The sequence below is a fragment of the Conger conger genome, chromosome 7, assembly GCF_963514075.1.
Source record: "Conger conger chromosome 7, fConCon1.1, whole genome shotgun sequence".
NCBI lineage: Eukaryota > Metazoa > Chordata > Actinopteri > Anguilliformes > Congridae > Conger > Conger conger.
In genome coordinates this window covers 52,053,094-52,124,106 of record NC_083766.1, presented here as the reverse complement: position 1 = coordinate 52,124,106, position 71,013 = coordinate 52,053,094, and the positions used below count along the sequence as shown (strand labels likewise).

General features: G+C 39.2%; 12 protein-coding genes and 1 pseudogene across 12 annotated transcripts; 11 read left to right on the top strand and 2 right to left on the bottom strand.

Annotated features, from left to right (window-relative positions):
* The first annotated feature begins 3,030 nt into the window (after nucleotides 1–3,030).
* LOC133133333 (olfactory receptor 1J21-like) lies at nucleotides 3,031–4,822 on the top strand. Its single transcript, XM_061249436.1, has 2 exons — nucleotides 3,031–3,952; nucleotides 4,629–4,822. Exons 1-2 carry the CDS (start codon nucleotides 3,031–3,033, stop codon nucleotides 4,820–4,822), a joined length of 1,116 nt encoding a protein of 371 aa, XP_061105420.1.
* Nucleotides 4,823–8,169: 3,347 nt separating this feature from the next.
* LOC133133332 (olfactory receptor 52E8-like) lies at nucleotides 8,170–9,021 on the bottom strand (annotated as a pseudogene).
* A 3,066-nt stretch (nucleotides 9,022–12,087) lies between these two features.
* LOC133133331 (olfactory receptor 1496-like) lies at nucleotides 12,088–19,288 on the top strand. The gene is made up of 4 exons (XM_061249435.1): nucleotides 12,088–12,108; nucleotides 14,170–14,758; nucleotides 18,315–18,481; nucleotides 19,007–19,288. The coding sequence occupies exons 1-4, from the start codon at nucleotides 12,088–12,090 to the stop codon at nucleotides 19,286–19,288; spliced, it is 1,059 nt and encodes a 352-aa protein (XP_061105419.1).
* Nucleotides 19,289–21,121: 1,833 nt separating this feature from the next.
* LOC133133329 (olfactory receptor 51L1-like) lies at nucleotides 21,122–22,054 on the top strand. The gene has a single exon (XM_061249433.1). The coding sequence runs from the start codon at nucleotides 21,122–21,124 to the stop codon at nucleotides 22,052–22,054; it is 933 nt and encodes a 310-aa protein (XP_061105417.1).
* Nucleotides 22,055–25,332: 3,278 nt separating this feature from the next.
* On the top strand, nucleotides 25,333–26,265 carry LOC133133328 (olfactory receptor 52D1-like). Its single transcript, XM_061249432.1, has one exon. The coding sequence runs from the start codon at nucleotides 25,333–25,335 to the stop codon at nucleotides 26,263–26,265; it is 933 nt and encodes a 310-aa protein (XP_061105416.1).
* Nucleotides 26,266–34,975: 8,710 nt separating this feature from the next.
* On the top strand, nucleotides 34,976–35,893 carry LOC133132279 (olfactory receptor 10C1-like). The gene has a single exon (XM_061247622.1). The coding sequence runs from the start codon at nucleotides 34,976–34,978 to the stop codon at nucleotides 35,891–35,893; it is 918 nt and encodes a 305-aa protein (XP_061103606.1).
* Nucleotides 35,894–39,144: 3,251 nt separating this feature from the next.
* On the bottom strand, nucleotides 39,145–40,104 carry LOC133133327 (olfactory receptor 4B13-like). Its single transcript, XM_061249431.1, has one exon. It carries the CDS (start codon nucleotides 40,102–40,104, stop codon nucleotides 39,145–39,147), a length of 960 nt encoding a protein of 319 aa, XP_061105415.1.
* Nucleotides 40,105–44,085: 3,981 nt separating this feature from the next.
* LOC133133325 (olfactory receptor 6N1-like) lies at nucleotides 44,086–45,042 on the top strand. The gene has a single exon (XM_061249430.1). It carries the CDS (start codon nucleotides 44,086–44,088, stop codon nucleotides 45,040–45,042), a length of 957 nt encoding a protein of 318 aa, XP_061105414.1.
* Nucleotides 45,043–47,529: 2,487 nt separating this feature from the next.
* LOC133133324 (olfactory receptor 6N2-like) lies at nucleotides 47,530–48,468 on the top strand. The gene has a single exon (XM_061249429.1). The coding sequence runs from the start codon at nucleotides 47,530–47,532 to the stop codon at nucleotides 48,466–48,468; it is 939 nt and encodes a 312-aa protein (XP_061105413.1).
* Nucleotides 48,469–50,448: 1,980 nt separating this feature from the next.
* On the top strand, nucleotides 50,449–51,393 carry LOC133133323 (olfactory receptor 2K2-like). The gene has a single exon (XM_061249428.1). The coding sequence runs from the start codon at nucleotides 50,449–50,451 to the stop codon at nucleotides 51,391–51,393; it is 945 nt and encodes a 314-aa protein (XP_061105412.1).
* A 3,511-nt stretch (nucleotides 51,394–54,904) lies between these two features.
* LOC133133322 (olfactory receptor 52D1-like) lies at nucleotides 54,905–55,849 on the top strand. The gene has a single exon (XM_061249427.1). The coding sequence runs from the start codon at nucleotides 54,905–54,907 to the stop codon at nucleotides 55,847–55,849; it is 945 nt and encodes a 314-aa protein (XP_061105411.1).
* Nucleotides 55,850–62,614: 6,765 nt separating this feature from the next.
* LOC133133321 (olfactory receptor 52D1-like) lies at nucleotides 62,615–63,559 on the top strand. Its single transcript, XM_061249426.1, has one exon. The coding sequence runs from the start codon at nucleotides 62,615–62,617 to the stop codon at nucleotides 63,557–63,559; it is 945 nt and encodes a 314-aa protein (XP_061105410.1).
* Nucleotides 63,560–69,118: 5,559 nt separating this feature from the next.
* Nucleotides 69,119–70,063, top strand: LOC133133320 (olfactory receptor 4B13-like). Its single transcript, XM_061249425.1, has one exon. The coding sequence runs from the start codon at nucleotides 69,119–69,121 to the stop codon at nucleotides 70,061–70,063; it is 945 nt and encodes a 314-aa protein (XP_061105409.1).
* The last annotated feature ends 950 nt before the right edge of the window (nucleotides 70,064–71,013 follow it).

The following is a 71,013-nucleotide window of genomic DNA, read 5'->3' as shown; positions in this document are numbered from 1 at the left end:
GTTAGCGGGGGGTTTTACACCCTATTTCGATGCAGACAAAAAACACACCTTTTCACACTGTACTGTAGTCTTACCTCCTGATTCTCACCCCCCCCCCCACCCTTCCAATATCCCCCCTCTTTAACCCTAAAAAAATATAATTGCGCTTACGATGACTATGTTTTGTTTAGAACAGCACTTCATGTGTATTCTACTAGTTATGGATGTGATGCTTTAAGTTGTGGAAGAACCAATGCACTTCGGATTGGATTAAAAGCATCTGCCAAATGACTAAAACGTAAATGATTGTTTCCCACACCTGATTGCCATTCCCTCTCGTTACCTGTCTTTTTTAAACTCCTCAGTTTGTATGTCCCGTCGCCAGATTGTTATGCATCTTCACCAAACCTTCCAGCATTTATTCCGCCTGTTTGATTTTGAACCGTAGCTTATCGACCCGTTTCTGTACCTTGACTTTTGTTTATGGATTTTGTTTTCGTCTACTTAGCCCACTTGTTTACGACCCTTCGCCTGTGACCACAATTATGTTTTACATTATCCCTGATACACCTGTTTGCAGGAATTCTGACCTATTGCCTGGACTATCTATTATGTATCTGTTTGCTTGCTTTTGACCCTCGCCTGTCTGACCTGCTACTTTATAATAAAGACTCTTATTACAAAGAATCCTGGCCTCGCATCTGGGTCGCCTGTTCTACGTGCCTGAAAATACCACTTTTTTACTGTGCTCTGGTCTAGCTACATTGGTAGCTAATCTGCAAAAGTCAGGAAACTATATTTCCAAATGGTTTCACACGTTTTTTGGTATTTGTTTCATTTTCCCACAACTCTTTTGCACAGAGAAGATAACTTTCAGAGATCATTTGCCCTAACCAGCTAACTAATAACATTGTTTCACTTCCATTCATATGTAGAACAGGCTTTACTATATGACAGTATATTTTATTTTAATGTCATGCCGGAACAAATACTTTGAATTTTCCCTTTTATTTGATGGTTTACTATTTACGATGTGTGACCCCATGGGTGTTGCCATTGTTGTGTAAGATCAGACAACTGCTTCTCATGATTTCAGGGTAGATGGATTTGCCCCGATTTCACAAGTAGGAATTCCGACTATGAGTGATGTTCTATTGCACTTTTCCGAGTAGGAAATCTAGAAATCTCGACTTCCGAGTGGTCTGGAACACAGCATTAGCTATGATATTGGCTGTGTCCGAATTGGCTCACTATTAACTAACTAGTAAATTAAATTGGCCGTGTAGTTTCATGTTTTAAAAAATAGAATTTTTTGTAAAAATTAAAATGTTAATTACAAATGTAATGCCACAGGGTTAAGTGAGCTGCATCATAACTGGGCATTGCAAGAGAAAAAATTGGTTTAATATCTCTGGAGTAATGTTTTAAGAACCGACTGTATGATATGTTTGTCAATGGTTTTGCAGCTAGATGCAGCAACACATAGCCTACGTTATGACGCTGTTTGATTACAAAAGACAACGTCTGCTGTCCGAATTCACTGTTTATTTAGTAAAATATAGTGCATATTCACGAGTTAGGGATTAGTAATTAGTGAATAGTGAACCATTTTACTTGGGAGACATGAAACACAGGGTGAATTTTAAGTACGGCTGGGAGTTTCAGACTTACCACAGCTGGATTAATCTTTTCCACATGGTACGGGCCGATGAAATGGGGCTGGAGCTTCCGGGAAGTGCCTTGAAGGTCCCACCTAGGCACAGGTGAGACTGCACCGAGGGCACCAAAACCTCCTCATTTTGGACTGGGAACAGTGGTGGTTGGTATCTTAGGGAAGCCTTGAATGGAGAAACACCGGTAGTGAACTGTGGTCTGCGATCGGATACGATGTCCAGGGGAATACCATGCAGGCGGACGACGTGCTTGTCCAACAGCTCAACGGTCTCCAGGGTAGAAGAGAGCTTAGGGAGAGGGACGAAATGGACAGCCTTAGAGAATCGATTATACTCAGGATGACTGTATTACCATCAGATGGTGGGAGACTGGTAACAAAGTCAACCCTGATGTGGCTCCAAGGCCGTCCTTGTTATGCGAGTTGAACACAAATAAAATTGGTACATCTAATAAAGTGGGTACACCAAGTGCATTTGCATGTGCAGAAGATATGCATGGATAGATTACAATGTGGAACGGCATGACATCATGGTGTATGTCTGGACATACAAAGTCGCTTATTTTCTGTAAGGTCATCATTTCATCATCTCTCCAGCTGCTGAGTGAGTAAATAACTGTCATATACCATAGAGGTACTCTGTGTGGCAGAAGGGTATCACAGTATCATTCTGGCATGACCTTATTTGGGCAAAGAGACGATGTGGAAAAGTGGGTGGTTCTCCCAGGAAAAGGAAAAGCCCAACAACACAGCTGTTATGAGTTTCATGCCAGTCATCGCCTTTACTGTAGAGAATTACGTGTTTAATTTTTATCAGAGCAATACACCATGCTGAGCTGGTACGTTTTGTGTTGTGTAAGGAAATAAATGTGTTATGCTGTACATGGCATTGACTTTGGCATGCTTGATGTTGTATTAGTGCACGGCTGTTTTCCTTTTCTTTGCTAGCTTTTAAGCTATTAATGCACAGATGAACCATTGTGATTTACACCATGATAAAAACCTTTATGAATCCAGAAAGCCTGCTGCCCCATAAGAAACTGTGGTTCCAGCTTTGTGATGAGGGCCCAGGACCTACAAGAGGTAATGCATATGTTCTGAAGTGTGATGGTATCCTAGACACTGTGGTTTGTAAGTTACGGCTGAGCGACACAACTCTGGGCTGCCTTCGGTTTTATGTTTTTACATGTTTTAAGACTTCTGTGAACGGCGATGGGTTGCAACAACTCATACAACCTCTGAGTTCAACCAGGGCCTTGCATGCACACACACAAAATAATGTTCTTTATATGATATTTTATTTCTGATACGTTTTCCGAAAATGTTTAAACTACATGGCTCCCTCCCACAGAACAGTCTGCGATTGAACATTGCGGACCATGGAGAACTCATCTGAGGTAACTTCCCTAATTTTGACAGCCTATGATGATCTTGGAAAAATGAAATATTTTTACTTCAGCTGCATACTTCTTCTGTATCTCACAATTGTTTTTGCAAACATTACTCTCATTTCATTGATATTTGTGGACAGTAGCCTTCATGAACCCATGTATCTGTTTCTGTGTAATTTATTTGTAAATGAATTGTATGGAAGCACTGCCTTTTTTCCTGTGGTTTTATTTTTAGCTTCATCAGACACTCGTGAAATGTCCAGAATTTATTGCAGTTTGCAGGTGTTTTGCTTGTACACATATGGGACAACAGAAATATATAATTTAGCTGTTATGTCTTATGACAGGTATTTGTCCATCTGCCATCCATTACATTACAGCAGTAGGATGAATCCTTGCAAAGTGTACGCATTAATTCTGTTCACCTGGTTTTTTTCATTGATCAAATGTGCAGTTGTTGTGGCCTTACAGTTACGGCTACCACTGTGTGGGAATATTGTACACAAATTGTATTGTACCAACTATGGTTTGGTCAAGCTTTCTTGCTCAGACACAACTATTAACAACATTTACGGAGTTTTCAGTACATTACTGAGTGTGGCTGTCCCTTTCATCCCTATTTTATATTCCTATTCAAATATCATACAAATCTGTTTTAAATCATCCAAAGAAGCTCAGGCCAAAGCTTTAAGCACGTGTATTCCTCAAGTAATATCATTTGTGAGCTTCTCAATTTGCGGGTTCTTTGAAGTTGTCCAAAACCGATTTGACATGAAATTTGTTCCAAAAGTAATTCTGAATGCTTTTACTGTGTACTTATTGGCATGTCCTCAAATTCTTAATCCAGTCATGTATGGAGTCAGGCTGACAAAAATAAGGAATGCTTTTAGAAGAAAGTTCTTTCCTAACAGCATTGGGTCACATTTAAGGTCACTATAATAAGGTACATGAATTGGCATTAACTAATGTAGTTGTTAACATGAATTAAGTGATCTAGAAATGCATTAATTAAGCATGGAATTTACTTTGCATTTGCAAACCATAGGATACATATATAATTACTTGATGCTTAACAAATTCAGTAACTGCTTTTCATTTCATTCAAACATGAATTGGCATTAACTAATGTTGTGAACATTCATGAATGATGTACAAACGCATAAACAAAGCTGTTCATAGTGACTTTTCTGTAGTTAGTTAACTACATTAGTTCATGCCAATTCATGCAACCTTATTGTAATGTGTTACCCAGCATTGTGTAACTGACATTAAATAAAGGTTTATAAACACTGTTTTCAGACTACCAAGTAATGTGTTATTTGTTTTATTTTTTTCTTAGTATTTTGGCTATCTGTATCATTTTGCATTATAGCCAACTTGGCAACTTCACCAGTAGATGGCACTGTTTGCATTTAATATTGTCCATGCTCCAAGACTCAATGTGCATTGCAAAGGTTCAAGTGTATTACTCTGGTACTCATAATGACTGCATTTACTTCACTCCCACTCGAGTCTCAAGCCTGTTTCCTGCCTCGTAACTGGTCCTATGATGCTATAGACTTCCTACCTGACTCCACTCTCCCTAGGGGGCAGTGAGTCCCTTGCTGCCGGTCTGATCCGTGCATCCTCCTTGCCCACTGGCACTGGATTCTTCTTTGTGGAAAGGAAGGACAAGTCTCTCCTTCCCTGCATTGACTACGGTGGGCTGAACGACATCATGGTTCAGAACCACTACCCCATCCCACTGATCTCCTCTGCTTTCTCCTCCCTGCAAAATTGACAGTATTTCACCAAGCTCAACCTTCGTAATACCCATCACCTTGTTCACACCCGTTAGGGGAGACGAATGTAAGATGGCTTTCAACACCCCTAGTGCCACTATTCCATTGCTCTACCCAAGCTACCCTCTTCGAAAGAGACAGCAGAGCTCCTGTTCCTCCACGTCTTCTGTCTGGGGCATGGTCGGGTTTTGGCCTCCCTCTTGGCCTCCCTCTTTCTACCTACTGAGTCGTGCTCTCCACACAGAACAAACAGCTAAGCTGTGGTTTTAGCTCATAGACTGCACACATTCTAACTATGATTGTTCTACTCATAGTACCAACATCTTCGTAGCAACTAGTACAATGTATTGGCATCAGCTGGCCAAAGGACCATATTGCACCCAAGAATCTGAATTAACTGCAATTTGTTCGAAAATCAGTTCTCTCAATTACGCTTATTTCGGCAATCGTAATTTCCCATTTAAGAAAAACGTTAGTAATCCATGTAGGATGAAATGTATTATAATGTACACTCAGTGAGGACTTTATTAGGTATTTATTGGACTTCTGCTGCTGTAGCCTATCCAGAGGTTTGATGCGTTGTGTGTTCAGAGATGATCTTCTGTTGTAATGCGCTACTGTCACCTTCCTGTCAGCTTCGACCATCTCCTTTGACCTCTCTCATTAAGAATCTTCTTCTGCCTGTAAAACTGCTGCTCACTGGATGTTTTTTGGTTTTTCACACCGTTCTCTGCAGACTAGATACTGCTGGGCGTGAAAATCCCAGGAGATCAGCAGTTTCTGAGAAACTCAGACCACCCTAACTGGCACCAACAAACATTCTATGGTCAAAGTAACTTAGATCATTTTTCTTCCACATTCTGACATTTGGTCTGAAAAACAGCTGAACCTCATGACCACGTCTACATGCTTTCATGCATCCAGTTGCTGCCACTTGGATTAAATATTTGTATTAACAAGCTGGTGTACAGGACTACCTAAAAGTGATCACTGAGTGGATGAAATAAATAAATAAAAATTCACCTTCAACCCAATCAAGGAAACATAACAAAGCAAAATAATAAAATATTGTACCGATGGAAGGATTTTGCAATCCAGCAGGAATCACTCTAAATAACCAGAGTTACTAGGCTCTGTAGCAAACAAAGGCGAGATGAAAATTGAAGTTGAAAGAACAAGGTCAAACACATGAAATCTGCAAGACAAATTCACTGTCAGTGCATTGCATTCATTTCTAAGCTCCTGTTCTGTTATGTGGAGAGTAGGAGCAGACTATGGAGACATTTTCATTTCCACTATTTACCAGAGATACTGGTAGAACACCCTAGAATGTTAGTCGAAGTGGAAAAAACACTGACAGTTGGCGACCAACTGCTGGCAGTCCATCCTCTAGCAAAGGCTCTGGGCATAGCATACAGTATCTTTCCAGCCCTGGGCCGCAGAGTTTCATATGAATGAGAAAGCATGCCCCTGCGACTGAACACCCATCTGGGCGGAAGCTAGAGGTGTACCCAGTTAAGATTTAAATTAGAGAAAAAAAGGAAGAAAATTACTGACTTTATGTATTCATGGACATAATTTTCTGTCTGGTAAATCACCCAGACCACTGAGCTCAATCCATAATTCTGTATTTATTCCAGGTACTGTGAGTGTTAGTGAGTGTGTGCGTGTATGTTCATGCATCACTGTATAGAAATATACATTAATTCATTCATTCATTATCCTAACCCGCTTACCCTGAACAGGGTCGCAGGGGGGCTGGAGCCTATGCCAGTATACATTGGGCGAAAGGCAGGAATACACCCTGGACAGGTCACCAGTCCATCGCAGGGCACACACACCATTCACTCACACGCTCATACCTACGGGCAATTTAGACTCTCCTAACCTGCATGTCTTTGGTCTGTGGGAGGAAACCAGAGCACCCGGAGGAAACCCACGCAAACACGGGGAGAACATGCAAACCCCACACAGAGTGGCCCCGGCCGACCAGGATTCGAACCCACAACCTCCTTGCTGTAAGACGGCAGTGCTACCCACTGCACCATCCGTGCCGCCTATAGAAATATAAAATATTAAAAAATACAAAAATAAAATAGGCTACCTAGGCTACCATTTTTCATGATAGCATATCTGTAGACCATGATCTTGTTTGCAAACTTTAGCAAACACAGAAAATCATCTTTTAAAGGGAGGGCAGAACATTTAAATGAATGGAATTTTCTGTAACAACTCAAAGTAAATCTAAAATAAAAGAATTTGAAAATGTAATTATTTGTAATCTAGCCTCCTTATTATCAGGCAAAAGTGCTAACCACTACGCCAATTCTATGATTTCATCCTCAGGAGAAGAAAAGAATCATGAAAATATTGACAATTGCAAAAAGTTAACTTCAGAGTTCAAAAACATTTTAAATTGATCAATTTAGTCTTCAATTCGAACAGTAGGGAATTACAAGTCTAAGAACATGTGGATGTCTGAGTTTTTCGTTGTTTTCCATGAGGCTGGGCCCCTTGTCAAGGGACTTGTGCTGTTCAGTGTTGATGTGAGGGGCCCTGCTGTGCTGGAGTCACTGGGGAGGGCTACTCTGAAGGACCATCTCCTGCTCTCTGGGCCTCATCAAAGGCCACCTGCCGATGACAAGGGAGTCTCCTCTGCAACATATGGCAACTTCTGCCCCAGTGGGCTCATCACAGGCCTGTGGTCTCTGATTGCCTCATGCATCAAGACAAACAACTGCCCCTGTACAGCATGACACTGTGGTGACCTGACCTATATGACATGTGCCTCGAAACACATTTCTCCTGTTCTTGAGCTTAACGTCAGGTTGTGGTAACATATGAAAGATATTTTCTATTATTTTATAGTACTAAAATGCTTGTACCAGAATGACTGCACACATTGTAATTTACAGCAAAGCTTTAAATATTGTAAGTAAAAGTGAGAATGTCAATGTGCAGTTTGGTGACACTGTCATCCCCGAACGTCCTGACTTTATCCCAAAACACAAGAATCTAATTGGGCTAACTGAGTTAGCAATGTAGCGAAGTCCCTGGTTATGCGTATGCACTTTGTTGTACGTCACTCCAGATTAGAGTATCTGCGAAATGCGTATAATGCAATGTAATGTATATGAAATAGGGCCCCGGCCTCATGTATAGCCCAATAATTAGGTAATTGGCTACAGCTACTGTGATTACAACGAATCACAGTAGTCCAACTGTGATCAAAGAGTCCGACGTTATCTTTTTCTTGTATGCAGAGAATCTTTAATTTTATGTTCCCTACAATTTCTAAAAACTCTGATTCATATTTCGGTCAGTTTCAGCCCATATATGATGGGATTTAAAAGATGATATTATTAAGAGGTGGGATTATTAGAAATTCCACTTCCAGGAAGTTACGCAAACTTTGTGGAAAGTCATTTCCCTTTGGTTGAAATCGAGTGGACATTGTGTCAAAAAGAACTGCTACTGTAAAGTTGATTAATGAAAACAAGTGTTGAAAACAGGCCTGCATAGATTTCTTCCTATTCTCCTTTGATTTTATGCATGCTTTGATCAATTTCACATAGGAATACACAATAAAACCAGCCTGTACTATTAATGAAAGGATTAAAAGAAGCCCATGAACACTATTAATTTTAGTTGGTACACAAGACAGCTTCACAACTGACCAGTTGTCACAGAAGAATTTATCAATGTGGGATCCACATAATGGCAACCTGGTTGTTTATAGAAGTCCAATGATAATAGTAATGGAAAGGACCATGAAAAGAAAATTAATTTCCCAATAGTCAGAGTTGTCATTATCATGTGAAAGTCCAACGGTTTGCACATTGCAACAAACCATAACCGTTAATGTTGTATACTCACACACTACAGAACTGTAGATTACAAATATTTGTAGCAGACACCCATTGTATGAGATTAGATGAATGTCATACAGTATATCATACAGGAATTTAGGGTAGAAACCAGCTGATCCATACAGTCCATTGAAACACAGGTTACACGGGAAGATGTACATGGGCTCATGGAGTGCTCTCTCTAGAATAATTGTCACAATCAGAGTCAGATTAAATAAATAAATTAACAAATAAACAAATGAAGTAAAAACAAAGTATGTATATTTGTTTGCTTTTGTATCTTTAAGACTAGTAAGGGTGAACACCATATTGAAAGATATGTTGTCCATTTGGTGAAAAGGACCTGTGGAGAAAAAGCTGTTTTAATAGACAGTATGGACATCTATGGACACCAGATATTATGTTTACAGTTAAGAGCACATAGGGTTCAAACAAAATGTTCACAAGAAAACAAATTGTGGTTGTGTGACCGATACGGTCACTTTTAGCAAAATATTTTCTAATACTATTAATTTGTCATCCAGGATTTTATACATATTCAACTTCCAATAGAACTAGCAAATGACTATAAGTAACTCGCAAATTTTGGGATGGGACTGGGATGTGTCACCAGTAGATATGTGTGGACGATGCAAGTTTGCTAAAATAATTTATCCAGAGTTTTCTCTGGGTCTGAAAGCCAACAATCAAAACTAGTTACCCAACACACTTTAAGGACTAATATTGACTATAAAAAATTATATCAAACAATTTATGAATATGCTCTGAATTGCTCAATTTTGTCCACTTCTTTTTGGCCTAAACTCCTGAAAAGTTCAGTTATTCGTTGAACAAAATGTAGAATGTTTCTACAAATGATCTGAAGTTTTCTTGAATGATTCCATTCCTACCTGTTTGTCTGTATTGAGATAGAGCTGTTCCAGGTATTGTACTGAAAGTAAACTGCTGATCACAGGACTGCATAGTTGGAGTTATATGCCCTCTCTGTATGACATAATGTGCCATGTTTTGTTTGATGCGCTATGATACTATGAACTGGGAATTAATTTAATTTATTTTTTAAGAGCTATGAATCATTTTAATAAAGTCCAATCCAATCTGAGAGAGACATATGGCAACAAAGGTTGCCTCTCTTTCCTCTGCAACATGCAGAATTAATTTATGTTATGGGCAAGCAAGGGCTGGCAGATCAGTCAGGTTACAGTGGCCTACAAGCCGGAATCAGAGCGATCAATCTGTTAGTAGAATGGGTGCCGTGTGCAGCACATATGCTGAACTTGGTTGGCGTCAACAGTGTCAACAGCAATGCAGAAACATCCATCCATCCATCCATTATCTGAACCCGCTTATCCTGAACAGGGTCGCAGGGGGGCTGGAGCCTATCCCAGCATACATTGGGCGAAAGGCAGGAATACACCCTGGACGGGTCGCCAGTCCATCACAGGGCACACACACCATTCACTCACACACTCATACCTACGAGCAATTTAGGCTCTCCAATCAGCCTAACATGCATGTCTTTGGACTGTGGGAGGAAACCGGAGTACCCGGAGTACCCGGAGTACCCGGAGTACCCGGAGGAAACCCATGCAGACACGGGGAGAGCAGGCAAACTCCGCACAGAGAGGCCCCGGCCGACGGGGATTCGAACCCAGGACCTCCTTGCTGTGAGGCAGCAGTGCTACCCACTGCACCATCCGTGCCCCCCAATGCAGAAACAGACAATTTTTATTGAATTCAAAATATTTGGAATGAAAGATGGCAGGTGATTACTGCGGGTTTGCAGCCAAATTGAAATGGTTGTACTGAAGTGCTCTGATATAAGATAGGCAGCTCATGCACAGGCCTCTAAGGCACTTTGCTTGAATTATGTCAACATTCAGAATTCTCCAGAAAAACACGCAGACGATACTGCTCAGAATATATCTACCTGAGATGAGGCCAGGTCCTTATGCAAAAAAATGGACAAACTCAAGTTGGCTTTCCTGTGTAATATGTGGAATTCCATTCTCAAGCGATTTGAGAAAACAAGTAAAAAAACATGTTGCACACAGCGTTCATAAAGAGGACACAAAACGACAGAGAAAATGTAAGGTACAGCCAGGCGAATCCAGATAGGGTCAATTGGGTGTCAATTTTAGGCCACAAAAAATTCTTCAGTGGTGTTTTTGTGCTTACCATAGACAGATTATTGGCAGAAATTGATTGTACGTATCAGTCATATGTTGCCATAAAGCACTGGATTTCTGAATAATATATCCTCCATATCTGCACAGGAAATATGTGTAACTGCTGCTAATCTGCAGAATAAGTATTCTGATGACCAGGAATTTGATTCCATGGAGGAGATTGTTCAGTTTAAAGATTTCATGAGCAACGACGTCATTACATCTGCAAGAGGCCTGTTACAGTCTCTGAAGAGAAGAAATCAGACGAAGCAGATAATTTTCCCAAATGTGGACATTGTCTTACGGATTTACCTAACATTACCTGGCACAAACACAAGTGGTGAGCACTCTTTCTCAAAGTTGGCTCTGGTAAAAAATAAATTGACATCCCTTGAGAGTGACTTGCTACAGAAAGTGGATTTTACATACTCGATCAAGGACTTTGCTAGAAGAAGACGACAGCTATGAAAGGTAGGCACCCTGTTTTTTGTCTGATGCCTGTCCCTGTTTGTCTGTGCTAATGCTGTGTCCTTCTGTATATTGGGCCTAAAGGCTTGCTGGCACTGAATTATGCGCAGAGACTGAACCTAAAAGCTGATGTACTGTGACTCCATGTAGGTTGGCTCTTTTGTTTTGCCAAGGTTTTCACCGGATGGCTGTATTATATGTAATTTCATCATTGATAATCATTTGCAAGTTTCATTTAAAATGTTGTGGCAGCTGATCGAGCTAATGAATTGGTGCTCTGACAAAGCCTAACATCTTGTGTACTGGTCTTCCATGGTTCTTTCAGATCTGCTCTCTCTGTTATTCTTCATGTGGCTAACAAGTGGCTCAGTCTGTCGGTATCTGATATTGTATTTAGCACAGGCATGTCATTTGAGAATGGCTTTAGTGTGTTTGTGTGTACAGGTGTTGGGTGTGAGGGCTCTACAAGGAGTATAGCCCAGGGGCCCATGGCTTCCAAAATCCACCCCCGTATGTTGACATGATAGCATCACACAAGGCACTGCATATTCATGCTACAATTCTTACATTCAGCAAAAACATCAAAAACATCAAAAACGTGCACAGTTGGATTCAGATCTGGTGGCTGTGGAGGCCATTGGAGTACACGGAACACATTGTCATGTTTGTGGAGCATCTTGAGATGACGGGTGCTTTGTGACATGGTACGTTACCATGCTGGAAGTAGCTATCAGAAGATGTGACCATAAATGGGTGCACATGGTCAGGAATAATACTCATGTAGGCTGTGTGTAGCACTGTAAGTATTTACAGATAACTAGGACGAGAGTCTATGTTCGGATGAGCAGTTTATAACTAGAAATCAGGAATAACAGACCACAGACTAAGGGATAAGTTTGAACTGCTGGCTTATTTATATAGAACAGTTAGTAGTAGACGTACGTATAAATTGGTACCAAATCACACATTTCATGCACACACACAGATTCTCCAGAATTTTATGTTATGAGTATTTCTCCCTATTTCACCTCACTTGAGTTTGATGTAAACCTATTTGGTTCAAGAGGAAATCTTCAACTTAGATTTCTATAAATTGTTATTAGCTTCTCATTTCTCTCTGAGCTGACTCAGACTTTAGTTCTTGCTTTATCTCAGTTAGGCCATAGTTAAGACTTTATATAAACAAATGAGAAAGTAGAACTAACCAGTTCCGGTTCCAGTTCCGCTCGCCATCGTAAATTTCCAGCTTCGGTGCGCAAACACCAAGCGATCCGAAAGAAAAAATCCTCTTTTTTTTAGTGGTCGCCAAATCCTAGTTCAAACTCAAATAAAAATAACAGAAACCAGCAAGGTAGACAGAAGGTGAACACAAAATTCTCCAAAATTGGGAAAATAAGGGTTTTTATTCTACTTGATTCTTTTTCTCACTCGCTGCAATTTCCCTGCTGCTCGCCTTATTGGCTACTGTTCAATCTTTCTCGAAAACGGTGCTATAGTTACACTGATTGGCTATTACCACTGCAGTTGTTAAAGGAACAGTACACAAAGTAAAATGGCACTTTTATTACTTGTTTAAGGTTATATGTGACATTTAAACGATGCTGAATTTGTATTAAAGAGGCCGAACATGAGCCAAGAAATCATTCCCCACAGTATCACACCACCACCACCAGGCTGAACTGTTGACACAAGACAGGATGGGACCATGGATTCATGTCAATTTTTTTCCAATCTTTTACTGTCCAGCTTTGGTGAGCCTTTGCCCACTCCACAAATATGCAATATGGAGAATATGCAAACTCCATGCTGTACCGGTGTACCTAATGAAGTGTATGTGCAGATGCAGAAGATATGCATGGATGGATTACAATGTGGAAGGGGATCATGGCGATCATAAGATCATGGCTTATGTCTGGTCATACAAAAGTGCTTATTTACAGTAAGGTCATTAGTTCTGCTATCTCTTTGGTGCCTCTAACGGTAGATAACTGCCATATACCCACAAGTACTGTGCCCCTGTAGGAGGGGGGTATCTGCGTGTCAGAAGGGTGTCACAGTATCATTTTGACCACATAAACGATTGAGGGGAAAGTGGGTGGTTCTCCCAGGATAGTATTTAAGGAAAGCCCAACAACATTGACCACAAAAACGATTGAGGGGAAAGTGGGTGGTTCTCCCAGGATAGTATTTAAGGAAAGCCCAACAACACATTCCTGGAGAGCTGCTCAAGAATCTCCTGCCAGTCGAGTAATTTCTGTACAGAATTACATGTTTATTTTTTTGTCAGAGCAATTCACCATGCTGAGCTGGTACGTTTTGTGTAAGGAATTAAATGTATTTTACGTTGCATTGACTTTGGCTTGCTTAAATGTTATATAATCTTTTACTTTTTATTATCTTTTGCTATTTATTATTTATTAGCTATTGATGCATAGATGAAGTAAACCATTGTGATTTGTGATGAGGATCCAGGACCTAGGAGATGCAATGCATATGTTCTGAAGAGTGACAGTATCCCAGACATTGTGGTTTGGGAGTTACATCTTGGTGATACAACTGTGGTTGGCTACAAGTCCTAAGAGTTCCACAGCAGGTACAAGTTTTAAGACTGCTGTATGTGGCGATGGGTTGCAACCACTCCTACAACCTCTGAGTGCAGTTAGGGGTAGCAACAAGTCTAAATACAAGTTTGTAAATGTCTTGCATGCACACATGCAAAAAATGTTCTTTATATGACATTTTATTTCTGATGTTTTCAAAAAATGTTTAAACTACATGGCTCACTCCCACAGAACTGACTGTTGTGATTGAACGCTGAAGACCATGGAGAACTCATCTGAGGTAACTTTCCTCATTTTGACAGCCTATGACGATCTTGGAAAAATGAAATATTTTTACTTCAGTCTCTTACTTTTTCTGTATCTCACAATTATTTTTGCAAACACTACTGTCATTTCATTGATATTTTTAGACAGTAGCCTACATGAACCCATGTATCTGTTTCTGTGTAATTTATTTGTAAATGAATTGTTTGGAAGCACTGCCTTCTTCCCTGTGGTTTTGTTTTTAGTTTTATCAGATACTCATGAAATTTCCAGAATTTATTGCAGTTTGCAGGTGTTATGCTTGTACTCATATGGAACAACAGAAATATATAATTTAGCATTTATGTCTTATGACAGGTATTTGTCCATCTGCCATCCATTACATTACAGCAGTAGGATGAATCCTTGCAAAGTGTACGCATTAATTCTGTTCACTTGGTTTTTTTCATTGATCAAATGCGCAGTTGTTGTGGCCTTACAGTTACGGCTACCACTGTGTGGGAATATTATCCACAAATTGTATTGTACCAACTATGGTTTGGTCAAATATTCTTGCATCGACGCAACTATAAACAACATTTACGGAGTTTTCAGTTCAACATTGAGTATTGTTGTCCCTTTTGTCCCTATTTTATATTCCTATGCAAATGTAATAAGAATCTGTTTTAAATCAGTCAAAGAAGCTCAGGCAAAAGCTTTAAGCACATGCATTCCTCAAGTAATATCATTTGTGAACTTCTCAATTTCCAGTTTCTTTGAAGTTGTCCAAAACCGATTTGACATGAAATTTGTTCCAAAAGTAATTCTTAATGCTTTTACTGTGTACTTATTGGCATGTCCTCAAATTCTTAATCCAATCATGTATGGAGTCAGGCTGACAAAAATAAGGAATGCTTTTAGAAGCAAGTTCTTTCCTAACAGCATTGGATCACACTTTAATATATACTCTCAGAAATAAAGCTACAGTGGATGTATATTTCTGTAGTTTCTTACAAATTTCCCAAATGCACCCTGAAAGTACAATGATGTTCTGGCTACTGAGCACTTTATTGGGTATTTATTATACTTGTTTTTCAGACTTAATGGTCTTCTGCTGCTGTAGCCTATCCACTTAGAGGTTTGACGCATTCTATGTTCAGAGATGCTCTTCTGCATACCACTGTCGTAATGTGTGGTTATTTGTGTTACTGTTACCTTCCTGTCAGCTCTGACCAGTCTGGCCCTTCTGACCTCTCACTAACAAGGCATTTTTGCTCACAGAACTGCAGCTCACTAGATGTTTTTTGTTTTTCACACCACTCTCTACTCTCACACCCTACAGACTGTTGTGTGAGAAAATGGCAGGAGAACAGCAGTTTCTGAGATAATCCTCCCTGTCTTCCACCAACAACCATTCCACGGTCAAAGTCACTTACATCACATTTCTTCCCCATTTGGTCTGAAAAATAGCTGAACCTCTTGACCACATCTGCCTGATTTTATGCATTTAGTTGCTGCCACATGATTGGTTGACTGGTTCAATATTTGCATCAACAAGCTGGTGTACATGTCTACCTAAGACATTCCTCACTGATTGTAAGTACCTTCAACAAGCAAAAAAGTTACTAATGAATTATGAATTGCTGGATAGAGATACAATTTTATGCACCTATATGGTACAGTACCACCCCAGTGACAAACATTTGTACCTTTTTAGCCATTTTTTGTACCCTTTTCTCTGAGATTTTAAGGTACATGAATTGGCATTAACTAATGTAGTTTTTAACATAAATTAATTGACATACAAATACATTAATCATGAACTTTACTTTTTATGAAAGTATTTGTTACAGTAACTATTAACAAATGCATTAATTACCTGAATATTTATACAAACTGTATAATTAGTTAACCATTAACATAATTAATTCACTGTTTTTCATTCTAATATGAATTGGCATTAGCTAATGCAGTTGTTAACATGAATCAATGATGTACCAAACAAAGGAGACATGAACAAAGCTGTACAGATTCTCAGCAGTTAATTAGCCACTACATTAGTTAATGATAATTTGTGTAATCTTGCTGTAAAGTGTTACCCAGCATTGTGTATCTGACATAATAAAGGTTTACAAATATTGTAAATATTATTTGACTTCCAAATCATTTGTGGCCGGGGCCTCTCTGTGTGGAGTTTGCATGTTCTCCCCGTGTTTGCATGGGTTTCCTCCAGGTATTCTGGTTTCCTCTCACAGTCCAAAGACATGCAGGTTAGGCTGATTGGAGAGTTTAAATTGCCCATAGGTATGAGTGTGTGAGTGAATGTTGTGTGTGCCCTGCGATGGACTGGCGACCTGTCCAGGGTGTATTCCTGTCTTTGTGTGCTGGGATAGGCTCCAGCCCCCCTGTGACCCTGTTCAGGATAAGCGGGTTAGGATAATGAATGAAGGAATGAATAATTTGTTATTTGCAGTGTTTCAAGATTGATGATGCAACAACAACTCTACTTGGTCTGTAATTCTTTTTAAAAAAGGAAACATACATGGAGAGACAGTCCTACTTGTGGTATCCATTTTTGAGGATTCACTTGCTTTTTTAATATTTATTCAATATTTGAGGGCTTAAGTCCCAGTATGGCGGTGGGTGACTGCAAAATGGGGTGGGTGAATGCCTCCATATAAGTGTCCTTATTTAATTTTTTATCAATCAGTAACCACTCCATGTAAACCTAAAATAAGAAAATATAAAATGTTGTAGTCTTCTTGTTTAAGGAACAAAGGGAGGAACAGCGCTTGATAGATCTTCATAGTGTACAGTGTAGAATATAACATTTTCTGTAATACAACACAATCATTTGTGTCAGTGTATCTGAGAGACCCCGAGCATGTGAGACAGAAAAAGCATGCATTCGTACGGGAGTAAAGTAAAGAAATAGGGAGAGGGATAACACTGAACTTACAACTTTATATTCCCCCTCAGGAGAAGAATAGTTATGAAAATATTGGCAAATTCAATTATTTAAAACATTTCAAATTGATCAATTTAGTAAGTGCAATAGGTAGGGAAGTACAAGTCATATCTAAATGGTAAATGGTTGGCATTTATATCGCGCCTTTATCCAAAGCGCTGTACAATTGATGCTTCTCATTCACCCATTCATACACACACTCACACACCAACGGCGATTGGCTGCCATGCGAGGCGCCGACCAGCTCGTCAGGAGCATTTGGGGGTTAGGTGTCTTGCTCAGGGACACCTCGACACAGCCCGGGCGGGGGATTGAACCGGCAACCCTCCGACTGCCAGACAACTGCTCTTACTGCCTGAGCCATGGCGCCCCTTCTAAGAACAATAGTTGGTTTGTCGATGTCTGGGTTTTCTGTTGCTGGACGTGCGAGGCTGGGTCCCTTGTCAAGGGACTTGTGCTATTCAGCGTTGATGTGAGAGGCCCTGCTGTGCTGGAGTCACTGGGGAGAGCTACTCTGAAGGCCCATCTCCTGCTCTCTGGGCCTCATCAAAGGCCACCTGCCGATGACAAGGGAGTCTCCTCTGCAACATATGGCAACTTCTGCCCCAGTGGGCTCACCACGGGCCTTTGGGCTCTGATTGCTTCATGCATCAAGACAAACAACTGCCCCTGTACAGCATGGTGCTGTGGTGAACTACACAACATACATGATATGTATAGACTGAAGTTATCAAAATGGCTCATAAAAAATATTAGACCTTTTTTCTGAATACAAAATCCACCAAAGACTATGTACCCCTCTGAATCGTGACGTAAATAATGAAAACATTAATGACATAGCAGCCCTCACAGCCGATTATGAAGTTCCCTAGGAAAAGAGTGGTGAGGAAGGCTGTCAAGGTCCTTTCCAGGCCAGGAAAGTAGCTTGGCTGGTGCGGAGGACTCCTGATGCAGCAGACAGGTACTTGCAGGCAAAAAATGCTGCAGCTGCTGTGGTTGCATACGTAAAAGGTGGGGCAGGGGAGGAATTTGGAGAAAGACTTTCGTTCAGCCCAAAAGTGGTTCTGGAAAACTATTTGGCATATCAGGAGGGGAAAGCAGGACAGGTTCAGGCTGTTCTTATAAAGGACAGTGAAATAAAGGACAGTGAAACTCAGACCTCAGCTAGGGTTATTGTCAAATGGAACCCTTCAAGGATTTCCTAAATCCAACAGACATGTCCTGCGCTCAGGAGGCAGAGATGGAACAGTCTGTGGGTCAGAACCCATCCTCTGAGGACGAAGTCACCGGGGTCATTGGAGCGCTCCTCAGTGACAGAGAACCAGGTGTGGATGAGATCCATCTAGAAATGTTGAAGGATCTGGATGTTATGAAGTATCATGTATGGAGGTTGGGGACAGTCCCTTTGGATTGGCAGACCAGGGTGGTGGTCCCCATCTTTTAGAACAATCCAAATTACTGAGGAATCATACTCACTGGGAAAGCCTATACCAGAGCTGGAAAGATGGCTCTAACTGATAACCTCAGATTCTGGAAGAACAATGCTGGTTTCGTTTCGTTTTAGGGAGCATGGGAATTTGCTAATCTAGGCTACATGCATTTTTGTAGATTTGGAGAAGGCAAATTACTTTGTCCCTCTGGGCATCTAGTAGGAGATAATGTGGGAGTATATGGTGCCGAGGTTGCTATTGCAATCCATCCAGTCCTTGTATTTTCATTTAATTTCATTTAAATGCTTTCCATTAAGTCAAGCTCGTTCAATATTGCTGTCAGACTCATGTTGTCTAGCTATAGATCTCAGGGCACTGCCATGGTCTGGAGTATTTCCAGTTCAGGGATATATGGGTGGCATCTCTGCTGTAAGCATATGATGTTGTCCTCTTTGGCCTCTTCGTACTGTGGCCAGTTCACACTAGAATGGTTTCGAGCTGAATGTGATGAGGTTGGGATCAGCATCTCCAAGTCTGTGGCTATAGTCATCTACCAGGAAAAGATGGCTTGTCCAGTTCAAGTGAAGGGGGAGCAACTGCCCCAGGTGGAGGAGTTCAAGTATCTGAGGGTCTTATTCACAAGTGAGGGAAAAAGGGATTGGGACATGCAGTTGTTGTATGCGGTTGTTGTATTGGATGGTGGTGGTAAAGAAGGAGCTGTGCTGTACCAAGAGGCAAAGTTCTTGATTTACCAGTAAAGTTTTCATTCCTACCCTTACCTATGCACACAAGCTATGGTCACTGACCGAAAAAGTGAGATTATGAGTACAAGCGGCCAAAAAATGGTTTCTCCACAGGCTGGCAGGGCTTACTCTCTGTGATAGGTTTTGCCATCGGGAAGGACCTCAGAGTAGAGCCAGTGCTCCTTTGCATTGAGTCAGTTGGGATGAGTTGGAGGGCAGTTATTACATTAACCAGCAGTTATTACTAACCCTGGCAGAGCATCACCAGGGAAGATACCCAGAATCTAATGATGTTGGGTCGCAGACCTAACATGGAGCTAAATAACATGTAATGTGTAAATGCAGCAGCTGATGAATAAGAAATGTGCTGGCAGGCAAAGAAAAGGGTAGGTGAGGGTAGGGGAGGAATTTGGACAGGCCAAAGTGACTCTGCAAAACTATTTGGCATCTCATGAGGGAAAGCAGGATACTGTTCAGGCTGTTCTTATATTTTTTTGAGATATGGAAAGACATACAATCATAGGGGCACATCAGGTCATGCTAAGTCTCTTATTTAATGTTCTCAGTTCAGCCATCTCTCCGGTGCCTGGGGGAGATAACTGTCATATACCACACAGCTATGCTGCACCTGTAGGAGGGGGGTATTCAATTGTGTGGAAAGTGGGTGGTTCTTCCAGGATGATATTTAAGGAAAGCCAAACAACCAATGTTTATCAGTCTCCTGCCAGTCATAGTCATTTCTGTACAGAATTAACAGTTTTATCAGAACAATTAAATGGTAAATGGTTGGAATTTATATATATATATAATATAGCGCCTTTATCCAAAGCGCTGTACAATTGATGCTTCTCTTTCAACAATTCATAGACACACTCACACACCAACGGCGATTGGCTGCTATGCAAGGCACCAACCAGCTTGTCCGGAGCATTTAGGGGTTAGTTGTCTTGCTCAAGGACACTTCGACACACCCAGGGCAGGATAAAACCAGCAACTCTCTGACCGCCAGATGTTACAGGTTACCAATTACAGGAAACCATGCTGAGCTGGTAGGTTTTGCATTGTGTTAGGAATTAGATTAGTTTATGTTCCATTGACTTTGGCTTGCTTAACCCTCCTATTATTTTTGGGGTCAATTTGACCCCACTTCGTATTAGACATCTTAAAAATCAGATAACCTTGTTTCATATTGATTCGATTTTTTTGTATGATTTTAAAAATGTTCTAATTTGGTGGGATTAAAAGGTAAACATACAATAAACATACTGCTATGCTCATTCCTGTACCAGCTTTGCATACAAGTGTGTTGTGTGGGGGTTTTTTTTACCCTCCTTAACTTTATATGAAAATATCCTTTTTTATTTTTATCTCAGATTTCTTTGCGAATGATTCTGGTGGCACTTTCCCATACAGGTGCCAAACTTTCACTAGTTGTACCTTAGGCTTTAAAATTAGATGTTTCTCACAGATTTTTCATATTCATGGATAAAAGGTTAGTAATTTTGGAAACAATAAGAAGACGACAACGAAAGTGTCACAGTATTTATATTACAATAATTGTGTACTTATTTAAACTGTTGGGCTAAAGTAGACCCCAAACTTTAAAGCGGTCATAAAATCTTAACATAATAGGAGGGTTAATGGTATGTTATGCCCATTTTAATTTACTTTGCTAGCTATCTAGAGCTAGCAAAGTAAGTGCAAAAGACCTCTTCACACTTAACCCCAAAGCCTGTACCAGGTACAGGACCTAAACACACTTCAATTTCAATTTGATATGTTTTCCAAAAAAGTATAAATTTCATGGCTCCCTCCCACAGAATGAACTGTGATTGAATACTGAAAACCATGGAGAACTCATCTGACGTCACTTTCTTCATTTTGGCAGCCTATGAGGATCTTGGAGAAATGAAATATTTCTATTTCAGCTTTGTGCTTCTTCTGACTCTCACAATTATTCTAACAAACATTACCCTTATTTCATTGATATTGGTAGATAGGAGCCTACATGAACCCATGTATTCATTTCTGTGTAGTTTATTTTTGAATGAACTGTATGGTAGCACTGCCTTGTTACCTGTGCTATTATTGCATATTTTATCCGACACTCATGAAATCTCCAGACCTTTTTGTGTTTTGCAAGTCTTTTGCTTGCACACATATGGAACAATAGAATTGTGTACTTTTGCTGTTATGGCTTATGATAGATATTTGTCCATCTGTCATCCACTACATTACAGCAGTAGGATGAGTTCTTTCAAAGTGTTCTCATTACTGATGTTCATCTGGGTATTTTCATTCATGAAATTTATAGTTACTCTGTCCCTTCAATTAAGGTTACCATTGTGTGGTAATATCATCCACAAATTGTGCTGTGCCAACTATGCCATCGTCAGACTTTCTTGCGTAGACACAACTTTAAACAACATTTATGGACTTTGCACTACATTTCTGAGTGTAGGTGTCCCCTTGTTCCCCATTTTATATTCCTATGCAAACATTCTAAGAATCTGCTACAATTTACCCAAAGAAGCCCAGAACAAAGCTTTAAACACATGCATTCCCCAAGTAATATCACTCCTGAACTTCACAGTTTCCTGTTTCTTTGAGATTTTCCAATCTCGATTTGACATGACACATGTCTCCAAAATCACTCTTAATGCTTTTACAGTGTATTTTTTGACATGTCCTCAAATTCTTAATCCAATCATGTATGGAGTCAGGATGACAAAAATGAGGAAAGCTTTGAAAAACAGATTCTTTCCTAACAGCACTGTGTAACTGACCCTTAATAAAGGTTAATTTACATTGTTTTTAGCCTTCCAAGTAATTTCATGTTATTTGTGACACATTAAAGGGTTGCTTGTTTCATCCCCGCGCATATCAGCCAGTCGCTGTTGGTGTGTGTGTGAATGAGAGTCATTCATTGTAAAGTGCTTTGGATAAAGATGCTATATAAATGCAGACCATTTCCTTGTTTTTTTTATAATAGTTATTTGTTTATATTTGGGGGGGGGCTTAAGTCTCAGTATTAGAAGAACTACACAATACAGGGCGGGGGTTCCTTGGAAAGAAGGGGCAGGTGTATCAATTTCTTCCTGAGATGTGTTTGGGTTGTGGTAAAGTGTATATTGTGCTCTTGGTTAAGATTAGCAAAGCAAAATAAAATATCTAAAATTAATAATACATATCCTGAGCTGTATTACAGTTCTCACATCCCAGCATGTAGTGGGTGAGAGGCAGGATTACACCCTGGAGAGATTGCCAATCCATCGCAGTACACATTTGTACACCCCAGTGAAATTGTAAGCCATGATAGGCCCCAGTACACTAACCAAAGACTGAAAATAACTTACTAAAAAGTAGCTTGTTATTTTTGTTTCCATGAAAAACATACTGTGAATCCAGACTTCAATGTTTCATTTACCCATGGGGTTCACGGTGAAGGGAGCTGAACACACAGCAGTCGTTGTTACTTGCCATTAATTGATCAATGAAAGCCGTTGATTACACAGTTAACTCACCTCACCTGGTTTCTTGGGTCTGAATCGGTTGCTTATTTTAAGGTGGAGATGAAAGCCAGCACACCCTGCGGCTCTCCAGGACCAGGGTTGCCGACCCCTGCCTCAGGGGAATGTGTACAGACTACGTCACCTGCACATCACATTTTTCTTGTGGCAAACACTTGATCTGTAAGGGTTTCTCCACAGGCTGGTAGGGCTTACTCTCCGTGATAGAGTGAGGAGCTGTCTGGGAGGACCTCAGAGTAGAGCCAGTGCTCCTCTGCATTGAGCAGAGTCAGTTAGAATCACCTTTGGAGGAGTTGGAGGGCAGTTATTACATTAAAGAGGAAAAAGTTATTGCATTAACTGTTGTTACAAACCCTGGCAGAGCAGCACCAGGGAAGATATTCAACATCTGATGATGTTGGGTCGCAGACCTCACGCAGTCATCAAATGCAAAGGATTTGCAACCGAGTACTAAATATAATTACTTTATTATAGATTATGTAATTTGCCAATTGCTTTTGCTCCCATAAAATTGGGGGACTATGTATAAAAGGGCTGTAACTCCTACAGTATAAAGATCGCCTGCTTTGGGTGAACATAACGTTAAGTTAAAGCTGACAGTCTACACTTTAACCTCATTGTTTTATTTTAAGCCCCATGTAATTGAGTACAGAACCAAAACAACAAAAATTGTGTCCTTCAACAAAAGGGCAGCCATTACTATAGTGGTTAAGGTACGTGACTGGGACCCGTGAGGTTGGTGGTTCAATCCCTTACTCCTTCTCCCGGGCAACCTGCAGTGTTGTGGTTAAAGTACATGACTGGGACATGACACAAGGTTGGTGGTTCTATCCAAGCGTAGCCAAGCTAAGATTCGCACAGCTGTTGGTCCTTGAACCAGGCCCGTAACCCCACATTGCTCCAGGAGGATTGTCTCCTGCTCAGTCTAATCAACTGTCAGTCAATCACAAAAAGCATGTATAAATAACATGTAGCTAAATAACATGTAATTTAATGTGTAAATGCAGCAGCTGATGCAGAGGATATTTGCTGGCAGGCAACAAAAAGGCTGCAGCTGCTTCGGTTAGTTAAAAGGCAGGGTAGGGGAGGAATTTGGAGAGGCCGTTGAGAAAGACTTTCATTCAGCCCCAAAGTGACTCTGTAAAACTATTTGGCATCTCCAGAGGGGAACGCAGGACACTGTCCAGGCTGTACGATGCGGAAAGACAAACAATCATTGGAGCACATCTGGTCACGCTAAATCTCTTATTCAGTGTTCTCAGTTCATCCATCTCCCCAGTGCCTGAGGGAGATAACGTTCATATAACACACAGCTATGCTCCACCTGTAGGAGGGGGGTATTAGGGTGGTGAAAGGGTGGAAGTGGATGGTTCTTCCAGGATGATATTTAAGGAAAGCCCAACAACACATTTGTGGAGAACTGTTTAACAGTCTCCTGCCAGTCATAGTCATTTCTGTACAGAATTACCTGTTTATTTTTTATCAGGACAATTAAATGGTAAATGATTGGCATTTATATAGGGCCTTTATCCAAAGTGCTGTACAATTGATGCTTCCCATTCACGCATTCATACACACACTCACAAACCAACGGCGATTGGCTGCTACGCAAGGCACCAACCAGCTTGTCAGGAGCATTTAGGTGTTAGTTGTCTTGCTCAGAGACACTTCGACACACCCAGGGCGGGATCGAACCAGCAACCCTCCGACTGCCAGACGTTACAGGTTACCAATCACAGGTAACCATGCTGAGCTGGAATGTTTTGCATTGTGTTAGGAATTAGATAGAGTTTATGTTGCATTGACATTGGCTTGCTTAACCCTCCTATTATTTTTGGGGTCAATTTGACCCTATTTAGTGTTTGACATCTCTTAAAAATCAGTTAACCTTGTTTCATATTGATACTGTATGATGTTTCCTCATTTTCTAATTTGGTGGGATTAAATGGTAAACATGCAATAAGTCCTGTACCAACTTTGCATACAAATGTGTCGTGTGGGGTTTTTGACCCTCGGTAACTTTATAAAATGTGAGAAAATATACAATTTTTATTTTTATCTCAGATTTCTTTGTGGATAATTCTGGTGGCACTTTCCCATACAGGTGCCAAACTTTCACCTTATGTTCTAAAATGAGATATTTATCACAGATTTTTCATATTTATGGATAAAAGGTTAATAATTTTGGAAACAATAAGAAGGCAACAACCACAGTGTCAAAACATTATATTACAACAATTGTGTATTTATTTAAACTGTTGGGCTCAATTAGACCCAAAACAGCAGTCATAAAATCTTAACATAATAGGAGGGTAATGTTGTGTTATGCCCATTTTAATTTACTTTGCTAGCTATTTAGAGCTGAGTGCAAAGACCTCTTGACACTTAAGCCCAAAGCACATACCAGGTACAAGATCTACACACACATTATGCTCTGCGACTTCAATTTCAATTTGATATGTTTTCCAAAAAAGTATAAACTACATGGCTCCTTCCCACAGAATGAACTGTGATTGAATGCTGAAAAACATGGAGAACTCATCCGACGTCACTTTCTTCATTTTGGCAGCCTATGAGGATCTTGGAAAAAGGAAATATTTCTATTTCAGCTTTGTGCTTCTTCTGACTCTCACAATTATTCTAACAAACATTACCCTTATTTCATTGATATTGGTAGATAGGAGCCTACATGAACCCATGTATTCATTTCTGTGTAGTTTATTTTTGAATGAACTGTATGGTAGCAATGCCTTGTTACCTGTGCTATTATTGCATATTCTTTCAGACACTCATGAAATCTCCAGACCTTTTTGTGTTTTGCAGGTTTTTTGCTTGTACACATATGGAACAATAGAATTGTGTACTTTTGCTGTTATGGCTTATGATAGATATTTGTCCATCTGTCATCCACTACATTACAGCAGTAGGATGAGTTCTTTCAAAGTGTGCTCATTAGTGGTGTTCATCTGGGTATTTTCATTCATAAAATTTACAGTTACTCTGTCACTTCAATTAAGGTTACCGTTGTGTGGTAATATCATCCACAAATTGTGTTGTACCAACTATGCCATCGTCAGACTTTCTTGCGTAGACACAACTTTAAACAACATTTATGGACTTTGCTCTACAGTTCTGAGTGTAGGTGTCCCCTTGTTCCCCATTTTATATTCCTATGCAAACATTCTAAGAATCTGCTACAATTTACCCAAAGAAGCTCAGAACAAAGCTTTAAACACATGCATTCCCCAAGTAATATCACTCCTGAACTTCACAGTTTCCTGTTTCTTTGAAATTGTCCAATCTCGATTTGACATGACACATGTTCCCCAAATCACTCTTAACGCTTTCACAGTGTACTTTTTGACATGTCCTCAAATTCTTAATCCAATCATGTATGGAGTCAGGATGACAAAAATAAGGAAAGCTCTGAAAAACAGATTATTTCCTAACAGCACTGTGTAACTGAGACTAAATAAAGGTTCATTTACATTGTTTTTAGCCTTCCTAGTGATTTCATGTTATTTGTGACAAACTAAGCATATTTTACAATATTGTATTTTATTGAAATTATTATAAATTTAAATAAAAAAGGCCCGTAACCCCACATTGCTCCAGGAGGATTGTCTCCTGCTCAGTCTATTCAACTGTAAGTCAATCACATAAAGCATGTATAAATAACATGTAGCTAAATAACATGTAATTTAATGTGTAAATGCAGCAGCTGATGCAGAGGATATTACATGTTATTTAGCTATTTTTTAATTGTGTCACTGATTCACTTTATGATTCACTTGACATTTGCCCAGGAGGTTTTGCAGGTTTTTTGCTTTGCTTTTTGCTTGTATACATATGGAGCAGTAGAATTGTGTACTTTCACTGTTATGGCTTATGATAGATATTTGTCCATCTGTCATCCACTACATTTACATTTAACATTTTACATTTTAGTCATTTGGCAGACGCTTTTAATCCAAAGCGACTTACAAGTGCATAGGTTCTACCATAAGTCAGAGCATCACATCCAGAAACTAGCAAAATACACAGGAAATGCTGTTCTAAACATAGTTGTCATCAGAAGTGCATTTTTTTTTTTTTTTTTTTTTTTTTGGGGGGCAGTAGGATGAGTTCTTTCAAAGTATGCTCATTAGTGGTGTTTATCTGGGTATTTTCATTTTGGGCAGCTTAAGTCTCAGTATTAGAAGAAATACAGAATACAGTGCGGGGGTTCCTTGGAAAGAAGGGGCAGGTGTATCAATTTATTCCTGAAATGCGTTTGGGTTGTTGTCAAGTGTATATTGTGCTCTTAACAGAATAAAATGTCTAAAATTAATAATACATATCCTGAGCTGTATTTCAGTTCTCACATCCCAGCATGTAGTGGGTGAGAGGCAGGATTACACCCTGGAGAGGTTGCCAATCCATCGCTTTAGATTTGACATTTTTATACCTTAGTAAAATAGTAAGCCATGATAGGCCCCAGTACACTTTCTGAAGACTGAAAATAACTTAATAAAAAGTAACTTGTTATTTTTATTTCCATGAAAAACATACTCTGAATCCAGACTTCAACATTTCATAGTTATATTTATACTTATATTTAGCTTTTGCCGCAGGGAGTAGTATACCGTAAGTATCTTCACCTATATATACAGTACTGCGACTAATTACCAGCATTGTTGCCTATTTTAGCTGCATAAAAGATGTGAATACTGGGCATGGTGTAGTTGTGATATGCTCATTTGGGGTACAGGTACCCTTTAAGGTTGTAGGAGGGAGGCAAAGTGTGACTCGAGAAGGGCTGCCATTTGTGAGGAGCCTGTGAGCTGGGGCTTCTGGTATGTGTCAAAAGGGACAAAGGACAATGCTGTTTGGACTACCTTTTGGGGAGTTTCAGACCACCGACGCCAAGAAGATAAGGGATAGATACAGTGCATCCGGAAAGTATTCACAGCGCTTCACTTTTCCCACATTTTGTTATGTTACAGCCTTATTCCAAAATTGAATGAATTAATTTTTTTCCTCTAAATTCTACACACAACACCCCATAATGACAACATGAAAGAAGTTTTTTTGAAATTTGGGCAAATTTATTAAAAATAAAAAACTAAGAAATCACATGTACATAAGCATTCACAGCCTTTGCTCAATACTTTGTTGATGCACCTTTGGCAGAAATTACAGCCTCAAGTCTTTTTGAATATGATGCCACAAGCTTGGCACACCTATCTTTGGGCAGTTTCGCCCATTCCTCTTTGCAGCACCTCTCAAACTCCATCAGGTTGGATGGGGAGCACCGGTGCACAGCTATTTTCAGATCTCTCCAGAGATGTTCAATGCCTTTGATATCTTGGCTGTGTGCTTAGGGTCGTTGTCCTGCTGAAAGATGAACTGTCGCCCCAGTCTGAGGTCAAGAGCGCTCTGGAGCAGGTTTTCATCCAGGATGTCTCTGTACATTGCTGCATTCATCTTTCCCTCAATCCTGACTAGTCTCCCAGTTCCTGCCGCTGAAAAACATCCCCACAGCATGATACTGCCACCACCATGCTTCACTGTAGGGATGGTATTGGCCAGGTGATGAGCTGTGCCTGGTTTCCTCCAAACATGACGCCTGGCATTCACGCCAAAGAGTTCAATTTTTGTCTCATCAGAGAATTTTGTTTCTCATGGTCTGAGAGTCCTTTAGGTGCCTTTTGGCAAACTCCAGGCGGGCCTTTTACTTCCGAGTTTCCGATGGCCACTTCTGGAAGGTTCTCCTCTCTCCACAGAGGAATGCTGGAGCTCTGACAGAGTGACCATCGGGTTCTTGGTCACCTCCCTGACTAAGGCCCTTCTCCCCCGATTGCTCAGTTTAGACGGGCGACCAGCTCTAGGAAGAGTCCTGGTGGTTCCGAACTTCTTCCATTTACGGATGATGGAGGCCACTGTGCTCATTGGGACCTTCAAAGCAGCAGAAATTGTTCTGTACCCTTCCCCAGATTTGTGCCTCGAGACAATCCTGTCTCGGAGGTCTACAGACAATTCCATTGACTTCATGCTTGGTTTGTGCTCCGACATGCACTGTCAACTGTGGGACCTTATATAGACAGGTGTGTGCCTTTCCAAATCATGTCCAATCAACTGAATTTACCACAGATGGACTCTAATTAAGCTGTAGAAACATCTCAACATTGATCAGTGGAAACAGGATGCACCTGAGCTCAATTTTGAGCTTAATGGCAAAGGCTGTGAATACTTACAGCGGGTAAAATAAGTATTGAACACATCACCATTTTTCTCAGTAAATATATTTCTAAAGGTGCTACTGACATGGAATTTTCACCAGATGTCGGTAACAACCCATGCAACCCACACATGCAAAGAAATCAAACCTTAGATATCCATAAATTAAGTTATGTGTCATAAAATGGAATGACACAGGGAAAAAGTATTGAACACACTTAGTTACATTTATTTAATACTTCGTACAAAAGCCTTTGTTGGTAATAACAGCTTCAAGACGCCTCCTGTATGAAGAAACTAGTTGCATGCATTGCTCAGGTGTGATTTTGGCCCATTCTTCCACACAAACAGTCTTCAAATCTTGAAGGTTCCGTGGGTCTCTTCTATGAACTCTAATCTTTAGTTCTTTCCATAGATTTTCTATTGGATTCAAGTCAGGTGATTGGCTGGGCCATTCTAGCAGCTTTATTTTCTTTCTCTGAAACCAAGTGAGAGTTTCCTTGGCTGTGTGTTTGGGATCATAGTCTTGCTGAAATGTCCACCCTCGTTTCATCTTCATCATCCTGGTAGATGGCAGCAGATTTTTATCAAGAATGTCTCGGTACATTTTTCCATTCATCCTTCCTTCAATTAAATTAAGTTTGCCAGTGCCGTATGCTGAAAAACAGCCCCACACCATGATGTTCCCACCTCCAAACTTCACTGTGTATTATGGCATCCAAAGAGTTTAATTTTGGTCTCATCTGACCAGACTATATTCTCCCAGTATTTCACAGGCTTGTCTAAATGTTGTGCAGCAAACTTTAAACGAGCTTCAAACTGCTTTTTCTTCAGCAATGGAGTCTTGCGTGGTGAGCGTGCATACAGGCCATGGCTGTTGAGTGCGTTACTTATTGTTTTCTTTGAAACAATTGTACCTGCTAATTCCAGATCTTTCTGAAGCTCTCCACAAGTGGTCCTTGGCTCTTGGACAACTCTTCTGATAATTATTTTGACTCCTTTGTCAGAAATCTTGCGAGGAGCACCTGGTCGTGGCCGGTTTATGGTGAATTGATGTTGTTTCTACTTCCGGATTATGGCCCCAACAGTGCTCACTGTAACATTCAGAAGTTTAGATATCCTTCTGTAACAAATGCCATTAGTATGTTTTGCAACAATAAGGTTGCGAAGGTCTTGAGAGAGTCCTTTGCCTTTACCCATCATGAGATGTTTCTTGTGTGACACCTTGGCAATGAGACACCTTTATATAAGCCATCAGTTGGGACCGAACCAGCTGATATGAATATGTTCAATACTTATTTTACCCGCTGTATGTACATGTGATTTCTTAGTTTTTTATTTTAAATAAATTTGCTAAAGTTTCAAAAAAACGTATTTCATGTTGTCATTATGGGGTGTTGTGTGTAGAATCTTTAGGAAAAAAATGAATTTATTCCATTTTGGAATAAAGCTGTAACTGAGACGGGTGCGTGGGGGTTGGACCCAAAATGCACGACTCAGAAACAATAGTAATATAAAGTCCGTCAGGGCTTTATTCGGGACGAATCCCAGGAGCGTAGTCAAAACAAGCAAAGTCCATACACGTAGACCCAGCCAATAAAACAATAAATAATCAGAAAATACGGTGCCGAGGGAAGAGGCAAACTCGTAGTCGGTAGACGTGCAGGGAGGTCCGGTAGCAGGAGAGCTGTCAGCGGGGCAGAAGTACAGGCGGGCGGCAGGCAGGGTCGTAGTCAAGGGCGATGCGGAAGTCGAAACCATAAACAAAACAGCGAGGCAAAGATACAAGAACAGTAGGCGAGGATGTGGTCAAAAACAAGTGATGGTCAACGAAACAGAAATCAATAAACAGTGGTCGATAAACAGGCTTGGATCTTAACGTGAAGTCAATGGTAATAATGCTCAAGAGTTGCTGTGACGGACAAGAGGCAGACAATTTCGCAAAGAACAGAAGTGCGACTGGGCTATAAATGCGGATTAGAATTAGTTAGAGAGCAGCAAGGGAATGGAAAACAGGTGCGATGGATGACAAGTTTAACAAGGTCATTAGTAATCGTTAGTAATAAACCTATCCTGCCCTAGCATTAGTAAATTAGTAAATGACATGCACGAGAAACGTAAGGTAACATGAACACATAGGGTGTGAGTGACAGAAAGAGAGGGAGAAAGCCGGAATGCAAGGGTTGCGGAAAGACATGTAAAAGTGTATGTTTAAACAACGACCAGTTAGCGTAACAATAAACATAAATCAAAACATAACATTAAACGAACTAAGATGATAACCACTCAACATAACAAGGGAAAATAATCGTAACGAAAACATAACTAGACATGACAAGAATATTAATCGTAACAAGAAATAAACTAAACAACATGACGAACCAAGACTAACATAATACACTATAAGACAATACGAGACTAAGACAAAATGATAAAACATAAAACAAGGCAAGACAGACCTGAAACGTGACAGTAACATAACAAAATGTGGGAAAAGTGAAGCGCTGTGAATACTTTCCAGATGCACTGTATATGATGGGTGTATGAGTGGTTCCAGGTCAATTAGGCCATGAGGGCCATTAAAAACTAATGGGAAAAGAATGTGTGCCAAAACATTTGCGACCTCTCCTGTGACCCCATACCTGGTCACTTCCAAGGGGAAAGACTCCAGACAGTATCATAGTGCCCTCCTTTGGGCACTGCTGTCATTACCCCAGTGACTGCTCTCCTGGATGAAAACTTCAAAACTGTTGTGATCCTTGTTGTATTGCATTATGTCTTATGTAGTAATAACATGAATTGCATGTAAAATGGATACTCAGGAGGGAGGTTTCATGATAACTGCACCATAATAATTAGGATAATCTGTTTGTTATGGATGCAATCCGGTAAAATCAAGGAATCGGAAGAGATACATCCCATACCAAATGGAGTTGAGTAAACCATAGTTTCAGGAACTCAAGGTAAAACTGGAAACAGTGGAATGTCCTCTCTGGTAAATCATCTAATTCTCTATTTACCCTTGCTTGGCAACCCCCAAAGGAGGGGGCCTAAATTTTAGATTTGACAACCCCACCAGGCTAATTGATGGCACTGCCGCCTGGATCAAACACATGATTTGGCATAAAAGCAAGGGAGACAAGCCTATCAGGGAAGATCGCACTCAACTTCCCACACTGTGCATACTCTGTATATGTGTGTAGCCAAAGCAGGCTGGGTAAGACTATTTACTCTATATTTTTATTTTCAATTTGTCTATTTTGTAATTGAATGTGATATTCTAAACCTAACAACCTCCCTGTCTGTGAATAAACTATTTTGTTTGTAACTTGCGTGATCTCTATGACTCTAATTCATCTTGTACCTTTTCAGCCTAAATTACAACTGAATACTCAGGGGGACGGCATTGATCAAAGACCGACTGATCAGCGGCTTGGTGCATCTGTGGTGGTTTCAAGCTGGGAAAGGCAGTCAAGTTCGGCCCATAAAAGGTGGTGTATGGCTCTTGTAATTTGGCGTGAAGGGAACTCATGGGCGTTTCTATGCCGGTTCCTGTCAAGTTAACTCTAAGGAGCCCTCTAAATACACGCCGACCTGGGCTCGCAACTACCATGGCAGCATTTTGCATGTATTGTGTTGGCTAGACCCTAAGCCTCTGAGTTCTCCGCCGAACTGAGATTTCAGCAATAATGCTAATCCTGGGAGCATATATTGAGTAATTGTGGCGCCGTCAGAGTCGAGTGTAACCACTCCCGAGGTTCGCGCATGTTTCAAAACCAAACTTCTAAATTCTAATCTTAAATGGAGTCAGATAAACGAGTAAAACTATAATAACCACTAAGCTTACAACATGGCCCCGTTTGCGAACGGAGAACAATAAGAATTTTACTAATCCGTTTCAGGCCAGCCGTAAGCGGGATATTGGGCAGGTCAAACCTGTGGCAACGGACCCAGTATATTCTTAAACGTAATTGTGCTCTGTTCTCAAACAGAGGATGATAATTAAAATCTCTTATTTACGTCACAACAGCCAGGGAAAAACTTGTCGTCCCTTCACTTCCAGCTATTCCCTCATTGGTCTAGCTGTCTGGGTTCTACAGGTACATGACTAGGACCTGTAAGGTTGGTGGTTTGATCCCTTACTCCTTCCACCAGGCAACCTGTAGCATTGTGTTTAAGGTACATGACAAGGTCATTGGTTCGATCCCCGGTTGTAGCCAAGCTGTTGGGCCCTCGAGCCAGCCCCTTAAACCCACATTGCTCCAGGAGGATTGTCTTCTGCTTAGTCTGCAGTTGCTGCTGTTGTGGTTAATTAAAAGGGGTGGAATTTGGAGAGGCCTTAGAGCAGGGGTACACAACTCTAGTCCTGGAGGGCCGGTTTTTGCATGCAAGTTTTCATTCCAAACAATTACCTTAGTTTGCTTTCTTTACTGGGGCACAGTAACACCTTTATGATACACTTTCAGTCTGTGTCTGTAGCTGGTGCTCATACAGATGTATGAAACCCAAAGTAGCTCTGGAAAACGATTTGGTATCACAGGTCATGCAAAGTCCCTTATTCAATGTTCTCAATTCAGCCATCTCTCTAGTGCCTGGGGGAGATAACTCATATACCACACAGCTATGCTGCACCTGTAGGAGGGGGGTATTCGGGTGGTGGAAGGTTGTCACAGTGTCAGAAGATTGTGTGGAAAGTGGGTGGTTCTTCCATGATGATATTTAAGGAAAGCCCAAGAACACATTTGTGGAGAACTGTTTAACAGTCTCCTACCAGTCATAGTCATTTCTGTACAAAATTACCAGTTCATTTTTTTATCAGAACAATTACAGGTAACCATGCTCAGCTGGTATGTTTTGCATTGTGTTCGGAAGTAGATTATTGAGTTCATGTTGCATTGACTTTGGCTTGCTTAACCCTCCTATTATTTTTGGGGTCAATTTGACCCTATTTAGTGTTTGACATCTCTTAAAAATCAGTTAACCTTGTTTCATATTGATACAGTATGATTTTTCTAATTTTCTAAGTTGGTGGGATTAAAGGGTAAACATGAAATAACCAAACTGCTCTCACAGATCTTTCATATTTATGAATAAATGGCTAGTCACTTTGGAAATCGACAAAGCGTGAAAATATTTAGGTTACAATAATTGTGTATTTATTTAAACTGTTGGGCTCAATTAGTCCCCAAACATAAAAGCGGTCATTAAATCTTAATATAATAGGAGGGTTAATGTTGTGTTATGCCCATTTGTATTTACTTTGCTACCTATCAAGCTATTGATGCTTAGCCTGCTGAAAAAAACAGTTCAAGCTTGGTTTTGAAACAGCTGGTAATTTCAAGATGGTTATTGCTGGATTTTATACACAGTAAATCATTGTGATTTGCATCATGTCCAAGCTCCTCTTTTTGAATCCAGAATGTCTGCTGCTCAACAGGAAACTGATTCCAGCTATGCTGTAAAAGAGCCCTCAAGAGCTGCTGCCTATGTTCTGAAGTGTTGCAGTATCCCATACTGTGTCACAGTGACATAAATCTGTGGTCTGCTACAAGTCCCAACAGTCCTAGCAGAGGTCAATGGCAGGTACAAGTCTTAAGACTTGTATGTGGTGACAGGTTGCAGCAACTCCTACAACCTCTGAGTGCAGCCATGGGCTGCAGCAAGTCTGAAGACTATCTGGAATCGACTACAGGTGGGTCCAAGTGCCCAAACATCTGAGTTTCAGACCAGCATTGCGTCCCATAACCTGAGATTTTCATGTGCTAGAGCTAAGTCCGAAGACCCGTTGATACTAAGCCCAAAGCACATACCAGGTACAGGACCCACACACACTCACACACACAAACACACATAATGCTCTGCAACTTCAATTGAAATTTGATATGTTTTACAAAAAATTATGACCTGCATGGCTGGCTCCCACAGAATGAACTGTGATTGAATACTGAAAACCATGGAGAACTCATCCGACATCACTTTCTTCATTTTGGCAGCCTATGAGGATCTTGGAAAAAGGAAATATTTCTACTTCAGCTTTGTGCTTCTTCTGACTCTCACAATTATTCTAACTAACATTACCCTTATTTCATTGATATTGGTAGATAAGAGCCTGCATGAACCCATGTATTCGTTTCTGCGTAGTTTATTTTTTAATGAACTGTATGGTAGCACTGCCTTGTTACCTGTGCTATTATTGCATATTTTATCCGACACTCATGAAATCTCCAGACCTTTTTGTGTTTTGCAGGTTTTTTGCTTGCACACATATGGAGCAGTAGAATTGTGTACTTTAGCTGTTATGGCTTATGATAGATATTTGTCCATCTGTCATCCACTACATTACAGCAGTAGGATGAGTTCTTTCAAAGTGTGCTCATTAGTGATGTTTATCTGGCTATTTTCATCCATAAAATTTACAGTTACTCTGTCACTTCAATTAAGGTTACCGTTGTGTGGTAATATCATCCACAAACTGTGTTGTACCAACTATGCCATCATCAGACTTTCTTGCATAGACACAACTTTAAACAACATTTATGGACTTTGCACTACAGTTCTGAGTGTTGTTGTCCCCTTGTTCCCCATTTTATATTCCTATGCAAACATTCTAAAAATCTGCTACTATTTACCCAAAGAAGCTCAGAACAAAGCTTTAAACACATGCATTCCCCAAGTAATATCACTCCTGAACTTCACAGTTTCCTGTGTCTTTGAAATTGTCCAATCTCGATTTGACATGACACATGTCCCCCAAATCACTCTTAACGCTTTCACAGTGTACTTTCTGACATGTCCTCAAATTCTTAATCCAATCATGTATGGAGTCAGGATGACAAAAATGAGGAAAGCTTTGAAAAACATTCTGTCCTAACAGCACTGTGTAACTGACACTAAAAAAAAGGTTAATTGACATTGTTTTTAGCCTTCCAATTGATTTCATGTTATTTGTGACAAACTAAGCATATTTTACAATATTTTATTCATTTATTCATTTTTAAACGTGGATATATATACATATATAGGCATCTGTCTGGTCACCCCTTCCATTTTGGTTTTGTCAGTCCAAAGCACATTGTTCCAAAAGCCTTCAGGCTTCTCGATGTTTTCTTTTGCATCCTTTAGATGCTAAATTTTGTGTTGAGGTCGTAGGAAAGGCATCTTTCTGGTAACTCTGCCATGTAGGTCTTTGTTCTTTAAAGTATGTTGTTTGGGGCCGCGGTGGTGCAACAGGCTAAGACGCAGCGGACTTGCGCTTGCAGTTCACTGCAGTTGCACACCGGGGACAAGGGTTTGATTCTCGGTCCTGCCAAAAGCCAAGTTTGGCCGGCTCACGTGGAGCAGCATAATTGGCTCGCTGCTCCAGAGGGAGGGACTTGGCAGGGTTAGTAGATCGCCGCACAACAAAAAGCACCTTGGGTGCCTTGGAATCACGGAAGACAAGCATGAGATGAGATGGCTTGAAGAAGGCGTGTCGGCGGTGTATCTAATACTAGCTCTAATTGAATGAGATGGGGTACAATTGGCTACCAAATTTGGAGAAAAAGGGAAAAATAAAACTTTACTAAATAAAAAAATTAAAAGTATGTTGTATTGTCCTTATATTCATCCTGTGAATAGCTAGACCTGTTTTGCTACTTTTTTGCAGCTGTTTTTCAGAGATGTGTTGGTTCTTCTGAGCATTTCTCACCAGGTCTCGGGCCATGAACTGTTCCATTTATCTTCCATTTTATAATAATGTTTCTGACAGTGGAAATATGTAGTTTGAAACATTGAGTGTTTCTAGCTTTCTCGTTCTTGATGGAAATGAACCATCTTCACTTTGAAATCCTTGGAGAAGTGTTTAGAGGAACCCATGGTGACAGAAAAGCCACTGTAGTTGGATAATTTAGAAGGCATGGACTTCAGGCTCAGCCCTCGAATTATACTCATTTCAGTTTCATTTCACCCGATGAGTAAATCACTTGGGTCTGGGCCTTAGTAATCATCTTTTTAAAAAGCAACACAGAATAATCCAAAAGGGTTCCCTAACATTTGCACAAGGCCCCTTTCCTTTTTTATAATTTCTAAACAGTAAAAAATGAAAAATAAATCTTGCTTTAAAATTGGTAAAGGTCTCACGTTTAACATTTAGAATTCAGGTTTGCTTTCGATCACAGATTAATTGTCTCAGACATTTAAATCAGGGGTGACCAAATCTTTGCACACCACTGTAGGATACAATGCTATCACATGTTTATGTACTTAGTTTTGTGCCTGCATACGTATAGTTTCAGTTACGTGGCAAGCAACAACTGTGAATTCACTTACAAGCCATAAAGGCAGTTTGGCTATAGCAAAGCGTGCAAGCAGCTTTGAATTACAGTACGGAGCTTATGTTGGCTAGCTAGGTGGAAAAACTTACAAACCTACCTAAGTGATTAAGACATGCAATTGATCTTATATGCCTACTGTATTTCACAACATTGCTCATCACTTTGGTAGCCTTCACTATATACCATGCTAGCAAGCGGCTATGCAGTTTGCAGACTAATATTATTATTGGCATAAACGTACAAAAGTGTGCGTACAAAAGCAGATGTCGTGGTGCATACAATCATGTGATAGCATTGTATCCGATAAATTATGGTGAACCCTGGAACCAGAAATAGGTGATGCAGATATCTCAGGCGTAGCAGAAATTTCCTCCACACTGGCATGGATGCATGGAGATGTGCAATGAGACAAGCTATCCGTTTTATGGGCATTACTGTAGGCAAGTTCCACCGGATAGATGCCTCTATTGTATCAAGGCAAACAAGTGATGTAACCTACCATGGAACACTGGCAGCCTAGCGGTGCATTTATTTGTGTAAAGCAGGGGTGGAGCATATTCAAATAACAGAACCAGTAAACGCACCACAGCACAAGCCATACCGCGTCCGTCATGCACCACAAGCCTCTACGTAGAAAATGAATAGAATGCGTTGAGTGTCAGAACCAGGGTGAATGCCCATTATGGACAAGGTCCAGGATGAGGTGTTCGTTAAAGGGTTTTAAGGCAGGGTGAGGAGGCGAAGAACCACACGATGCAAACGATGATAGTTATATCAGTCTCTATTTCACAACATTCAATTTCAAATAGCTTTATTGGCACGACAAAATCGTGGTCAGTAAAAAAAGCCATTCAACTCGTATCACACTGCCATATGCTAACGTTTAAAAGTGGAAGAGCAAGGATCCTTGCAGCATACTGCATGCAACACTTGAATTTTCACAGTGATTAAACTTCATCCAATTTTATAAAGGAAAAAAAACATTACAATAAAATCTACTCTTCAAAAGGTTAAAACCATAAATTTGAAGAGACACAAGGCACAGTATGCCTTTGTGATGTCCTTCATTAGGCCACAAATTACACTTACATTCACCATTCCCTGGTGATATGGTGCAATAATGCACTATAGGCTGTAACATTGTCCAGACATTAACAGTTTCTGTAATTAGAGTAGCATAATTAAGTCCCTTTAGTCAGGACTCAAGAGGCCTAGTTCAGTCCTAAGCTCTGTGGTAGCCTTCATCATTGAACTGAACCTTTTAACATTTTATTTGGCTTTTTAAAATGTATTTTTCCATTTATCTCTTTAACATCTCTCAACTCTTTATTACTTCACTATTCTCTTAAAACTAATGACTACTCACTGTCCTGGGGAAAAGACTTGGGAAATTTTCCTTTTTGAATTGTATAGACACTGTCACTTACATTGTAAAATGGATAATAGAACACAAAACAGCACAGGGAGCACGATGAAGCACTGTCACTGGAAAGGGAGGGCCCATTGGCCCCCTACTTTTACCCTCCTTACAAATCTCTTCATCCTCGCACACTTATGGTCAAAATACATTGCATACACTCCCGTCCACTTTAAGACATCAGGTAAAATGAAGTATTCAAGCATGAAAAAGGAAGAGTAGTCACATTTTAATCCAATCAGAGTCCATTGACACACAAATCAAATGCAAATAGCAACAAAGTTTAAATGATGCGTTTATGTCCTTTGTCTGTCTGAGTTGTCAACTTCAATATGAATAGCTATATTGCAAAAGCACACCTCTGCAAAAAACTTTTTCTAAAACTTTGCTTTATTATCTTATTTTTCTTCTCAGCTCATTGTTCCTTACTATATGTCTTTGGCAAGGCCTCATGATTCTTGTACGGAGCTCAGTAAGTTTTAATCCGTAAATAATTGGGTTGAAAAGGGGTGGGATGATTAACAATTCCAAAGACATGAAATTGCGTACGTGTTCACTCTGTGAGCTAACCCGGGATCCATATCGACTATACATTGTGTCAAAAAGCACAGATACTGCAAAATTTATTATGGAAAATAAGTGAGGTACACAGGTCTGCATAAACTTCAGTGTGTCTTCTTTAGAATTTCTACATGCAGATATCAATTTTTTATAAGAATACATTATAAAAAGAGCATGTGCCATAAATAAAAGTATAACAATGAATCCAATCACATTATTCAATGTCACAGGCACACAGGAAAGACGCACAACAGACCAGTTATCACAGTACAGTTTGTCTATTTGAGACCCACATAAAGGCAACACGCTTGTCATAGTTATGATGAGGACTGAACAAAATAAAGGACACATCCAGCAAAACATTAGTGACAGAACGACAGCCTGGGTTGTCATTATAGAGTGATACCTTAATGGCTGGCATATGGCCACTGTCCTGTCATAAGCCATCACTGTTAGTGTTGAAAAATCACACATAACCCCACCATATATCACAAATATTTGAAGTAAACATCCATTATAGGAAATATCATTAGAGTCACTGATTATATCAAGCAAGAATTTTGGGTAGAAACCTGAGGTTCCATAAATTCCATTAATACATAAATTACACAGGAAAATGTACATGGGCTCGTGGAGTGTCTTTACTTGGAGAATAGTAATTGCAAGACAAAGATTGAAAAATAACATCATAAGATATGCGAGAAGAGCCAGCGAAAAAAATATATATTTGTTTCCCCTTGTTAGATTAAGTCCAGAGAGAGTGAATGTTGTGACATTCGATGAAAAGGCCATTGTGTGCACTTGTCTGTCAGAGGTAGAGCCTGCATGGAGAACAAACGCAAAATATATTATCCTTTAGGCATATATGGTATATGTATATGTCCTTTTTTCTGGGATTATCAATGTCAGAATTAACCTGCTTGTTTCAGTATATACGATATATATGATAAAAAAAATACATGACCTGGAATAATGTACAGACTAGCTTAAATTTCTCAGTCTTGTTCCACTGTTTCCGACCAGAGAAAAAAGGACAAGAAACAATTATCTCAGTCCTTATGCATACCTTACAAACAAGGTTTGTATATTTCAGTTTGCAATTATAGTTTGCAGATAGTTTATTTTTAGGTTTTTCTGAAAGAATGACAAAACACATTTAAATAATACATGTGTACATGGAATATATACATTGTATAATAGTGCAAACACAAAATAAGAAAGTCACAAACTTCACTATCTAAAAAGTACTTTTCACAGCATTTCAATTGTTGAAGTGTAATACTGGGAATTACAGCACTGAAAATGCTCAGATCTGCCATTGAGGAAATTGAATAAACTGCAACACACTGTAAATATGTAGAGACAGTTTAGTTTCAGTTTAGATGAAAATCAAGTGGTGATTGAGCTATTGCTGTAATGGCCCCTAGGCTCTGGAACAGCCTTATTAGGACTATTGATACAGTATCTGCTTTTAAAACTAGCCTCAAATCCTATTTTTACAGAATTGCCTTCTGTAACAAATGATGTATAGCTTTGTTCTCCCTTTTTACTCACTGGGTTTACTGCGACTGTTTTTTTGAATGTTATTTAATATTTATTTCTTGTGTCTTACGTTTACTGTGCTTATTATTTTACATATTGCTATTTTTTGCTGATCATCCGTCTTTTATGTTGCTTTTAATGTATCCCCTTTTCTATCATATTTTTGTTTCTATTCTGGAAAGCACTTCATGCCCTCTGCTTGAAAGTTGCTATCTAAATACAATTTCTTATTTATCTCCTAAACAACAAACATTTGTATTGGTATTTAATTACCTTTAACATGCCCCTCATGTGTCACTTCTGTATGAACACAATATTTTGGACGACACACTTTTAATATATATGTTTCAAAGTTATGGGAGGTGCTTGTGTGCCGTAGGGTTTTAAGTGACTTTACCTCATTTACCAAGAGAGTCATTACTTATTTGCCCACTGAGTAATAATATGAAATTTGCTGAAGGTCTGTCCATAGTACCCCAAAGTCATATTTTTGTCATGTCAACTTCAATATCAATAGCGTACACCGATAGTAATGGATTTCATGTGACGTCATAAGACAGCTGGCCACCATCTTGATGACTTGAAACGCCATTAGTTTAGTTTCTGTCAGTAAGTGCCAGTGGTCATAGGCCTACTTACAGAACCAGGGATTCGAGACCTTCATTTATTAGAAATAGCCTATACTGAAAAACAATGTTAACCTCAATGGCTATGTGTGACTAGCAAACTTAAATACAATCAATACACCACACTACATGTGATAGGCGAGCTAGGATAATGGCAGTTTTACTCGTTTAAATTAGCCAGCGGAATTTGCTGCAACGAAACCACTAAAAAAGTAGTGTTATGGCAAAACATGCCAAACTAGCAATGCTTATTGCTTGCTAGCTAGATTAACTGAGTGGCTAATACTGAGCTGGCTAATACTGAGCTGGCACTGGAATTGTGACAGCTAAGTTTCCCCTCTTCCACCATGTTTCCCTTTATCTGTGAAACATGGTGGTGGGGGTGTTCTAGTTTGGGCATATATGGCTGCCACAGGTGCTGGCTCACCTGCCTTCATTGATAATGTAACAACTGATGGCAGCAGTAGACTGAATTCTGAAGTGTGCTGAAGCATCGCATCTGCTCAAGTTCAATCAAATTCCGACAAACTCATTGGACAGTGCTTCATCCCTCGGCAAGGCAATAATCCAAAACATGCACAAATGCTCTCCTTCTTCTTAATGATGGTCCATACAGTTTGTTTTGGTAAGCCTATTGTTTGGCCTATATCTCTTTTTTTTCTCTTATTTTTCAGCCTCATAATAACTTTGGTGCTCTTGTTGACACACACCAATAACAGGCTCCAAAGGCAATTCATTCCATACTGAAAGCTTTATTATACCTGCACAAGGAAGCGATTGAATACACCCGATTAAACAGCTGAGAATCCATCAGTCCACTTTTGGTCCCCTGAAATGGGTATGTACTATGTATAAAAAGGGATGTCATTCTTATACAGATCACTCAATATGGATGTAAATATCTTCAAATTAAAGGTGACATTCTGTACCTCAAATGCATTGTTTCATATTAAATCCAATCTGTTGGAGTGCAGACCCAAATATTTAAGGATTGCACCATAACCCTGAATGGGAACCACTTCCAGCAGGGAATGGAATTTAAATCTTATCTTTTAAAATGTTACCAAGTGCTATGCTATGCAACCACTTCACACATTGTCGTATTGCACCTACAGATGATGACCCTCATTCCCTGCTTATAGTTACTGGTAAATAGGGTAAAATCACCTGATATCTTGAAAGCAAACAGGCTCCTCCCTTTGTTTCAAGGCATATATATTTATGGTCAACAGTCAGAAATGTTCTGCTAATACAGCATTGACACATGAGGAGCATGTGGAAGGTAATTCAATGGCCTATTTCTGTTGCTGAGTAGGACTGTGTTTCTATGAGAAGTTTATGAGTCTACATTTAAAATATGTGTCTGTGGGGTATACTGCATAATCTTTTATTTTTTTTTAAGTATCTTCCATGATGAATTTGGAAAGCATCTGTATGAATGGAAAAATCAATTCCATCCGGGAAATAAATTAGCATTTTTCATAAACATGGCTATATTAGCCAAATTAATTGAAATAGCAAATTGTCGCATTTGCTATTCAAAAATGTAGGCGTGCCGTTCAAACTGAAAACATTAAACTATACCAAGTTGCTTGGTTCAATTGAGCTCTGCCATTATTAATGTTAAACCCACAGGACTCCAACTTCAACTTAATTTATCTTCCTAGGCGGACAAATACCTGCCTCATGGCATATGTATTTCAAGTCATTCTTTCCGTAGCGTGCTCCATGAGTAACGATTATGTAGAACTGTAATTGCCGCCTTAAACTGCAAGAGATAGAAACAGGGAGACAGTGTGTGTTCCAAAGTCGGGCAGGTACAGTCGAGAAATCTGAGTTTTTACACGTTGTAAGCTGGTTGATATTACGAGTTTTTCACGTATTCAAATACAGCCCCTCTTTAAATAAACGGATTTTCGGCTGAGCTGCTTTTTGGTAGGCTATTAAGTTCGTTATTTTCGTAATTGAAACGAATTAATCACATCATTGTGGTCGTAATTGTTGTAATGCGCCCAGGACAAAAGCAGACTATTCATTATCATTGGCCTAAGATTGTAGTGGTTTATTTGTCAATTTGACAGACTGGAGGACAGATGTAATTACAAGCAAAGCTGATGCTTCTCTTGAAAACTTGGTAATGTTGAACAAGTACAGAGGAGTAAGGAGGCCCATTTACCGAACATTTGTTCAATCAACTAAAGAGGCTGGGCTACATGCTGCATGATGGCCCAGACGTAGGTACGGTGGCTATTGACTGAAATCAAAGGGGTTTTTTTAGGAACTTTGTCTCTGTAACCCACAATGTTATGTTTGTAAACAAACAATTGCAAACAAATTTAGCACCTGGGAATTGTTTAATTACAAATCAAAAATTGTGGATTATAGAGAAACAAAATCTGTGTCCCAAGACTTATGCTGCTCACTGTATGTTGTTTGCAATTCACACATGTATTCTGTCAAGCCACAGTTAGCCATTAATTGTTCATATTTGTTGGCATTCACAATCACAGAAATGGGACAAGATAACCTGAAATGGATAACCTTTTGGATAACCTGAAATGTTTTAATCTTTTGCAGGCTGTACTGGTTGTAGACTGTCCACACAATGGCTTTTACATCAAATGTCACTACATTCACTCTCTCTGGGCTTAATGTAACAAAGGGAAACAAATATTTCTTTTTTTCATTGGTTCTTCTAGCATATCTTACTATGTTATTTTTCAATCTTTGTCTTGCTATTACTATTCTCCAAGTAAGGACACTCCACGAGCCCATGTATGTCTTCCTTTGTAATTTGTCTATTAATGGAGTTTATGGAACCTCAGGTTTCTACCCAAAATTCTTGCTTGATATAATCAGTGACTCAGGATATACTCATGATATTTCATATAGTGGATGTCTACTTCAAGTGTTTGTGATATATTCTAGCGTTATGTGTGATTTTTCTACACTAACAGTGATGGCTTATGACAGAACTGTGGCCATATGCCAGCCATTAAAATATCACTCCATAATGACAACCCAGGCTGTTATTCACATGCTTACTTTTTGCTGGCTGTATCCCTTGTTTTGTTCAGTTCTTATGGTAGCTTTGACAAGTGTGTTGCCTTTATGTGGGTCTCAAATAGACAAACTGTACTGTGATAACTGGTCTGTTGTGCGTCTTTCTTGTGTTCCTACCACACTACATAATGTGATTGGATTCATTGTAATACTTTCATTCATGGCACATGCTCTTTTTATTGTTTATTCATATAAGAAATTGATTACTGCATGTATACATTCTAAAGAAGGCAAAGTGAAGTTTATGCAGACCTGTGTACCACATTTAGTTACCTTAATACATTTTGCTATGTCTGTACTTTTTGACACAATGTACAGTCGATATGGATCACGGGGTGCATCGAGTGTACGCAATTTCATGTCTTTGGAATTGTTAATAATCCCGCCACTTTTCAACCCTATTATTTATGGATTAAACCTTACTGAGCTCCGTAGAAGAATCCTGAAACCATGCAAAAGACATGCAGTAAAGAACACTGAGAACAGAAGAAAAAATTGAAGATTATATTTAAATGAGAAATATATTTGTTCATTGATTACAAATATACATAAATTAAAATATTACATCAAAATGGTAAGGCATATGAATATAGCAAATTCCCAATCAATTAATGCATGTTTTCATACTGTATGTTGAGATTGCATGTGTCAATACTTGTAAAACTACACTGTAAAATTGTACATTCTAAAAATACATTCTGGAATGCAAGCATGCAACTTATGAATGAATTACAAATGTATTGTACTTTTTTGGGGCACTATGAACACACTATAAAGTTCTGCAAAAATTCAAATGGAGTACAGTATCATTAACAGTTACTCTTTATTGACAATCAATTCATAAATAATCATGAAAGAGACATGAGACCAAAGCAGTATATGAATTGTTTTTATGAGATAACCCTTTTGTAAAATGTTTTAAATAGTTTGTGCACCATCCCATCACAAGGATAACGTCTTTTTAGCATTTTATGAAATTAGTGATTATAAGGGCTGTGTGTGGAGAAGATCTTTGACCATTTCAGGATCTTTTGAATCCATCAGATCCTTTGGTCTGCCCTTGTGGACCTCTTCAATTCAAAACACTAACTTATGATCAAGTTTAATAATTGTGGTTAACCGTTACTTTGTTGATCATGATGGTCAGGAACTTGAATTTTGACCAAAATGTCTTCTTTTAGTTGTTGAATCTATTGACTCAGAACAACCTCATATGATCAAAGAAGATATATTTTACATTAAGATGATGTTTGGACAGTGGAAGTTTGCTTCCTTCATGCCTGGTCAGTGCTGTACCATGATTGGTGAACTGCGATTACTTTTTTCTTGGCCAATGCTTTTAAGGATGTCTTTTGAGGAAACAAATAGCCTCCTTGATATAGCTAGTAAAAGAATTAAGGCTAGCAAAAATAATTTTCACAATTCTGTTGTCCTGCTGCATGGCACTTTTGTGTGGGTGTCAATTTCTATCCATTAACACTGATCGTGGAACGGAGGTATGATATACAGTAGGCTACTGTGCAAAAGTCTTAGGCATCCTAGTTTTTATAAATATAATATACACTCACCGAGCACTTTATTAGGAACATTTTTACTTTATTACACCTACTTATTCATGTGATTATCTAATCAGCCAATTGTGTGGCAGCAGTGCAATGCATACAATTATGTAGATATGGGTCAGGAGCTTCAGTTAATGTTCACGTCAATCATCAGAATGAGGAAAATATTGTGATCTAAGTGACTTTGACCATGGGATGATCGTTGATAAAAAAAATTTCCTCATGCTCTCAGAGTCCTTTAAACCCCAAGCGGGCAGTCATATGCCTTTTACTCTGTCCAGCCACTCTACCATAAATTGATGGAGTGCTGCTCCGTCCTTCTGGCAGGTTCTCCAATCTCTGCAGAAGACTTCCGAAACTTGGTTGGAGTAACTGTTGGGTTCTTGGTCACCTCCCTGACCAAGGCCCTTCTTGCTGGTTACCATATGGCTAACTCTAGCAAGAGTTCTGGTGGTTCGAAACTTCTTCCATTTCCCAATAATGAGTTCTACAGAGAGTAGAAAACAAAATGTCCCTTGCTAAAGGAGCTTTAGGTGCTATAAAAACGCTGTGCACGTATCGAACTGCACAGTCCCCCAAAGAAATCCACACAATCTGTTTTAAGAAACTGTATTTCAATGAGCCGTTTGGACTTGGACATAACTTGTCACAACAATACGCTCATTTGAATTCAGCCTGGCTCACCTTGCAGCTGGAAGAAATTCAAGCACTTGGCACAGATGCTGTTCAGTTTGTTTGCGGAGCTAGCCAGCCAATCAGACGTTCATTGACATTAATAAGCCTTAAAGACCACACAAACTGTTTGGAAACGTCGGATTCTGCATGGTTTCCGATGCTTTTCACATACTACAAACAGAACAATTACCTTCACCTGCATGGGGCCAAAACACTCATTATAATTTTTATCTTTTGATTATTATAATTATTATAATTATTATTACTTGTTTTGTATTGCACACCAGGTTTACCTTGTCCAAAACATGAACTTGAATCCAAACTAAAAACATGGTATACAGTGGGGACCAGTAGAGGTACCCTCAGGTTAGAGGACCTTTGGTCTTCAGGGATATTAGAGGTGATGACAGGGTAGCATAAGGAAATGCACAGAATAAAAGTCATTCAGTGCAACCTCTGGAGTGCAGTGCAGAGGTGACTCCCTTCCAGCACGGACCATTGAATCACAGCCCACACAGGCACAGGTAGCAACATAAATAACCGGAGATTGAAAACACTTGATGACATTTGAAAACAAAACTTCAAACTAGACAATCTGGACTTTTTTCCATTCTGCAAATTCAGGAGAAAAAAACATTTGCTCAGCATGATTTACACATTACAGACATGTATTGACATGTAATTTCAAGTAGTCTCATTCATACATGTATGAATGCAATTGTGTAAAAGTTAGCTTTTGAAAGAAACTTATGGAAAATATATCCTATTATACAATATTCTCTCTCTCAAAACCCAAAGCTTCAGGGCCTGTTAAACATATTTATTTTTATTTAACGTTTATTCTCTATCTTTTGATCATCATATTCAATTTGATACTGGTCGTTACTATCCTCCTAGAAAAAACTCTCCACGAACCCATGTATATCTTCCTGTCTAATCTATGTGTTAATGGACTGTATGGAACAGCTGGATTCTACCCGAAATTCCTATTTGATTTATATTCTGATTCTTTTCAAATTTCATACAGTTCATGTTCCTTGCAAGCTTTTGTGATTTACTCCTCCGTGCTGTGTGAATTTGCAACATTAACAGTTATGGCTTATGACAGGTACATTGCAATTTGCAGGCCTTTAAACTATCACTCAATCATGACAAATACCTTTCTATTAAAATTGCTTCTATTTTCCTGGCTTTTCCCTGCTTTTTCAATGGCTGGAGGACTAGTGATGACTAACAGTATGCCATTATGTGGATCCCATATTGATAAACTTTATTGTGATAACTGGTCTATAGTGAAGCTGTCATGTAAATCCACTACCAGTAATAACATTTATGGGACGATTATTATCTTCATATATTTTATGATGGTACTTTTCATAATTTGTTCCTATTGCAAGTTGATTTCTAGTTGTATAAAGACTACAGAGAGCAAAAACAAGTTTATGCAAACCTGTGTGCCACATTTGCTTTCCTTAATCAATTTCACATTTGCTTTACTTTTCGATACAATGTACAGTCGATATGGATCAAGAGATTTCTCACAGGGTCTATACAACTTCATGAGCTTAGAGTTTCTGATAATCCCACCTGTTTTCAATCCTTTTATTTATGGTTTAAAATTGACTGAGGTTCGTAAAAGAGCCCTGAGAGTGTTTTTAGCTATGAAAGTGACTAACTTGCATAAATAAAAGGGAGTAACTCATTGTTTCTTGTGCTTTGTATTTCACCCCTGTGTAATATTTATGACAAATGCATGACTGATAATGTGATAAGTACTTGTAAAGAATGTTGTTAATTGTATTACCTTGTATATACGTTCAATGTATCACACTTGATAAAAACCAAGCCATGATCTCTATAATACTCTTGTAGGAGAATTTGGGAGCAAGCTGTTGCATGTGTATTTTCCTTTCTGTTCAGTCGAGTCTGTGTCAATTCATCCACTCACAGGACATAATGATCATCCTTGATTGAAAAATACTTGTTACTCTTTATGTAGGGAGAGTTGTGTTGCTAGCCTCTAGCCTTGCTCAAAGTTTGGAAACAGGATACACTGTGACCCATGTAAGCTCAAGCTGTGGCTATCTGTCTGACAGTGAACCTCTCTCTTCCCACCCACCCCCTAGTGTTCTTCAGTGTCTTATGCAAATAACTATTTGATATACGAAACCTGCAAGTTGTCTGTTATGTATCATACATTATTCTGGCCAATATGAGGTTAAAACAAAATATATTAGATGTATACTGCATAAGAATCCTTAATTTAAATTCAAATGTATCGACAGCCATTTTAAAGCGAGTTAGTAGTTCACATTATTTTACTCAGTGTGTTTTAGGGGGCAATGTAACAGGAGGTAACACAAGCCATTTGCTCTACGATCTATTTTCCTTAATATTGTGCTTCTATTAATATCATTTTGTGTGCCTTCTGTTGATGGAAAATACAATACAAGTTCAAGCTCATGTCTCATGTCTGAGAACAATGCATGCAGGGTGGGTACAACAAGATAAGGAGACCTACAGTATGTTGATGGAATAAGCAGAAGCTACCTGCAGGCCTAGAATACATGGTGTCTTCACACAGCCAGTGAGTTTTGCAATATTTGTATAATAATTATTCTCAGCATAGCTGATTACGTGCATAGATGAACATACTTTTCAGAAGGTCGACATTTCTGTATTATGAATGCTTTTTTTGATTGGTCTCATGTAATATTTTTATGTAATATTCAAATATTTTGAGATAGCGGATTTTTGATTTTCATGCGCTGTAAGCCGTAATCATCAAGATTAAAACAAAAAAGGTTCAAAATATTTCAATCTAGAATATATGAAAGTTTCACTTTTTGAATTAAATTGTGGAAAAAAATGAACTTTTCCACAATGGAATAAATAAAGAAAATGTGTTGATTCATGCAACTTCTGAATTGTATATTTTTTGTTCTTATATTGGAACATGTCTGTCTGTCTGTCTGTCTGTCACAAGGTGAGGTGAGGAACTTGGTTTTTGGGCCATGAGCTCCTTCTGGACAGGAACTGTATGAAAGATTCCGCCAAGGATTATAAAGGACTGTGCCAGTGCTTCCTGACCATAGGCCATCATATGGGTGCCATATTACCATCAGGAATACATTGTCAGCTTGTAACATGTATAGCAGAATAATTATAGAAGTGAATATAACAGTATGACAAGCACCATTTTATAATTTTTATTTGTTAAAAATAAAACATTGCATACCACGTTTACATTTCATACCTGCCAAATATGAAGTGAAAATTCTACTTGAGTCCGGACAAATAAAAAAAATGGTATACTGTAAACGATTTGGGACTAGAATACATCATTAACCTCAGTTTAGTGGTCATTTGGTCTTCGGGGATCATACAGTCTGTGATTGGGCAGCAAAGAAAAGCCCACAGAATATAAGCAGTCATTCAGTGAGGCATTTGGAGTGCAGGACAGAGGTGCCTTTCTTCCATGGAATCACTGCCCACAAAGGAACAGATAACAACACAAGAACCTGGAACATTTTGTACATTTTGCTAATTCAGCATGATTTGATTATGGATTTCACACATAATTCCAAGTAAGAAGTCTCACCCATACGAATGCAGCTACTGTTTTTCTGTTCAAGTTAACAATTGAAAGTAGAAACGTATTGAAACTTATGGATAATATATCCTATTATACAATATTCTCTCTCTCAAAGCCCAAAGTGTCAGCGCCTGTTAAACATATTTATTTTGCTTTATCCCTTATTCTCTACCTGATGATCATCATATTCAATTTGATACTAATACTTACTATCATCCTAGAAAAAACTCTCCACGAACCCATGTATATCTTCCTGTCGAATCTATGTGTTAATGGACTGTATGGAACATCTGGATTCTACCCTAAATTCCTATTTGATATACTTTCTGATTCATTTGAGATTTCATACAGTTTATGCTTCGTACAAGGTTTTGTGATTTACTCCTCCGCTCTGTGTGAACTTGCAACATTAACAGTTATGGCTTATGACAGGTATATTGCAATATGCAGGCCTTTGAACTATCATTCCATTATGACACATACCCTTATTGTAAAATTGCTTCTGTTTTCCTGGCTTTTCCCTGCCTTTTCTTATGGTGGAGCACTACTGTTGACAAACAGTATGCCGTTATGTAGATCCCAAATTGATAAACTTTATTGTGATAATTTGGGTATAATGAAGCTGTCATGTAAATCCAGAACCAGTCATAATAGTTATGGACTTGTTATTTCCTTCATTTTTTTATTGATGGTAGGCTTCATAATTTATTCCTATATCACATTGATTTATAGTTGTGTACAGTGCACAGATAGTAAAAACAAATTTATGCAAACCTGTGTGCCACATTTGCTTTCCTTAATTAATTTTACATTTGCTTTACTTTTCGACACAATGTACAGTCGATATGGATCAATAGACTTCTCACAGGGTCTATATAACTTCCTAACCATAGAATTTCTGGTACTCCCACCTATTTTCAATCCTTTTATTTATGGCTTAAAATTGACTGAGGTTCGTAAAAGAGCCCTGAGAATGTTTTTAAATGTGAAAGTAACTAACCTGTGTAAAGGGGAGTAATCTAATTGTTTAATCTGCCTGATGCAGGGTGTGTCTACAGGTGGGCTGGGGTGGGTATTGCCCACCCAGAGGAATCATCTTCCCATCCAATGAAAAACTATTTTTGAGCATTTATAGCTTTCTGACATTTTGTCATTGGTCATCAAACAATGCACTGCTTTTCTATTGGGCATTTTGAAGGTGTGGTTGCGCTTAGTCAGTGCTCCTCCTTTACATTATTGCCAAACCACAACACTTCTTCACTTAACCGCACAGATCTCAGAAATCCAAATAAAACTGTTCATACCTTTGGTTCTTGTTCATTCTTTTCTGTGGTTCTTAAAAGTGGTATTAGTAGTCTTACAGTTTAGTTTCACAGTTGAGTTTGCACTTTTTACAAGCTGTTAGTTTATTTTAAGTTACATTACATTACATTACATTAATGGCATTTGGCAGACGCTCTTATCCAGAGCGACGTACAACAAAGTGCATACCCATAACCAGGGATAAGTGCGCTGAAAGACCCTAGAGGGAAGTACAATTTCAATTGTACCTGTACAACAAAGATAAGGACCATGGCCTATTTGAATTTTTTTAATTTTTTTATTTATTTATTTATTTATTTTTAACGAACAAACAAACAACAAAGCATAAGTGACCAAACTTAACTATCCAAACACTGCTTACCTAGCCAAATAAAAATACCGATACACAAAGTAAATCACAAAGACAACAATTAAGGTTCACAGGGAGGTAGGGAGGGACGGGGAGAGGTGCTGCTTGAAGAGGTGCGTCTTCAGTTTGTGCTTGAAGGTGGGGAGAGATTCTACAGTTCTGACCTCAACGGGGAGTTCATTCCACCACCGTGGAGCCAGAACAGACAGTAGTCGTGAGTGTGAGGTGGAGGTTCGGAGAGGGGGAGGTGCCAAACGGCATGTGGAGGCTGAACAAAGAGGTCTAGCAGGGGTGTAGGGTCTGATGATTTTTTGTAGGTAAGCTGAGGAAGACCCCTTAACTGCTTGGAAGGCTAGCACCAATGTTTTGAATTTGATGCGAGCCATGACAGGCAGCCAGTGGAGGGAAGTAAGCAGGGGGGTGACGTGTGAGTATTTAGGAAGGTTGAAGACTAGACGAGCTGCTGCATTCTGGATAAGTTGGAGGGGTCTGATGGCGGACGCTGGGAGGCCAGCCAAGAGGGAATTGCAGTAGTCCAGGCGGGACAAAACCGTCGCTTTGACCAGGAGCTGGGTCGAGTAGGGGGTGAGAAAGGGGCGGATTCTCTGTATGATGTATGTTGTATTAGTTTCACAGTTGAGTTTGCACTTTTTGCAAGCTGTGAGTTTCTTTTAAATTACCAGCTGACTTGGTCACTATTGGTTTAGTGATTAACCAGCTATCAAGCCAGCTCCAGGCTAGCAATAGCTGATTTGTTGCTAGTCACTGAAGTAGGCTTGTTGGGTATAAAATTATTTTATAGAAGGCTAGTTTTATTTAGCTAGCGAGGTAAGTTTTTCAGCATGGCTAGGTGGATCATTAAAAAACAGGCCCCTTCAACCCCAGTGCATGCTGCCTCCACTGTCGAGCCCAGCACATCTACCAACACCAAGAAAGCGTCGGTGTTGGGGCTGCAAACTTGCATCTTCAACAAAATCTATAGACACCACCCTCCTGCTGTTACATGTCTGCTCCTGACTCAAATATGGATAGCCCATCCCAGCCAATTTTAAGTACACCCATTTGGACAAACTGTGAGAACCTTTGTGCAGGGCTGGTACCAGTCTTGACCATATTGACCTAGAATATTCTCTCTCGCATCGTGCCTGCTTTTGCTTTGCCAGACACAAAGATAGAGAAAAAAACAGGTACAATTACAGGTACTATTAATTAGGCTGATTAAAATTGGACTTTGATTACAAGTTATTAAAAGTGCACCAGGGATCACTGTAACATTGGGAAGTTATCAATAATATAAGATTTGTTTGCAACTCCATCCCAGAAGAACATTTAATTGGCTTGATTGACTTGAGTCAGCTTGATGCTTAATAGGTGTCAATCCAAATTCTCTCTCATCTCTGACCTGGGATACAATGCTGACAATTTAGTGTCTCAGTGGCGCTTCAGTGATGTCTGGAGTGAGGAGCAGTGTGCAGACTTTTCTGCAAGTTCTTTGAATAGTCGTTAGCTAAATTATATCATCGTTATTTTTTTGTGGTGATTTTGGGGTGATTCTAATCAATAACATACCCCAGCGACACTGAAGCAGATGTATTTAGCACATCTATAAAGATGACTATGTCTAATATAGTATAATGAAATGAAGGCTACACTATATTTACTTTATCTACGACCTACCCTGCTGTACGAGAACAAAGCTGTCCATGCACCCAGGCTAGCGCTACAAAAGCAGGAATGAAAACAAGAGCCTTGGTGGAAACATCCCTGCACTGCTCTACTCTGCTCCAAAATATCAAAAATCATATACACGCAGTGAGCACTTTATTAGGTATTTATCAGACTTATTTTTTAGACTTCTGCTGCTGTAGCCTATCCACTTAGAGTTATGATGCGTTGTGTGTTCAGAGATGCTCTTTTAATACCACTGTTGTAATGTGTGGTTATTTTTGTTACTGTCACCTCCCTGTCAGCTTTGACCAGTCTGGCCATTCTCCTCTGACCTCTCTCATTAACAAGGTGTTTCTGTCTGCAGAACTGCCGCTCACTGGATTTTTGATGTTTTTTGCACCATTCCCTGCAAACTCTACAGATTGTTGTGCATGAAAAGTTTGAGTTTAGGCAGGCATTGAGGCAATAAAAAACCCAGATAACTCGACAGTGAGGTGAGGAACTTGGTTTTTGGGCCATGAGCTCCTTCTGGACAGGAACTGTATGAAAGTTTCCGCCAAGGATTATAAAGGACTGTGCCAGTGCTTCCTGACCATAGGCCATCATATGGGTGCCACATTAGCATCAGGAATACATTGTCAGCTTGTAACATGTATAGCAGAATAATTATAGTAGTGAATATAACAGTATGACAAGCACCATTTTATAATTTTTATTTGTTAAAAATAAAACATTGCATACCACGTTTACATTTCATACCTGCCAAATATGAAGTGAAAATTCTACTTGAGTCCGGACAAATAAAAAAAATGGTATACTGTAAACGATTTGGGACTAGAATACGTCATTAACCTCAGTTTAGTGGTCATTTGGTCTTCGGGGATCATACAGTCTGTGATTGGGCAGCAAAGAAAGCCCACAGAATATAAGCAGTCATTCAGTGAGGCCTTTGGAGTGCAGGACAGAGGTGCCTTTCTTCCATGGAATCGCTGCCCACAAAGGAACAGATAACAACACAAGAACCTGGAACATTTTGTACATTTTGCTAATTCAGAAGAAGAATTTACAAAGCATGATTTGATTATGGACATTTCACACGTAATTCCAAGTAAGAAGTCTCACCCATACGAATGCAGCTACTGTTTTTCTGTTCAAGTTAACAATTTAAAGTAGAAACTTATTGAAACTTATGGATAATATATCCTATTATACAATATTCTCTCTCGCAAAACCCAAAGTGTCAGTGCCTGCTAAACATATTTATATTGCTTTATCCCTTATTCTCTACCTGATGATCATCATATTCAATTTGATACTAATATTTACTATCATCCTAGAAAAAACTCTCCACGAACCCATGTATATCTTCCTGTTAAATCTATGTGTTAATGGACTGTATGGAACATCTGGATTCTACCCTAAATTCCTATTTGATTTACTTTCTGATTCATTTGAGATTTCATACAGTTTATGCTTTGTACAAGGTTTTGTGATTCACTCCTCCGCTTTGTGTGAACTTGCAACATTAACAGTTATGGCTTATGACAGGTATATTGCAATATGCAGGCCTTTGAACTATCATTCCATTATGACACATACCCTTATTGTAAAATTGCTTCTGTTTTCCTGGCTTTTCCCTGCCTTTTCTTATGGTGGAGCACTACTGTTGACAAACAGTATGCCGTTATGTAGATCCCAAATTGATAAACTTTATTGTGATAATTTGGGTATAATGAAGCTGTCATGTAAATCCAGAACCAGTCATAATAGTTATGGACTTGTTATTTCCTTCATTTTTTTATTGATGGTAGGTTTCATAATTTATTCCTATATCATATTGATTTATAGTTGTGTACAGTGCACAGATAGTAAAAACAAATTTATGCAAACCTGTGTGCCACATTTGCTTTCCTTAATTAATTTTACATTTGCTTTACTTTTTGACACAATGTACAGTCGATATGGATCAATAGACTTCTCACAGGGTCTATATAACTTCCTAACCATAGAATTTCTGGTACTCCCACCTATTTTCAATCCTTTTATTTATGGCTTAAAATTGACTGAGGTTCGTAAAAGAGCCCTGAGAATGTTTATAAATGTGAAAGTAACTAACCTGTGTAAAGGGGAGTAATCTAATTGTTTAATCTGCCTGATGCAGGGTGTGTCTAAAGTTGGGCTGGGGTGATTATTGCCCACCCAGAGGAATCATCTTCCCATCCAATGAAAAACTATTTTTGAGCATTTATAGTTTTCTGTAATTTTGTCATTGGTCATCAAACAATGCACTGCTTTTCTATTGGGCATTTTGAAGGTGTGGGTGCGCTTAGTCAGTGCTCCTCCTTTACATTATTGCCAAACCACGACACTTCTTCACTTAACCGCTCAGATGCGGTTAAGTGAACTGCAAAACCGGTTTGTAGCTCGCTGCTCTCAGAAATCCAAATAAAACTGTTCATACCTTTGGTTCTTGTTCATTCTTTTCTGTGGTTCTTAAAAATGGTATTAGTAGTCTTACAGTTTAGTTTCACAGTTGAGTTTGCACTTTTTACAAGCTGTGAGTTTCTTTTAAGTTACGTTACATTACATTGCATTAATGGCATTTGGCAGACCCTCTTATCCAGAGCGACGTACAACAAAGTACATACCCATAACCAGGGATAAGTGCACTAAAAGACCCTAGAGGGAAGTACAATTTCAACTGCTACCTGTACAACAAAGATAAGGACCTATTTGAATTTATTTATTTTATTTATTTTAATTTTTTTTAACGCACAAACAAACAAGAAAGCAAAAGTGACCAAACTTAACTATCCAAACACTGCTTACTTAGCCAACTAAAAATACCGATACACAAAGTAAATCAGAAAGACAACAATTAAGGTCCGCAGGGAGGTAGGGAGGGACAGGGAGAGGTGCTGCTTGAAGAGGTGCGTCTTCAGTTTGCGCTTGAAGGTGGGGAGAGATTCTACAGTTCTGACCTCAACGGGGAGTTCATTCCACCACCGTGGAGCCAGAACAGACAGTAGTTGTGAGTGTGAGGTGGAGGTTCGGAGAGGGGGAGGTGCCAAGCGGCATGTGGAGGCTGAACAAAGAGGTCTAGCAGGGGTGTAGGGTCTGATGATTTTTTGTAGGTAAGCTGGGGAAGACCCCTTAACTGCTTGGAAGGCTAGCACCAATGTTTTGAATTTGATGCGAGCCATGACAGGCAGCCAGTGGAGGGAAGTAAGCAGGGGGGTGACGTGTGAGTATTTGGGAAGGTTGAAGACCAGACGAGCTGCTGCATTCTGGATAAGTTGGAGGGGTCTGATGGCGGACGCTGGGAGGCCAGCCAAGAGGGAATTGCAGTAGTCCAGGCGGAACAGAACCGTCGCTTGGACCAGGAGCTGGGTCGAGTAGGGGGTGAGAAAGGGACGGATTCTCCGTATGTTGTATGTTGTATTAGTTTCACAGTTGAGTTTGCACTTTTTACAAGCTGTGAGTTTCTTTTAAGTTACCAGCTGACTTGGTCACTATTGGTTTAGTGATTAACCAGCTATCAAGCCAGCTCCAGGCTAGCAATAGCTGATTTGCTTGTTGGGTATAAAATTATTTTATAGAAGGCTAGTTTTATTTATCCTTTCAGCATGGCTAGGTGGATCATTAAAAAACAGGCCCCTTCAACCCCAGTGCATGCTGCCTCCACTGTCGAGCCCAGCACATCTACCAACACCAAGAAAAGCGTTGGTGTTGGGGCTGCAAACTTGCATCCTCAACAAAATCTATAGACACCACCCTCCTGCTGTTACATGTCTGCTCCTGACTCAAATATGGATAGCCCATCCCAGCCAATTTTAAGTACACCCATTTGGACAAACTGTGTGAACCTTTGTGCAGGGCTGGTACCAGTCTTGACCATATTGACCTAGAATATTCTCTCTCGCATCATGCCTGCTTTTGCTTTGCCAGACACAAAGATAGAGAAAAAAACAGGTACAATTACAGGTACTATTAATTAGGCTGATTAAAATTGGACTTTGATTACAAGTTATTAAAAGTGCACCAGGGATCACTGTAACATTGGGAAGTTATCAATAATATAAGATTTGTCTGCAACTCCATCCCAGAAGAACATTTAATTGGCTTGATTGACTTGAGTCAGCTTGATGCTGAATAGGTGTCAATCCAAATTCTCTCTCATCTCTGACCTGGGATACAATGCTGACAATTTAGTGTCAGTGGCGCTTCAGTGATGTCTGGAGTGAGGAGCAGTGTGCAGACTTTTCTGCAAGTTCTTTGAATAATCATTAGCTAAATGATATCATCGTTATTTTTTGTGGTGATTTTGTGGTGATTCTAATCAATAACATACCCCAGCGACACTGAAGCAGATGTATTTAGCACATCTATAAAGATGACTATGTCTAATATAGTATAATGAAATGAAGGCTACACTATATTTACTTTATCTACGACCTACCCTGCTGTACGAGAACAAAGCTGTCCATGCACCCAGGCTAGCGCTACAAAAGCAGGAATGAAAACAAGAGCCTTTGTGGAAACATCCCTGCACTGCTCTACTCTGCTCCAAAATATCAAAAATAATATACACGCAGTGAGCACTTTATTAGGTATTTATCAGACTTATTTTTTTGACTTCTGCTCCTGTAGCCTATCCACTTAGAGTTATGATGCGTTGTGTGTTCAGAATTGCTCTTTTACATACCACTGTTGTAATGTGTGGTTATTTTTGTTACTGTCACCTCCCTGTCAGCTTTGACCAGCTTTGACTTCTCCTCTGACCTCTCTCATTAACAAGGCATTTCTGTCTGCAGAACTGCCGCTCACTGGATTTTTGATGTTTTTTGCACCATTCCCTGCAAACTCTACAGATTGTTGTGCATGGAAATCCCAGGAGATCAGCAGTTTCTGAGATTCTCAAACCACCCTGTCTGGCACCGACAATCATTCCACGGTCAAAGTCACTTCGATCACATTTCCTCCCCATTCTGACATTTGTTCTGAACAACAGCTGAACCTCTTGACCAGATTTGCATGCTTTTATGCATTTAGTTGTGGCAGCATGATCGGCTGTTTAATATTTGCATTAACAAGCTGGTGTACAGGTCTACCTCATAAATTGCTCACTAATAAATTGTACACTCACCGAGCACTTTATTTTACTTAAATACATATTCATGTGATTATCTAATCAGCCAATTGTGTGGCAGCAGTGCAATGCATACATTTATGTAGATACGTGTTATGCCGGGGGGAACAGAGGAACCAGTAGCGGACAGGGGTGCAGAAAAATGGCAGGTTTTAATACAGCAGGGGCAGACAGAGTGTAGTCAACAAACAAGCCAAGGTCCAAATCCAGGGGGTCAGTCCAAACAGGCAGAGGTACAAAAAATCCAAAACACAAAGAAGAGTCCAAGGAAGCAGGCAGGGGTCAAAACCAGAAAACCAGATAACCAGATAACCAAGGGCAAGGGAAAGGATTCAGGAACAAGGGCAAGGGCAAGGAAAACAAGGAGGCTAGAACTGGGGGACGGAATACAAGGGCTCGGGAACAGAACAGGACAAGACGAACTAGCAGCGTGCAACTGAAAAGGACAGGTATGTAGGGACTACAACTTCCACATTCCCACAGGAAAATTGTGCGACGTCCACCACGAATGATGTCTAACTTGGTTCAGCCAATCCCGTAATGGCGGGAGCAATAAACGGTCCCGTATAACAGCAAGACACGTTCTTGGGATTTCTCTCTCTTCTGCTTTTTCTGCTTCTTCTGCTTCTCTTCTTCGACGCACCCTTTTTGGCCATTCGCTTCAGCTCATCTGCTCCGAGACTCGGACTAAGGCTGAATGCTGCACAGCGCACTACCAGGCCTACGGACACACCCAGTTACCTTGCGGTAACTTCTTGGCCTATAGCGAGTGGAAACTGGTGTACGCGGAACGCAACATCAGTTTACTCCTGCAAAGCTAACCAACGAACAATAGCAACGAACTTTCCACCCGGAAAAGGGACCAACGAACATCCTTCCAGCAACCGAGCGGACCAGACGACAACGCGCGGCTAAGACGCACCAGCCTGCGCATCTCTCCGGGACACACATTCACAGCACCATCGCGGCTCCGACAAGGACAGCACGTCTTTTGGATCCAATGCGTATGGACTCAGTAAGAGAACAAACATTCAGGCATAGCCAGTGTTTAGTTTAGTCTTAACTGTTTTTGTGAATCTGTGTTTCCATATTTGCCGTCTTATCATTGGAATGTATGTTAGCTATATATGTACGTGAATTGATTTGCCGTCTTTTGCGCATATATAGAGTAAACTACGCAAGTAGTCTTCTCACAGCTAACAATAACTAACACACCGAGAACTCTAGCTTACCCAAGCTAGCTACTCCCACTTTTACCTTTCCTTTGTTCAAGCGACACGCGGGCTTGCGCGCGCCACACACACGCACACACACACACATACCCAATTAAATTTCCTTACTAACTTCTCGTTAGTTTATCTGTTCTGTGTTTTACGTTTGTTTAATAAATATATTTTATTAAACCCCGGTGTCCGTTTTGGAATCACATAGACATGAGAGCCGAGTAAAGCAGTCTTTCGAAGAACTTCCAACCTTCAGGTTATCGGTATGTTTAATCATTAATATTGGTTATTTTAATTATTAATTAAAATACTAAATTTGTGGTTAGATATTTCTGATAAAAGTAATTTTATGAGACTGATTACTTTTTGCAGTTATACTGCTACACAACGTTTAACTGGCGCCCCGGTTTCGTAGAGAGTAAAATCCCTGCGTTATTTGGCGGCCCGTGCGAGGACCCTACATAATTTGGAGTCCCGTGCGAGGACTCCTACAGGTATAAATACACAGGGGAATGAGACAAACTAGGCGGGGCATGGGAGTGAGGGCGGTCTAACAAATAAACATCAGGTGAGACACATGAAAGGGTAATAGGACAATAACGAGGGGGAAACGAAAACGCGGACTGGATTCACAATGACACATGTAATACAACCGGCTCCAGACTAGAGAGTAAACAATTGCAGAGAATCAGGAGATGCAGGGATAGAGAGAGACAGAAGCGAATACTTCGCTGAAACTAAGCAAGTCATCCGTGATAGAATAGGGAATTGAAACTGGAGATGCGTTAGTAAGTTAGTGAAGTGATTTAAATTACAAATACCCAAAACTAGTGAATGTTAGTTTGTAACATATTAGTGTGTTAGTATAATTAGTACTGTACAAATTCTATGTTAGTTGGGATTAGTATATTAGTGCTTTGTACAAACATGAAATGGAGAGAAAGCAGGAAGTAAGGAATGTAAGATTGGAAGGAAGACTTAACCCCGGAACTACCGTAAATACCCGAATAGTGGGGCACGCAGACAAGGGAGTGACTGGGCTAGAAAACATTCAGACTCAGACATCACAGGGGAAGACAAAGTGCAAAGACTAACGAATATAAACAGAAATCTATAAACAGACATGAAATATGAAAAATAATAAATTACAAGAATAAATAATACTAAACAATGATACACTAACACACAGAACACAGGAACATAACAATACGGGTCAGAAGCTTCAGATAATGTTCAGATCAACCATCAGAATGGGGAAATATGATCTAAGTAACTTTGACCAGTTTGCAAAGAATGGTGTAAAAAAATAAAAAATCCAGTTCTGCCTTTTTAATGAGAGACGTATGTAGAAGAGCATCTTTGAACACAATGCATCATAACTATAGGATAGGCTACAGAAGTAGAAGTCTAATAAATACCTAATAAAGTGCTCCATGGGTATATATCATTCATATAAAGTATATGAAATTATTTAATTAATTTGGTTTAAAAGTCTGAATATACTCTGGTTTTGCTGTTTTGTATAAGCAAAGCATACCAAATGCCACTCTTTGTGAGAATGCAGTTCATATATTCATGAGCAAATGTCATTTTCAAATAAAAGAGTGCTAGCACATAATATTGGCTTTGACGGGATATGTGTCTGTTTCTTTAAATTCCCATCAGAACACTTTCTGGTGACTCCCTTGAAACAGGTTAACTCAGTCCTGTGAGAATCATTTGTGCTGTGCACTGCATTTCCTCAACTAAAAGAAAACACACCCCATTCTGGGACGATATTTAAGCAGACTGGGGAGGGCATGAATTTGCAACATTACAGGTCAAAGGACTTACAAGGGGGATCACTTCTAACAGCAGGTAAGTGAAAGCAGGTAACAAAACACAAACCTTGCTTTGTATACCATTACATTGAATGCAACTGTCCTTTTTTTTTCTTGTTATTTGTTTTATTTTTGTTTTTTTGGTAGGAGACTATTTTACTTGCTGTTTTAATAAGAACTATACATGTAGTTCTTATGTGGTTCATACATATAGATTCAGACCTGGAGTCAATCAATAATTGTCCTTAACTGACTCAGAATTTAATGCAACTGTTAATTTGTTCATTCACAAACAGCAGTTAGCAGCATCCAGTGATCAGCAGAATTTTTTTTAATATACTTTTTTATATATACTTGCACATAATTCATATTTAAGGACAAAGGTGGGTTCACACCATGTCCCAAAGAATGTTATGTGTATATTGAAGAAACACTTCCATGCTGAGAAATGCTGAGAAAAAAGAATTAAAGAAAATAATTGCTAATCAATTTATATTATGAAGGAAATGTAATTTTTTTTTTTAATTTAATTTCTTTTTCCCTTTTTTCTTTTTAAAACATGCAGGATGACCCAGGAAGGAAATATAATTGCTGCTTAGGCATGTCTGAGTCTTGAGCACAGTTTTACTATAAGTTTTTGGTCTTTGGTCCATTTCCTTGGATAATATTGTAATATAATCAGTAACAAGCAGTTAAAGAGGATATTGATGGACAACATATCCTATGTGATCTTTACAGTTTCTGGACCAAAGGATTTCAAAGCAAATAAGTATGTCTACTTTGCTTTTACTATTATGGTCTATTTTTTAATTATTTTATTTAATCTGACTCTCATTGTGACTATTATTCGAGAAAGAGCACTCCATGAGCCCATGTACATCTTCCTGTGTAACTTGTGTTTTAATGGACTGTATGGAACAGCTGGTTTCTACCCTAAATTCATATCTGATATATTGCATGAAACTTATGTGATCTCATATACTTGGTGTTTCTTGCAAGCATTTGTTATCTATACATCTTCTATGTGTGAGTACACAACTTTAGTAGTAATGGCTTATGACAGGTATGTGGCAATATGCAAGCCTTTAGAGTATCACTCTATCATGACAACTCGGGCAATTGTAAAATTACTTGTATTTTGTTGGGTTTTCCCATTTATTGCTATGTCCAATGCAATTGTGTTAGCAAGCAGGTTGCCATTATGTGGATTTCATATTGATAGACTCTACTGTGATAACTGGTCAGTTGTGAAGCTGTCTTGTGTGCCGACTACAACTAACAATATCTATGGGTTTGTTGTAATCATGTTGTTTATGGCACATGCCGTATTTATTGTGTATTCCTATATGAAATTGGTCCATGCATGCCAAAAATCAAAGGAGAACAAAAACAAATTTATGCAGACCTGTATGCCACATTTGCTTTCCTTAATCAACTTTACAATAGCTGTACTTTTTGATGTAATGTTCAGTCGATATGGATCAAGGGATTTCCCAAACAGTGTACGTGACTTCCTGCAGCTTGAAATACTACTATTCCCCCCTCTCTTTGATCCAGTCATATATGGGTTAAAGCTGACTGAGATACGTAAAAGAGTTCTGCAAAAACATAAGGAACGTAAAATTAATGTTTCTCGACCTAAAAGAAATTAAGATGTTTTCCTTTCCACGCGTATTCCACAGTAAAATCTGTTATACTATATATGTTATGTGTGTTGTAGTCCATTTATTTGTATTATTGCATAAATATGCATTGAATGTTCAGATGAAGGGTGGTGTGTTCACTGGACGCCTCTAAAGTGACATGAAAAAGCATTTTCTCTCTTCCTGACTTCCTCTAATTTATTTCATTTCTTTATTGAAAAGAAAATCTACCAAGCAGCGAAATCACCCTTGTGAAAAAGTAATTGCCACCTTAATCTTAATAGCTGGTTGCACCGCCTTTAGCAGCAATAACTGCTGCAATAAAACATTTTCTATCATTTTATATAATTTGGTATCCCATGTTCAAAGGAAAATTCAGAAGAAATGAGAAAAAAGTTGTTGAAATATATCAACGCCATTTCTAAGGCTCTGGGAGTCCAGCGAAAGAGTAGCAAGGTGGAAATCAATGCTAACCAAGAAAAACATCAACGCTCATATCACAATTGCAAAAAAGCACCTGGATAATCCCCAAGCCTTTTATATTGTTCTATAGACAGACAAGTCAAAAGTGGAACATTTTGAACAATGCAGGTCCCATTAACTCTGGCATTAAGCAAATACAGCATTTCACAGTAAGAACATACCAAAAGTCAAACGTAGTGGTGTCAGTGTGATAGTGTGCGGATGCCTTGCTGCCGTGGGACCTGGACAACTCATTATTGAGGGAACCATGAATTCTGCTCTGTACCAGAAAATTCTTCAGTAGAATGTCTATTCACCTGTCCATGAACTGAAGCTGTAATTGGGTTATTACATCTAATTGACTGAAAATAATCAAAGTTAAAGTTTTGGAGTGGTCTAGTCAAAGTCTTGACTTGAATCAAATAGAAATGCTGTGGCAGAACCTGAAAACCTGAAAGCAGTTCATGCTCAAAAACCTACCGATTTGTCTTTATTAAATCAGAGAGATTGTAATTATTGCTGCTAAAGGTTATTAAGGGGGCAATTACTTTTTCACAGGGGTGGCATGGATGTCTGATGAATCTTTTCATTAAATCAATCATTTAAAAAAATGTGTTTTGTGTTTACTCTGGTTCCCTTTGTCTCATATTAATTTTGTCTGAAACCATTCAATGTGAAAAATATGCAATAATAGAGGAAATCAGGAAGGGGGGAAATACTTTATCACGGCACTGTATATCAACGGAAACGTTTTGTTTTGGGCACGCCGAGGTACAGAGAGTTGGGAGGAGATGTGCTTCTATTGTTGCTATGATACGCTGAAGCAGCAGCATTGGTGTCAGGTGCACCACATCAGATAAAATACTCTTTAATAAAATCTGAGGATGTGCACTTTAACCATTTATTAATTGTGTGATTCCAAATCTAAAATTGTGGGTAATCAGAGGCAAATCAAGACATAATGGGTGCCAGACGTTATGGAGGGCACTGTGCTTCAATTTTGTTTTGGAAATGGACTAGGCTGTCGGGACTGTTCCTCGGTAGCCCTTCATTTTTAATATATGTATTTGACACTTGCTTATCTGTAAACACTAGAACTGAAGCCAGAGCTCCAAATACCAAAAAAAAAATGCCATTGAGAAACAAATTATCAATGATGATCCAAATGGCCGCCTTTTACTGAGGCATCTTTGTATCTATCTCTAAGAATGTCATTCTTTTGTTCACAAGGGCAACCAAACTAAGTTATTCAACCCTAAAAGCCAAGTCAACTATGCAAAATAGTGGTGATAAATGTATACATCTATGTTGATACATCTTCAACAGAGGAAAATCAGATGTGGGCATATTTTTATAGCTTCATTCTTTCATCATTTCACGGAGATACAGTAAAACCCCATGATGACGCACACGCAGCAATGGAAATATGGATATAACACAATCATGGCTTGATTACCGTTTCCTCATATTTTCAAATGTAAATGATATAACACATTATTACAAAGACATTTATTACTAAACTGTCCTTTAGTATGGCAATTGGGGCCACAGTATTTTGGCACTGTAAACCAAGGCAATGTCATTTCTAGCAAAATTTATGTATAGTTATATTTGTCATGTGCATATTTGTAATAATCGGCTTCATTTCCTAAATATTTAACCCCTCGGGTAAAACTAACATTTAAGTTGAACCGGTGGGTTTATTTGCATGCATTCCCTTTCTCACAGTCGAATTTGCAATCAATCTGGTCACACAATAAACTGTCTGAAAGTAAAAATTCACCGTTCTGTCCATTCTACTACTTTACGATGCCATTGGTTTTGCAACAATGGTTGCTTATTTTGTAACAGGTGTAGAGGAAAAAACAAGGTCCTCACCTCCTACAGTATGTGTTTTGGAAATCCGTAGACATATCACATGGTACCTGCATTTTAAATAAAATGGAGTAAACAAGGAAAGGGCCTGGAAAAGGCCTGGAAAAGGCGTGGTGACTGGCCCGATGTTGAAGGACACTTCACAACTGGGGTGATTCCATCCTTATTCCTAGAACCTTGCATGTCCATATTTTTCCAAACACACACACACACACTCCAGCTTGTGAGTATCACAGAGACTTGTAAAATATCTTCAATTAGACTTTTACATTACATTATTGGCATTTGGTAGTCGCTCTTATCCAGAGTGATTTACAGTTGATTAGGCTAAGCCTACCCACTATGCTACAGGCCGCCCCACATTTATACAACTTTGTTTAGTTTAATTTCATAATTTAGGTATAAATAAAGTGAGAATTTTTGATCTAGAAATCTGGGTAATGTTGTTCTCGTTTGCAAGGAAATACTGAGAATCGCAAATGTAAGACAGGAAAACAATACATGTCGAAACTCTGAGCAAAATCAGAGTGGGATATGCAGAACTACTAAAGATCTATGAAGCAAAATGTAGCAGTGTACCACCATGGTGTTCCTTTAGTGTCTCCAAATGTATCCAAAGGGCTACATTTTGCATTGCTAATATATTTTAAAATATATTTTATTTTACGATTGGTTTTATATAATTTAATCAACTAAAAAATTATAGAAATTTACTCTCAGCATATTCAACATCTTCTTAGATATGATTTTGATGAGGCCCTAAAAGGCATTAGCTTGTATTTCAACATTAGTACTCAAAGTGATGGAATAAGGAATAATGTAAGGAATACACCATGACGAGGTGGTCGGGTGGTTCTTTGCCCCCACATTGTGCGTTAAAACTGTGTAATGACCACCTCAGAGTGGATTATTCTGCTTATACCATGGCCTTTTACCAAAGATTCAAAAAATAAGCTGGGGTCGTTCATATTTTGGGGCCTGAAAATAAAACCTCAACTTCTAACTTTTTTGCTGGCTCTATATAGAGCCAGATTAGAGACTTTATACACTGACTGAGTACTTTATTCGGTATTTATTAGACTTATTTTCTGCTGCTGTAGCCTATCCACAGTTATGATGTGTTGTGTGTTCAGAGATGTTCTTCTGCATACCAGTGTTGTAATGTGTGATTATTTGCGTTACTGTCACCTTCCTGTCAGCTTTGACCAGTCTGGCCATTCTCCTGTGATGTCTCTCATTAAATGGCTGTCTCGAGAACTGCTGCTCACTGACAATCATTCCATGGTCAAAGTCACTTAGATCTGTGGCCACTCCCTCAGCACTCACAACATGCCCCAGGAAAGTCGTTTCTCGCCTCAGCAGATTGCACTTTTTAGAGCTCAGGTGTAGGTCAGCTTGGCGGATGGCAGTGAGGACCTCACAAAGGTTGGTCAGGGTACGGCTAAAGGCTATTGCATGCATCAGCAGGACGTTGAGATATACAACACTGGTTCCGGGACACGTTGGTGAGCACTCTCTCCATGAGATGCTCAAAGGTGGCTGGTGTGTTGCAGAGCCTGAACGGTATGACTGAACTGCAACAGGCCCTGGCCGATAGTGAACACCGTCTTGTGTGTTGTTTCGGTGGCCAGCTCACTGTGGAGGTCAAGGGAGCAGAACCAGCTGGAGCCAGCAGGGCGTGATCGAGGTGATTGAGGGCGTCATCGAGAAACAGTCTTTCTTGGCTATGGGCACGGCTGGGGCCCAGGGGCTGTTAGAGGGCTCGATGATGCCTGCTGCCGCCATCTCTTGGATCTTTTCCCCCGCAGTCTGCTGCTTTGCTAGTGCTAGCCGATGGGAGCGCAGCCAGATGGGAGCTGTAGTTCCACTGTCCATGTCGTGCCGGACCAGGCCGGTTCGTGTGCAGTCCTCATCTCTAGCCGTGAAAATGTCAACAAACTCATTCAGGAGGGCGTGGAGCTGCTGCTGCTGTTCATGATTTGAGCCAATTTATATGTTGACAGTATCTCAGACCTGTTTGTGACTGTTTTAAAGGTCATACAGACCTTAATTTTTGCCTTCATTGTTTTGTATTTGTAGCACTTTATACCTAAATTATGATAATAAAAACTAAATAAACACACCTGTCAACTTAGTTGCAAAATGGTACAAGCTTGTCATAAAGCCTCAAAATAGAACACTGCAAAAATTAGTGAGGGTTGCCAGATTGGGAATCTGCTATGAAATACTGTGTTGGATACATGCAAAATAAAAACGTCATTAAAATAATTCTTAATTAAACATATACAAATATTTGTCATGCTAAACTATTAATTAATTCCCCAAGTTCAAATTATCATAGGACAGTAAACAATGTGGCAAATGACATCATTCAGAGAGGAGATAAAACTCCAACTATACAATCCTATGATCAGCAGTTTGCTTTCAGTACCTGGAACACTTCCATCTCACTACAGGTAAGAACATTTTCTTGGATCAATAGCAATATAAAACAACAATAGATCTTTGAGAAACAAGATTTGTATTTTTCATAACTGACAAAGTGATGCTTTCAGAACATGGTGAGAAAATGCAGCAATTCATTCTTAGGATATTCAGTAGTATTATACAGAGTGTATTTGATCAACTTAAGTCCTTAAAGTGATAGAAATGTAATTGTTTGCATTTCTGTAACATGTCTTTCTCATCAAAAAAAGAGTGTAGATGAGCATATATCCACTAATGGCTAGCATTAATGTCCAAAGAAATGGGTCCCTACACACTCAAAATTGCACCCAAACAATTGCAGTGCCAGTTCCTTATATTCATGTGGTTGCTGAATACATATAAAATACAGGATGATACATTAATAAACCCAAGGCTAAAACCAAGAGTAGACATTCAGAACTATTTATTGTTTAACCAATCAATCTAACACATCTGGGCAACAAGAAACACCTGTCAGTCATGTTTCAATACTTTGGCTCACCTAAACATTTGGTGGTCTGATACAAAAGGTGATATGTTCTAAGTCGTAACTAATCTAGATACAAATACCAGGAAATAAAAGCTGAAATTCAGATCTGTCATGTACATATTTTGACCTCAAACTAAAAATACATTCAACCACACTTTATCTTCTTGTGAATATTTTGTGGTTTTAATTGTATTTTTTGGCTGTTTTAATGAAAGAACATGGTGATGAAATGTTCTAATAAAAACTGCTTTTCCCCCATAGAATTCATTCACCACATGGAGAACATATCTTTCAATATGGTATTCACCCTTTCTGGCCTTAAGGAGTCAAAAGTAAACAGATATATATATTTTGTTTTTGTTTTAATTGTTTACTTGCTAATTATTTTATTTAATGTGACTGTGATTGTGACAATTATTCTAGAGAGAGCACTCCATGAGCCCATGTACATCTTCCTGTGTAACCTGTGTTTTAATGGACTGTATGGAACTGCTGGCTTCTACCCTAAATTCCTGTCTGACTTAGTGTATGGCATTCATCTCATCTCATACAATGGCTGCTTGCTACAAATATTTGTAATATACAGTTATGGAGTGTGTGAGTATTCAACATTAATGATAATGGCTTATGACAGGTTTGTTGCAATATGCAAACCGTTGGAGTATCACATGAAAATGGCTTCTAAGACAATTGGGAGATTAATTTTGTTTTCATGGTCATTTGCCTTTCTTACTGTATTTGGTGGAATTGTGTTAACAAGCAGATTGCGATTATGTGGATCCCACATTGATAAATCCTACTGTGACAACTGGTCAGTTGTGAAGTTGTCTTGTCTACCAACTACAGTTAATAATGTGTATGGTTTTTTTGTTATCCTTTCAGCAGTAGTACAGGGATTATTTGTTGTGTATTCCTATATGCGGTTGATTAATGCATGCAGAAAATCAAAGGAGAATAAGAAGAAATTTATGCAGACCTGTGTACCACATTTGCTTTCATTAATCAACTTTACACTAGCTATTCTTTTTGACACAATGTTCAGTCGATATGAGTCAAGGGATTTCCCACAAAGTTTACGTAACTTCCTGCAACTGGAATTTCTAATAATTCCCCCACTTTTGAATCCCATTATGTATGGGCTGAAACTAGCGAAGATACGCAAAGTAGTTTTTCGACATCATAGGCAAATTGAAGATTCACTGCATACAAAAAAAAGATAATGTATGATACATAATGTATATGTGTTTTGTATCTTTACTCCAATTGCATTTGATGATAGTGGCCTCAGGGAATGGGGAGAAGCTGCGATAATTTGCAATGAGCCAAAGCTCTTCCATTTCCTGTGAATGGGGCGGACTCAGGCCAATGAATGAATGAATTAGGGATTGTTATGAATTAAAGATTTTTTATTTTTATTTTGCATAAACACTCTTAGGCCTAGAAGATTGGAGACCTGTTTTCCACATGCCCACTGCAAAAGCTTGGCTTGGCTAGTTGTAAGCTAGCCTTTCCACTCTTTATTCTTCATTAGTGGGCTAGCTATAAGCTAGCACACGAATGTTATCTCTACTCTTTATTCTTTATTAGTGGGCTAGCTATAAGCTAGCACACGTATGTTATCTCTACTCTTTATTCTTTATTAGTGGGCTAGCTATAAGCTAGCACACGTATGTTATCTCCACTCTTTATTCTTTATTAGTGGGCTAGCTATAAGCTAGCACACGTATGTTATCTCTACTCTTTATTCTTTATTAGTGGGCTAGCTATAAGCTAGCACACGTATGTTATCTCCACTCTTTATTCTTTATTAGTGGGCTAGCTATAAGCTAGCACACGTATGTTATCTCCACTCTTTATTCTTTATTAGTGGGCTAGCTATAAGCAAGCACACGTATGTTATCTCTACTCTTTATTCTTTATTAGTGGGCTAGCTTTAAGCTAGCACACGTATGTTATCTCTACTCTTTATTCTTTATTAGTGGGATATCTGTAATCTAGCACACTTACGCATTACGTCGCTAGCTGTACGCAAGCACACTATGTTATCTCCACTATTTTTCCTTTATCCTTCATTCTCCAGTTTTTCGGCACTGAACTACTTTGCCATACTTTAACCTAGAAACTGTGTTAAAACTTTAAACTATTCAGCTTGCTTAGGAATGGCGTGATA

What these genes read in the sequence shown, in the direction of transcription:
- LOC133133321 (XM_061249426.1), top strand. Translation starts at nt 62,615, where the DNA reads ATGGACAACATATCCTATGTGATCTTTACAGTTTCTGGACCAAAGGAT.
- LOC133133327 (XM_061249431.1), bottom strand. Translation starts at nt 40,104, where the DNA reads ATGGCCTTTTCATCGAATGTCACAACATTCACTCTCTCTGGACTTAAT.
- LOC133133322 (XM_061249427.1), top strand. Translation starts at nt 54,905, where the DNA reads ATGGATAATATATCCTATTATACAATATTCTCTCTCGCAAAACCCAAA.
- LOC133133333 (XM_061249436.1), top strand. Translation starts at nt 3,031, where the DNA reads ATGGAGAACTCATCTGAGGTAACTTCCCTAATTTTGACAGCCTATGAT. An exon ending in AAGAAAGTTCTTTCCTAACA is followed by an intron (nt 3,953 to 4,628) that starts GCATTGGGTCAC and finishes CACTCTCCCTAG; the next exon opens with GGGGCAGTGAGTCCCTTGCT.
- LOC133133331 (XM_061249435.1), top strand. Translation starts at nt 12,088, where the DNA reads ATGGTCAGGAATAATACTCAT. An exon ending in TGGTCAGGAATAATACTCAT is followed by an intron (nt 12,109 to 14,169) that starts GTAGGCTGTGTG and finishes AACTCATCTGAG; the next exon opens with GTAACTTTCCTCATTTTGAC. An exon ending in TGGATGTTATGAAGTATCAT is followed by an intron (nt 18,482 to 19,006) that starts GTATGGAGGTTG and finishes TACTGTGGCCAG; the next exon opens with TTCACACTAGAATGGTTTCG.
- LOC133133320 (XM_061249425.1), top strand. Translation starts at nt 69,119, where the DNA reads ATGGAGAACATATCTTTCAATATGGTATTCACCCTTTCTGGCCTTAAG.
- LOC133133328 (XM_061249432.1), top strand. Translation starts at nt 25,333, where the DNA reads ATGGAGAACTCATCCGACGTCACTTTCTTCATTTTGGCAGCCTATGAG.
- LOC133133325 (XM_061249430.1), top strand. Translation starts at nt 44,086, where the DNA reads ATGGCTTTTACATCAAATGTCACTACATTCACTCTCTCTGGGCTTAAT.
- LOC133133324 (XM_061249429.1), top strand. Translation starts at nt 47,530, where the DNA reads ATGGAAAATATATCCTATTATACAATATTCTCTCTCTCAAAACCCAAA.
- LOC133133329 (XM_061249433.1), top strand. Translation starts at nt 21,122, where the DNA reads ATGGAGAACTCATCTGACGTCACTTTCTTCATTTTGGCAGCCTATGAG.
- LOC133132279 (XM_061247622.1), top strand. Translation starts at nt 34,976, where the DNA reads ATGGAGAACTCATCCGACATCACTTTCTTCATTTTGGCAGCCTATGAG.
- LOC133133323 (XM_061249428.1), top strand. Translation starts at nt 50,449, where the DNA reads ATGGATAATATATCCTATTATACAATATTCTCTCTCTCAAAGCCCAAA.